Source organism: Raphanus sativus, chromosome 7 (assembly GCF_000801105.2).
Source record: "Raphanus sativus cultivar WK10039 chromosome 7, ASM80110v3, whole genome shotgun sequence".
Classification (NCBI taxonomy): Eukaryota; Viridiplantae; Streptophyta; class Magnoliopsida; order Brassicales; family Brassicaceae; genus Raphanus; species Raphanus sativus.
This window is the reverse complement of record NC_079517.1, coordinates 8,558,352-8,624,756: the sequence shown is the minus strand read 5'-3', so window position 1 is coordinate 8,624,756 and position 66,405 is coordinate 8,558,352. Positions and strand designations below refer to the sequence as shown.

General features: G+C 35.1%; 13 protein-coding genes and 1 pseudogene across 17 annotated transcripts in view; 8 read left to right on the top strand and 6 right to left on the bottom strand.

Annotated features, from left to right (window-relative positions):
• The window catches only part of LOC108814108 (pyrophosphate--fructose 6-phosphate 1-phosphotransferase subunit alpha 2), a 4,222-nt gene extending 328 nt beyond the window's left edge, over positions 1 to 3,894 (top strand). Inside the window, exons 2-19 of the mRNA XM_018586603.2 lie at positions 242 to 414; positions 504 to 616; positions 729 to 803; positions 887 to 1,000; positions 1,098 to 1,165; positions 1,262 to 1,345; positions 1,438 to 1,491; positions 1,663 to 1,743; positions 1,828 to 1,921; positions 2,016 to 2,089; positions 2,175 to 2,285; positions 2,380 to 2,424; positions 2,501 to 2,557; positions 2,691 to 2,795; positions 2,884 to 3,000; positions 3,095 to 3,198; positions 3,307 to 3,472; positions 3,567 to 3,894. Of these exons, the coding sequence (XP_018442105.1) occupies positions 242 to 414; positions 504 to 616; positions 729 to 803; positions 887 to 1,000; positions 1,098 to 1,165; positions 1,262 to 1,345; positions 1,438 to 1,491; positions 1,663 to 1,743; positions 1,828 to 1,921; positions 2,016 to 2,089; positions 2,175 to 2,285; positions 2,380 to 2,424; positions 2,501 to 2,557; positions 2,691 to 2,795; positions 2,884 to 3,000; positions 3,095 to 3,198; positions 3,307 to 3,472; positions 3,567 to 3,695 (1,764 nt within the window). The 3' untranslated portion in view covers positions 3,696 to 3,894. The remainder of the gene's footprint in view (positions 1 to 241; positions 415 to 503; positions 617 to 728; positions 804 to 886; positions 1,001 to 1,097; positions 1,166 to 1,261; positions 1,346 to 1,437; positions 1,492 to 1,662; positions 1,744 to 1,827; positions 1,922 to 2,015; positions 2,090 to 2,174; positions 2,286 to 2,379; positions 2,425 to 2,500; positions 2,558 to 2,690; positions 2,796 to 2,883; positions 3,001 to 3,094; positions 3,199 to 3,306; positions 3,473 to 3,566) is intronic.
• Positions 3,895 to 4,339: 445 nt separating this feature from the next.
• Positions 4,340 to 6,153, top strand: LOC108818506 (cyclin-dependent kinase B2-1). The gene is made up of 7 exons (XM_018591494.2): positions 4,340 to 4,636; positions 4,807 to 5,010; positions 5,105 to 5,216; positions 5,302 to 5,395; positions 5,490 to 5,559; positions 5,652 to 5,790; positions 5,874 to 6,153. Exons 1-7 carry the CDS (start codon positions 4,410 to 4,412, stop codon positions 5,967 to 5,969), a joined length of 942 nt encoding a protein of 313 aa, XP_018446996.1. The 5' UTR covers positions 4,340 to 4,409; the 3' UTR covers positions 5,970 to 6,153.
• On the bottom strand, positions 6,109 to 8,163 carry LOC108818505 (protein PIN-LIKES 3). Its single transcript, XM_018591493.2, has 9 exons — positions 7,964 to 8,163; positions 7,797 to 7,876; positions 7,557 to 7,681; positions 7,354 to 7,475; positions 7,149 to 7,283; positions 6,974 to 7,066; positions 6,770 to 6,870; positions 6,454 to 6,692; positions 6,109 to 6,342 (listed from the first exon to the last, which is right to left on the bottom strand). The coding sequence occupies exons 1-9, from the start codon at positions 8,099 to 8,101 to the stop codon at positions 6,218 to 6,220; spliced, it is 1,158 nt and encodes a 385-aa protein (XP_018446995.1). The 5' UTR covers positions 8,102 to 8,163; the 3' UTR covers positions 6,109 to 6,217.
• Positions 8,164 to 13,569: 5,406 nt separating this feature from the next.
• LOC108818406 (AT-rich interactive domain-containing protein 5) lies at positions 13,570 to 17,299 on the top strand. Its single transcript, XM_018591372.2, has 14 exons — positions 13,570 to 13,728; positions 13,924 to 14,253; positions 14,374 to 14,507; positions 14,586 to 14,625; positions 14,986 to 15,038; positions 15,132 to 15,177; positions 15,413 to 15,505; positions 15,753 to 15,875; positions 15,965 to 16,013; positions 16,095 to 16,158; positions 16,431 to 16,497; positions 16,602 to 16,652; positions 16,823 to 16,915; positions 16,999 to 17,299. The coding sequence occupies exons 2-14, from the start codon at positions 13,948 to 13,950 to the stop codon at positions 17,092 to 17,094; spliced, it is 1,215 nt and encodes a 404-aa protein (XP_018446874.1). The 5' UTR covers positions 13,570 to 13,728; positions 13,924 to 13,947; the 3' UTR covers positions 17,095 to 17,299.
• Positions 17,300 to 20,167: 2,868 nt separating this feature from the next.
• On the bottom strand, positions 20,168 to 21,530 carry LOC108818407 (AT-hook motif nuclear-localized protein 29). The gene has a single exon (XM_018591373.2). It carries the CDS (start codon positions 21,205 to 21,207, stop codon positions 20,335 to 20,337), a length of 873 nt encoding a protein of 290 aa, XP_018446875.1. The 5' UTR covers positions 21,208 to 21,530; the 3' UTR covers positions 20,168 to 20,334.
• Positions 21,531 to 26,279: 4,749 nt separating this feature from the next.
• On the bottom strand, positions 26,280 to 29,344 carry LOC108815848 (3-hydroxy-3-methylglutaryl-coenzyme A reductase 1). The gene is made up of 3 exons (XM_018588366.2): positions 28,081 to 29,344; positions 27,086 to 27,432; positions 26,280 to 27,013 (listed from the first exon to the last, which is right to left on the bottom strand). The coding sequence occupies exons 1-3, from the start codon at positions 28,889 to 28,891 to the stop codon at positions 26,756 to 26,758; spliced, it is 1,416 nt and encodes a 471-aa protein (XP_018443868.1). The 5' UTR covers positions 28,892 to 29,344; the 3' UTR covers positions 26,280 to 26,755.
• A 2,744-nt stretch (positions 29,345 to 32,088) lies between these two features.
• Positions 32,089 to 34,577, bottom strand: LOC108817716 (3-hydroxy-3-methylglutaryl-coenzyme A reductase 1). Its single transcript, XM_018590476.2, has 4 exons — positions 33,556 to 34,577; positions 33,271 to 33,452; positions 32,816 to 33,162; positions 32,089 to 32,740 (listed from the first exon to the last, which is right to left on the bottom strand). Exons 1-4 carry the CDS (start codon positions 34,494 to 34,496, stop codon positions 32,492 to 32,494), a joined length of 1,719 nt encoding a protein of 572 aa, XP_018445978.1. The 5' UTR covers positions 34,497 to 34,577; the 3' UTR covers positions 32,089 to 32,491.
• Positions 34,578 to 39,014: 4,437 nt separating this feature from the next.
• On the top strand, positions 39,015 to 40,815 carry LOC108816153 (cinnamoyl-CoA reductase 2). Its single transcript, XM_018588722.2, has 6 exons — positions 39,015 to 39,183; positions 39,300 to 39,469; positions 39,557 to 39,742; positions 39,946 to 40,117; positions 40,210 to 40,399; positions 40,475 to 40,815. The coding sequence occupies exons 1-6, from the start codon at positions 39,069 to 39,071 to the stop codon at positions 40,629 to 40,631; spliced, it is 990 nt and encodes a 329-aa protein (XP_018444224.1). The 5' UTR covers positions 39,015 to 39,068; the 3' UTR covers positions 40,632 to 40,815.
• Positions 40,816 to 41,278: 463 nt separating this feature from the next.
• On the top strand, positions 41,279 to 44,024 carry LOC108818318 (probable RNA-binding protein ARP1). 3 transcript variants are annotated; one of them, XM_018591256.2, is made up of 8 exons: positions 41,279 to 42,003; positions 42,222 to 42,369; positions 42,473 to 42,605; positions 42,701 to 42,743; positions 42,826 to 43,072; positions 43,141 to 43,247; positions 43,325 to 43,437; positions 43,517 to 44,024. In XM_018591256.2, exons 1-6 carry the CDS (start codon positions 41,812 to 41,814, stop codon positions 43,155 to 43,157), a joined length of 780 nt encoding a protein of 259 aa, XP_018446758.1. In that variant the 5' UTR covers positions 41,279 to 41,811; the 3' UTR covers positions 43,158 to 43,247; positions 43,325 to 43,437; positions 43,517 to 44,024. The 3 variants fall into 3 exon arrangements, with proteins under 3 accessions (XP_018446758.1, XP_018446755.1, XP_018446757.1); XM_018591253.2 differs by having other exon boundaries at positions 41,281 to 42,003; positions 43,169 to 43,247; positions 43,313 to 43,437; XM_018591255.2 differs by having other exon boundaries at positions 41,283 to 42,003; positions 43,169 to 43,247.
• On the bottom strand, positions 44,006 to 45,645 carry LOC108818319 (psbP domain-containing protein 3, chloroplastic). Its single transcript, XM_018591257.2, has 9 exons — positions 45,398 to 45,645; positions 45,200 to 45,306; positions 45,037 to 45,102; positions 44,868 to 44,951; positions 44,710 to 44,792; positions 44,546 to 44,621; positions 44,358 to 44,476; positions 44,218 to 44,262; positions 44,006 to 44,125 (listed from the first exon to the last, which is right to left on the bottom strand). Exons 1-9 carry the CDS (start codon positions 45,574 to 45,576, stop codon positions 44,099 to 44,101), a joined length of 786 nt encoding a protein of 261 aa, XP_018446759.1. The 5' UTR covers positions 45,577 to 45,645; the 3' UTR covers positions 44,006 to 44,098.
• Positions 45,646 to 46,055: 410 nt separating this feature from the next.
• LOC108816913 (uncharacterized) lies at positions 46,056 to 48,713 on the bottom strand (annotated as a pseudogene).
• Positions 48,714 to 49,984: 1,271 nt separating this feature from the next.
• On the top strand, positions 49,985 to 51,176 carry LOC108814998 (increased DNA methylation 3). 3 transcript variants are annotated; one of them, XM_018587656.2, is made up of 3 exons: positions 49,985 to 50,143; positions 50,437 to 50,635; positions 50,726 to 51,176. In XM_018587656.2, the coding sequence occupies exons 2-3, from the start codon at positions 50,473 to 50,475 to the stop codon at positions 50,980 to 50,982; spliced, it is 420 nt and encodes a 139-aa protein (XP_018443158.1). In that variant the 5' UTR covers positions 49,985 to 50,143; positions 50,437 to 50,472; the 3' UTR covers positions 50,983 to 51,176. The 3 variants fall into 3 exon arrangements, with proteins under 3 accessions (XP_018443158.1, XP_056847114.1, XP_056847115.1); XM_056991134.1 differs by having other exon boundaries at positions 49,999 to 50,143; positions 50,383 to 50,635; XM_056991135.1 differs by lacking the exon at positions 49,985 to 50,143 and having other exon boundaries at positions 50,497 to 50,635; positions 50,731 to 51,176.
• A 671-nt stretch (positions 51,177 to 51,847) lies between these two features.
• Positions 51,848 to 55,765, top strand: LOC108816058 (probable inorganic phosphate transporter 1-9). The gene is made up of 2 exons (XM_018588624.2): positions 51,848 to 52,701; positions 54,587 to 55,765. The coding sequence occupies exons 1-2, from the start codon at positions 51,992 to 51,994 to the stop codon at positions 55,494 to 55,496; spliced, it is 1,620 nt and encodes a 539-aa protein (XP_018444126.1). The 5' UTR covers positions 51,848 to 51,991; the 3' UTR covers positions 55,497 to 55,765.
• A 719-nt stretch (positions 55,766 to 56,484) lies between these two features.
• Positions 56,485 to 61,055, top strand: LOC108816543 (probable inorganic phosphate transporter 1-9). The gene is made up of 2 exons (XM_018589114.2): positions 56,485 to 57,336; positions 60,015 to 61,055. Exons 1-2 carry the CDS (start codon positions 56,648 to 56,650, stop codon positions 60,934 to 60,936), a joined length of 1,611 nt encoding a protein of 536 aa, XP_018444616.2. The 5' UTR covers positions 56,485 to 56,647; the 3' UTR covers positions 60,937 to 61,055.
• The last annotated feature ends 5,350 nt before the right edge of the window (positions 61,056 to 66,405 follow it).

Sequence of the window (66,405 nt, the reverse complement as noted above, 5' to 3'; positions counted from 1 at the left end):
TGGGAGTTTGCGATAGTGTCACTGTTCATGCAGATCTGTTTAAACAAATGGATTGTGACTGTAATCTAGGGTTTTAGATCCCCTTAACGGCTTGATCTACTATTAGGTGGAATTGCATGTCGACGTGAACCACCGTAATGTAGTAATAATATTGATTAGGTGTTGTTGTAGCTCTCAACGTGATTTTTTAATTTTGGAATATTGTTTTTTTTTTAAAGTTTTTGGATGTACATTTTTTCAGGGGACAACTGTTCGTGTTGAACTTGGTGATGGAACCACAGTGGCTAAAGCTGGTGATGCGCACATCATCGCACGTGCCTTCCCACATACTCTAGGCCAGCCTTTGGCTCACTTCCTCAGGGCTACTGCCAAAGTTCCTGATGCTCAGATCATCACCGAGCATCCAGCCATTAGGTTTGTGTGTATTATTGTGCTCTGTAATTGTTGCTTTTGGGTTTATGTTGTTGGTTTTTCTTTATGGAGCTAGTTGCTTTCTATTGTAGGGTTGGGATTGTGTTTTCTGGAAGGCAGGCTCCTGGTGGTCACAATGTGATTTGGGGTCTTTATGAGGCTCTCAAAGTGCATAACGCTAAGAACATTCTGCTAGGATTTTTGGGTATGCTCTGTTTCCTTATTTCTGTAACTTTTTTTTTCGCTTTAAGGTCAGATCTTACTTTCGTGTTGAGCTCAAAATGTTTATAATTAAAACTTCTGTAACCTTTAAACAGGTGGTTCTGAAGGTCTGTTTGCCCAAAAGACCCTGGAGATCACCGATGAAGTCCTCCAAACCTACAAAAACCAAGGTTGGTTGTAAATACGTTGTTAAGATACTTCAGAATTTGTATCTGGATTGCTCTCTGATGTGAATTAATTTATGTTGTATAAGGTGGCTTTGATTTGCTTGGAAGAACAAAGGATCAGATTAGAACCACTGAACAGGTTAATGCTGCTCTAAAAGCTTGCACAGATTTGAAGTTGGATGGCCTTGTTATCATTGGAGGTATCTAGTGTTCTCTTTTATAGTGTTGGTGATAGTGACATCTATTTTATTTTTTATTTTTAATTTGTAAAGCTTATTGTATGTTTTTATTGGCTAGGTGTAACATCAAACACAGATGCTGCTCATCTTGCTGAATTTTTTGCTGAAGCAAAATGCTCAACAAAGGTCCTAAATTCCCCGAGTTTGTGAAACAATTAAGTGACATGGTACACCTTTCTACTGATGAATTCGTTAATGACAGAAGTTACTAATACATTTCAGGTAGTTGGTGTTCCGGTAACTATTAACGGAGATCTCAAGAATCAGTTTGTGGAAGCAAATGTTGGTTTCGACACTATATGCAAGGTAACTGAAAATATTTCCTTGCTCTCGTCAGTCCTTTCAGATTAATAATATTTTATCTCGTATCTAGTCTAAAGTTATTCTACCGTGTACAGGTGAATTCTCAACTCATCAGCAATGTCTGCACAGATGCCCTTTCAGCAGAGAAGGTAAATGATATTTCAAACCGTTTTGATGTTTTAGAAAGGTTGCTAAGGCCACTTAACCATCCAAAAGTGTTTAGTCTGGCTGCATCTTAATGAATTTTCTATTCATATTAATATATATTAATATAGTTTTCTATTCTCTATAATAATATATATTTTCCTCTGTGTTGCCAGTATTATTACTTCGTCCGTCTCATGGGCCGGAAGCATTCACATGTTGCCCTTGAGTGTACGCTTCAGTCCCATCCAAACATGGTATTCTTCTTAAACACTAACAATCGACACTGTTTCTCAATGCTGTCTGTAGGTTCTTATTTGCGTGTGATGTGATTGTCTCAGGTGATACTGGGTGAGGAGGTTACAGCATCTAAGCTCACGATATTTGACATCACAAAACAAATATGTGATGCTGTGCAAGCAAGAGCAGGACAAGGTCTCATAATTAGAACTAGTTTATGCATTGTTGGCAGTAGTCATGTCTTTTTCTTGTTCACTAACCTCAATGCTAAACCTTTTATTTGTTCCAGACAAAAACCATGGAGTCATCCTAATACCTGAAGGGATTGTAGAGAGTATTCCTGAACTCTATGCTCTGTTGAAGGTACTTTTAAAATCTAATTATCTGGTTTCTTGAGTGCCAAAACTTAGTAGGTGTTTTTACATGTTGTTGGCGTTGTTCTATGCAGGAAATTCATGGACTGCTCAAGGAGGGTGTACACGCTGATAACATTTCTACGCAGCTATCACCTTGGTCATCTGCGTTGTTTGAGTTTTTGCCTCCTTTCATTAAGAAACAGGTTCCGTTTATTTATCTTGGGATTTTCTTTGTTATCCTCACATGTTATAACAATATGAGTACTTATGAAAAAAATTTCGTTTCTCTTGCTTCAGCTACTTCTGCATCCCGAATCTGATGATTCTGCTCAGCTCTCCCAGGTAAGTATAATGAAAATGATAACCACTGTGCTTTACAAAGTCGGAATCCTAATTGCTCACTTACTTTCTTCCGTAGATTGAGACAGAGAAACTTCTAGCTTATCTCGTGGAGACTGAAATGAACAAGCGCACGGTATACTTCACGTTCCCATGTTACTGATATTCTTTTCTATTATTGTGATGATTAACCTTGCCTCATTATTCAAGTTGTTTATGGGATGTAATATAATATCTTTCTTCTTAACACTAATATTCGAAAATGACAGAAAGATGGAACATACAAAGGGAAGAAGTTCAACGCTATCTGCCACTTCTTTGGTTACCAAGCTCGTGGATCTCTACCATCAAAATTCGACTCTGACTATGCCTATGTATGTGATCTCCAACTGCACTAGAATGCTAATGCAAATTTACTAGTGCTTTGGATATTGACATGATCCGATGATAATACTATTGTAGGTCCTTGGGCATATATGTTACCACATCCTTGCAGCTGGTTTGAATGGCTACATGGCAACTGTGACTAACCTTAAGAGCCCTGTAAACAAATGGAAGTGTGGTGCCGCACCTATGACGGTTGGGTTTTATCTCCCTAAATTTTAAGATGAAGTTTGTTTGATATTTGCTCTTTTAGTTTTTACTCAAGTCTCTTTCACTGGTCAACGTTTAGGCAATGATGACGGTTAAGCGCTGGTCCCAAAACTCTGGTTCAACCTCGATAGGAAGACCAGTAATTCATCCAGCTACGGTGGACTTGAAAGGCAAAGCATACGAGTAAGCTACAAAAAATCTCTCATATACACAATAACATCATTGTAGTGATTGATTGAGGTCAAGTGATGGAGACCCGGATTGGTTATTCATTGTTTTATGATATTGCAGGCTATTGAGACAAAATGCGCAGAAATTCTTGATGGAAGATATGTACAGAAACCCAGGACCACTCCAGTATGATGGTCCAGGTGCAGATGCCAAGGCAGTAAGTCTGTGTGTTGAAGACCAAGATTACATGGGGAGAATCAAGAAGCTGCAGGGGTATCTTGATCAGGTACTACAACATTTTTTACCTCTTTCTTCTTTTTTATCATGGCAAGGCCTCCTCAGTTGTGTGTATTGATTATGTGTGCTATGATGATTGTCAGGTGAGGACGATAGTGAAACCAGGTTGCTCGCAAGATGTATTGAAAGCGGCACTGAGTGTAATGGCTTCGGTGACTGATGTTCTCTCCACAATCTCATCTTCTTCCACCAGCGGTCAACAATTTGCTTAAAATATTTTTCATTACTACTACATGTCCTAAACTTTGTTTTAGTGTTTTTCAATTCGTGGTCTTTCACTTTGGCTGGCTTTAACGTCACTACTGCCTCTCTCGCTTTCTTCATAGACTGTTTTGATTTTGTCTTGCAACTCTATTGTTCAAAGTTGAGTTTAGTAAAACGATAAACAATAATATTTTGGATTTTCTTTTATAGTGTTTTTTTTCCTGAAACACAAGTTTGTATATAGTCTAGCATTTTTTTCTGTATCCAAACCGAAAGTTTCATGATCTTCCCTTTAAACTTTAAAGGTTCAGCCTCTTAAACTCTATTCAGATTTTATATATGTTGTTTAATTTTCAGAGTTCATAAAATTGAGTATTGAAGTTATTTAAATTTAAATAGTATTCATGTATATTAAATCTGTATTTCGTATTTTTGGGATTCGGATGAGTTGCAAATGTATATAGGCCTATCAAATGCGAATAAAATAATAATGAAGGATGAATTAAAAAAAAAACGAAGGAAGCGTATATAACAAAAAGAGCGCTCTGGTTTGAAATTCGAAATATCCATCCGTTGTAGAAAGTCCAGCGAAAAGGAATCTCACATTAATCCCAATCCCATTTTTATTATATATAACCCATCCCTCTACAGTCTCTTTTCTCTCCCTCATTTCACTCAATAAGAACCGTCTGAGAGAGAAAAGAAGAAAAAGTTTTGTAGAGATGGATAAGGAAGTAATAGCAGTTTCGGCGATGGAGGCTTTCGAGAAGCTCGAGAAAGTCGGCGAAGGCACCTACGGTAAAGTGTACAGAGCCAGAGAGAAATCCACCGGGAAAATCGTCGCGCTCAAGAAGACGCGTCTCCACGAGGACGAAGAAGGCGTTCCTTCCACCACTCTCCGCGAGATCTCCATCTTACGCATGCTCGCTCGCGATCCTCACATCGTCAAGTTAGGGTTCCCCCTCTCCCTCTCTGCTACTGCTACTGCTAGATCTCGATTTCTTATCGGATTAGATTAGAATAGATGATGTTGCCTAGAATTGAATGAGATCTCAATTAGGATTAGATGATGTTAGTTAGTTCTCGAGTGATTGGAAGATCAACTCTGCTGCTATGTAGGTTGATGGATGTGAAGCAGGGACTGAGCAAAGATGGAAAGACAGTGCTGTACTTGGTGTTTGAGTACATTGACACTGACGTCAAGAAGTACATCAGAAGTTTCCGTCAGACTGGAGCCAACATTCCTCCCCACATTGTCAAGAGTTTGATGTACCAACTTTGCAAAGGAATCGCTTTCTGCCATGGCCACGGTGTGCTCCACAGGTATATATATATCTAATGTTCTATTGGTGTTTATATACTCTGTTTTTAAGTGACAATGATCTTTACTACTACTTTCTCCTTGTTTCGTTAACAGAGATCTCAAGCCTCACAATCTCTTGATGGACCCCAAGACAATGAGGCTTAAGATTGCTGATCTTGGTTTAGCCAGAGCCTTTACTCTCCCTATGAAGAAGTATACTCATGAGGTAATCATCTATGTTCTTATCCCGTTTTTTTTTTTCTTTGAAGCTCGGTGTTGTCATTAATTGGTTTTGTTGTCTGTTGCAATAGATATTGACTCTATGGTATAGAGCACCAGAGGTGCTTCTTGGGGCCACTCATTACTCTACTGCTGTTGATATGTGGTCTGTTGGCTGCGTCTTTGGTACATACATTCTCCGTGGATTTACTTCAATATCAATCTTTACTTATAAAACACTACAACAACTACTATAACATTGTTTCTTTGACATTAACAGCTGAGCTTGTGACCAACCAAGCCATCTTTGCTGGAGACTCTGAGCTCCAACAGCTTCTCCATATTTTCAGGTAAGTCTTTGTTCCACCCTCTTTACTTTGACAAGCATAACACAAACCCTATTAATATTGGGGTTCCTCTCTTTCCTCACTCTGTCACTCAGGTTGCTCGGGACGCCCAATGAAGAAATGTGGCCAGGTGTGAGCACACTCAAGAACTGGCACGAATACCCACAGTGGAAGCCCTTGAGTCTCTCCACATCTGTTCCCAAACTTGACCAGGCTGGACTTGATCTTCTCTCTGTAAGTTCCAAACTTCTTTTAACTATAGTTTATCAGAACACCAAGAACTAATTTGTGCTATAATCATCTCTTTCCTTGAACAGAAAATGCTGCAGTACGAGCCAGCAAAACGAATCTCAGCAAAGATGGCTATGGAGCATCCTTACTTTGATGATCTCCCGGACAAGTCCTCTCTCTGAGGATTTTGATTCTTCGAGTTACTGCTTCTTTCAAGCATATCTCTAGTGTGCTTCTCACTCTCTTCGCTTTAGCTTCATTATCGTCACCTCTTCTGATTGTGTTTCTTTCTGTTCCCAAGTTTGTATCAAAGGTTCAACATTTTTAAGAAAACTTATTTATTCTATAATGATACAACCTTGATGATACATGCTCCAATAATATTCAAAACAGTATACAAATAGATAACAAGATGTAGTGTGCTGGTGGTTTAAGCGACAAGCCACATGAAGAACGTAGGCCAAGCAGTGAGTGAAACAGAAGCAAAAGCGTAAGTCCATAGCAGAATCACTGAGCATTCACTCTCCCCAGCTCCGAATAACTGAGTTATTGTACCTGCAGAGTATAAAGTGATTCAAATCAGTAAACTAACGATGACAAGAAAAAAAAACAGTAAACTAATTTTATTTCTTTCAAGTTATAAAAGAGTTGGTATGCAGCAGGAACCTAGATTCATTGCTGGTGGGACAGCATATTGAATAAGCAGAACAAACTGGTACAAGGGCTCTGAGGTAATCAAGTCCAACTTGTATGCTCCTCTTACGATTAACACACCGCTTATAGGTAGGAGAATGTAACGTGCAATTAAGACGCCGATGATGCTAGATTTTTTTATTCCTGAGCTTCTCATACCTTTGAGTAGGTTTCCTCCAATGATCAAGGTCATAGCAGGAATGGCTCCATCTCTTACAGCCAAAACAAAACAAGAAGCTCGATTAGAGCTGTCTAGTGAGTGGCTTTGTCTAGATACTACTACAATTACCCCACTAGAGTTACTGAGTCTTGAAGCACTCCAAGAGGAGCTGAGTTGCCGATTATTAGCTTCCTTAATGGAGTAATGAGACCGATCACAAGCGCGATCATCTGAACACAAAGTAAAAAAGGGTAAGAAAGTTGCACTAGTAAAAAAAAGATTACATTAGTACGAATGTTTGATAATAAGAGAGCCAAGTGAAAGGTTTCAAACCGCAGCAATAGTTGATGGAGCAAATATTGTACTTAAGTTGACTTTCTCCGACAGTGAAACTATTCTTCTCTTGACTTTGTCCCACCTCCCAACCTGTCACACACTCACACAGTCATTACCAAAAGGATCAACTCTGATGAATTAATAGGTTGTTGATCAAGTGATGAGTTGAGACCTTTTGGTTATCTTCTTCTTCTTTGGAACAAATCAGTGGGACTTTGCAGGATTCAATAGAAGGTTGGGTTTGAATGGGAGAGTTTAGTACCCGCATAAGATTGTATACATAAGTCCATATGTAAACTGATCCCATCTGATAACATTACAAATATTATTATATGCAATTGATACGACCCTGAAAGTGTAGAAGACTGGCAACTTACAGCCATGGAGAGTGCAACATAACCCAATCCATACTTCTGGCAATTCTCAGGATCTCCAAAAGGACCTTCTCTTTGTTTACAAATAGCTGGGACTATGATTAATGGCATGTTTCCCAAGTTCCCTGTTTTTGAGTTCCATCATTAACCAAAAGCGAAGACTCTTAAACACTCAGAGTGGTTCAACAATTTTTATGTTCTGTTACCAGCAGCGCAGCAACCAACAATGAGACCACGAAGATGTGAAGGAGGCTTAGTGACGACAATAACAATCCAGCCTAATAACGAACCAATGACGAATGTTAGCAGAACATTAACCGGCATGAACCACCTGAGACCACAAAAACATCATTTTTTTTTTTTGAACATTACACAAAAACATCATTTTCTTATTAACATAAACCAAGCAGATATCACAACATATAAACTCGTAATGAAAAACTTACATTTTCACCAAGCTTTCATATGTAACACTATCAGCTAAACGGCTTCCAATAAGCGATGGACTAAACGCATAGAAGACAATCTATACAGACAAAACCAAACAGAAAGTTAAAAGTCATCGAAGTGTTTAGATTCGTGAAAGTAGAGGATTATATATGTAATAACGGACCTTGTTCAAATATTTGCGAGCATCTTGACCAAGAAGATTGACTCCATCAAGAGCCATATAGAATCCAACTATTGTTATCAGCAGAATCTCCACGACTGGTTTTGATGAGGTTATGAACAGATGCAAAAGCTTCATCATCTCTGCTTTTAACTATTATTTCTCCAAGGCTAATAATAGAGATACTCTTACACTTGCATGGTTGCCTCTCTAGTCTATTTATATTCATTATCTATAAGAAAAAAAAACATAAACAAAATGTTTTCTTAAATGTCTAAGAAAGTAACTATTCCCTTTAAAAGTAAAAGAATGTTATTATTCCATGTTTGTGGGATGATATATAATTTCATATTTTTATTCTGTAAATACTTATTTATAGCTTCAAAATTATATATATAGTATTATATTTTATTCGGTAGAATGTTTATGGTGGATATATATGAGTCGGGTCAGACTTGTACATCATCTTTTTATTGTTTTGTTCCGTATGAAACATTTCAAGATACGTAGGCTGTATTTTAGCAAAAAAAAAAAAAAAAAGATACGTAGGCTGTAGCTATTTGTTTGAATTCCAAAGTGTGATAAGATTGATAGATAACTCGTGAGTTTCTGAACTATTACTTTAACCAGAACCCCAAAAGTGTTTCAAATCAGAAGAACTTATCCATATATATTGGCTAAAATAGATTCAAAGAGCATCAGTATTGCAAAGAAGCTTAATAAAGTTTTTAACTATTTTTAATATTCAAATTATAAATCAATAAAATGATAACTGTAAGTGAGTTTTCAACATTTTTTAATTTCTTGAACGACTCATCAAATACTATCTAATCCTGATGTTCCAGTTACATACATATGTATACACATGTATATACCACCCTTGTCTAGGTAATTAATAATTTATTGTGTATCATGAAATATGTGAAAACATCCACAAGATAAACGAACGTGTGGAGTATAGGAAAAAGATATACAAATAATAATAATAATAATTTCCACGAATTTTGGAAACTCATGCTTCATATATGCAATGCTTTGTTTTGTTTTGTTTCCTAGATTGTTTTTTTTTTTAGATAGAATCGTTTCCTATAGATTGTTGTATGTACATGTTGCAAGCTTCGTCCGAGAACAGTATTATCGGACTGTCGTCATGCCTTTCGTCACCGCGACAACGAAATGTCAGATATCGCAAAGTGACTAGTGTATCAGACGGTGGAAAATAATAACTGATTATTTTGTTTATTTTTCACAAACAATTTTCTTTCTGTTGCCATCGATATTCTGGCAAATTGTTTTGAAAATAATGTTTTGGTTATACGTACTTCCAACTTATCAAAGTTATTAAGCAAAAAAACGTTGTGAAAGTTTACATTTTTTGTTTGTGCACCCTATTATGAAAGTTTACATGTTAGTATGTGAAGTTTTTGAAATTTTTATCAGTATACATTAATCAGGAACAACCAACATTCATATTTTCCCTCAGGTGGAAAGTCATAAACGTGTTCGTACGTAGGCAATGCATTTGTTGATTACATATGCATATAGTACGTATAATATGTTAAAGATGACATTAAGTTGACAGAAGTGCCAGCAAATGGTTAGCTACATTCAGTAATATACAATGGTCGGATAAATCGGGGTTAAAAAGATGATCAGTGAGTTAGGTTACCGTATATTGACAAAGAAACAAAATGATTAGGGTAAGTAGAGCTTTTCAAGGCCTTTATCAAAAAAAAAGCAGAGCTTTTCGATGGGAGCGAGGACAAAAATACAAAGCAAAAGAGCATACTCATACATGTGAATTAATCATTACCATCAAAACTAACATTTGTTGAAGATTATACTATACCAACCTTTAGCAGAAAAAAAGAAGAAGAAAAGTTTAGCAAAAAAGGACTGTACTATACCAACCATAATATCAAAAGTGGGACACACCGATTTATATGGTCCACTCATTAAATGTGCTTCAATGAAAACCTTTCTCGTGACTTACTTTGAAAGGCTATCAAAGAAAAAAATGAAAATCGTCCCAATGTCGATAGATTTTGGACATAAAAGGTTTTTTTCTCTGTACTATTATGAATGGTTAGAACATCTCCAAATGTATTTCATACTTTTACCTATAAAATAGAACAATTCTAAAAAAATATATTTTTTGTTTAATGTATTACTCTATTTTTGACTCTTAAAAATATCCTCAAAAAATTATATTTAAATTTTACAACAAATACTTTTTCTTTATAAAAGTTGATAACTAATCCTATATACTTTTGATTTTTACAAGATTTTTTATATAAAATTATGACTTTGTTTAAAGTAAAGTTTCTTTAAAAGATTATTATATAAATAAAAAGTGTGATTTTATATTTATAGAAAGTAAATTTTTAGAAAATAGTTGTTTTGGTTATCATTATAAAAATATAAAAATATTCTATGATAAAAAATAGGGCAATTCTTTCAAATATCTTTTTTAAGTTCTTGACACAAAATAGTTTTCAAAAAAATAAAATGACCAAAATAGTTTTTTTTTTATTTTGAAAATTTTAATATTTATTTTTAATTTTTTTTTTTGAATTTTGAAACAACATCCCCAAAACGCACTCCTTAACTCTAAATCCTAAATTTAAATTAGTTAACCCGAAAGGTATATATGTATAGAAAAATGCTAATTATTTTCCTCATTGAAAACTATATTTATGAAAAAAACTAAAAATAACTATCTAAGAAAATTTCTCTAAAAATATGATTTTATAATAGAAAAATGCTAATTTGTCTCTATAGAAAACAACAATCTCTATTATAGAAGAAAAAATAGAAATGAATTGGAGCATATATTTTTCTATTATAATTTATAATAATGAGTTAGAGATGTCTTTTGGGCAATGTTTTGAAAACCGGACTGACTCGGTAAAGCTACTGGTTGACTGGTTAGACCGGTTCGACCGGTGACCGGTCGAACCGGATTTTTTATTTATATAAAAATGTATATAATTATATATTTATAATATATAAACTTTACTTCTACATATAATACTTTCTCTATTCTTTTTTTATTAACTCAAAATAAACAACAAATATAAATTTAATTACTATGTAAACTAAAAATTAAAAAAAAAATGATTTACAGCTAAAACAATCATATTTATTTATTTTTACAACTAACATTTCAAATTTTAAGAATATGGTAAAATAAAAATAGTATATGAGAGTCAAAAATATATTTTTCACATTTTTTTTAGAAAAATAAAAAAAATCAATTAAATAGTGATAGTTGAACACTAATTATAAATTATTAAATTTTTAGCTAGTAATAATTAGAAACACTTAATTATATGTTAATCTTTAAGAATCGGGTTTTAAAATTAAACCGGGTCACCGGTTTTACCGGGTTTCAGCCGGTTTTACTGGTTTTTATCAAATCCGAGTTTTAAACCGAACCGGACTCGGCTTCTTCAGCGAGTCACAGTCGGACCGGTTCGACCGGCCGGTCCGATCCGGTTTTCAAAACACTGCTTTTGGGGAAATCCGATAAAATTAGGGGTGTGAAAATGAGCAGTTCGCTGAACTCAGTTCAACTCATAGTGAGCTCGAATTTTTCATGAATTAGTTTAGCTCGGCTCATTTATTATATAAATTTTAATATGTAAACTCGAACTCAGATCATCTAGATCATGAGTTAAATGAGTTAACTCGTGATCAAATATAAAAATAAAAATAATAGAAATAAATATATAATTAAACTATAATATACTTTAAAAATTAAATATTTAAAATCTAAAACATTAATATTAAATAGAAAATAAAACCAACCCCTAATAATATATTACATAAAAAATCACTGATCCAAAAATCTATTCCACATAAGAGTTTTGAAATTATTCATTTTTCAAATTTTTCATCTATTCAAAACGTAAAAATATATATTTCTCATGAATATTACGAATATTCTGTTTTATATCTTAGTTCCAAAGATATATGATATGAGGGTTAATATAAATAATTGTTTTCATTTGTATTTAAAACTTTTGGTTTTAAATTTTAACTTTAGAAGATAAATATGATTAATATAGAAACTATATTTTCTTACATACAAAAAAAAATCATATATCTATATATAAAATATAGAAATGACCAAGATCATGAGTTATCTCATGTTTATTAATAATCGTTCATATAATTCGTGATCTAATTCAAGTTGGATCAGTAAGTTCGTTTAATAAATAATCTAAAAATAGAACATGTTTATTAATGACATATAACTCATTCATTTTTTTTTGACACCGTAGATAAAATGAGTTGGAAAAAGATTTATGATGTATAACGTCTAGGAGCAAAAGAGATTTGTGAGTTGCAAAAAAGAAGAGAGAGAGAAAGTCAGATCCGTTTGGATCCGGCGTACGGCCGCCGCGTGAGCGCGCGTGCCGACGCCGGAGACTGGTGTCCTTCCGTTTATGATGTGTCCTCTGCTTCTCTGTTGCCTCCTCTCCCAGATCGTCTTGTCTGAGCCCTGGTCCAGGCTTCCATCATCGCTCAACTTCGGGAGTTAATCGAACTCAACGGTGGTCCTGTCGCTGGTGTAAAGGCGCGGTCGTGTGGAGGGGATGGGGTGGTGAAGCGGCCGTTTGTGTTTAGTTTCATTTCCGGGAGACGGAGGCTCAGCTAGCTCCGTCAACGCCGGCTCTCGCTTCCGGGAGGAGGAGGCTTCCTCAGCTTCTCTTTCGCCGGCTTTTGTTCCCGGGGCGCCAAGGCTTACATAGCTCGACGTCGCCGGCTCTTGGTGTTGTAGTTCCGACGTGGGCTCGGGTTTGGGGTCTGATATTGGATCCGTGTTTTCTAGGGTTACGGTTGTTACCGATGGTAGATCGGGGTGGTTCGTGGTGTTTGGTTTCTGTGATTGCGGCTAAAGCTCAGATCGATTAGGTCTTGATATGTTCGAGGCATATCTCCGTGGTGAGAAGAAAGCGCAGTAGTGAAGAGGTAGTTTTGGTGGAGGCTCGATGTGTTACATGCTCCGGCGAGTCGAGTCGAGAGAGGTGCTCCGACTAAGTTACGATGCGGCGGCGGTCAGGCTGAGGCGAAGGTGTCACGTGCAGATTCAATCGGTGGTCCTGAGGAGATATCGGTATGTCCGATGAAATCTCGAGGGAGGACCATCGTTGTTGCGCCCGTGCGCTTGTCTCCGTTTCCAATCTATTCAGTTTCCGGCGCCGCCGCTGCAGGGAGGCGGAAGAGCTAGTAACCGACATGGTCTAGGGTTTCCGCGAGTTGATGGGTTTGGAGTGGGTTCCAGCCCAGTTTATTGTGTATTTTTGTGGCTCTTGGTTTGGGTCTCGAACCTACTGTTTGGTTTGGCCGTGGGCCTTTGTAAGGATATTGGGTTTTGTCCCTTTTATTAATATAAATCAATTGACGGGAAAAAAAAAAGATAAAATGAGTTGGATATTCTTGAATACCCGGTATTCTTTGGATCCACATCAATTCATTGGATCCTTAGTTACCCGTCGAGAAGCAGGCTTTGTTATTTATGTGGGCCTCAAAGGCCCAGCTTCTTTTGAATAATCAAAATACATAACGTAGCTCACTAAAGCATTGTGAAAATAAAGAAGCATTAATAAATAAGGATTCTTGTGAATGTGTATCACAGTTTCGGTTAAATTATATTTTCAACCCCATCCTTATTTATTTTTGATCAATTTGGCTCCCTTTCTTCTCCCGCCGGCGTCCGTCAATTTCCCCGGCTTCCAACAAACACCTCCCGTTTTATTCCGGTAACCGTTTATAGTTCTCTACACTCCTTTCAATGCAGCTCTGATTTCTTAGCCCTTTTTGTAGAGCTCGAATCAGATTTTGTGCGTTCCAATAATTCTCAATTATGTTTTCTCAGTCCACAAGTTGAGAGATGAGAGATCACTTATGAATGGTTTGATCTTTGATTAATGATTTTTTGTTTTTCGATTCTTCAGCTTTATATTTTTGTTGTAATAATAATGGCGGACACCGAAATGCAAGAGGTTGCTGCTGGTACCATCAAATGTGTAGAGGAAGAGACTGTTCCTGAGGATAAGACTCTCGCTTTGGACTCTGATCTTCATTTACCTGATGCTAATGAAGATGTAGGTGGTCACAACATTGTTGATGAGTCTGCAAAGAACATTAGCAGTGATGGTGGTGGTCCAGAGGAGAAAGTACAGATGGAATCATCAGCTCCTCTTACGGGGGAACCCTCGGCTGTTCCCCAAGTTGATGTTGAGAGTGTTAAAAAGTGGAAGACTTGGTTGCTCACTCACTCTCAGGTAATAATGATTATTAGCACATTTTTTGAGATTTTTTACTAGTTTCCCTGCATATGCGGGAAGGGAGTTTTTTTTTTTTCTTTTTTTTTTTGTACATTGTTCACTTCTTTTCTTAATCAGGCCAAGGAAGGTGATGAAGCAGGGACAGCAGAGGATCAAGCGGCGTTTATTAAAGAAGTTGAGGCCTATAACAAGGAGCATTTCCTCGATTTTAAAGCTCCCAAGTTTTATGGTCAGCCCTTGAACTGTCTCAAGTGAGTTTTATGTTGCTCTGCTTTTTGTTCTTGAAGATTTCGTTATTATCCGTCTCTGACTTTGCTCTGCATTTGTAGGCTATGGCGAGCCGTTATCAAGTTAGGTGGCTATGACGTGGTAACTATCTCCAGTTCCTGTCTTTACTACCATCTTATCCTTTCTCTCCCCCCCCCCCACCCCATTTCGTTTTATAATTCTATACTAATCAATGTAGTCTAATTATTAATTAGTTAGAAAGTTAGTTATGTTAGTTCATGACAGAGAAGGTTATCTAAGACCAAGGAATTGGCTTCCGGGAATGATTTAGGTAACTGCAGTTGTATGTTAAGTATGTTAGGTCTTCTGTGTTTGGCATCTGATTTAGTTTATTTCATCCGGCTTTGTTTCGAAGTGTGTGCTAAAATCTACTTCTCGTTGATTGAAAGTCTATGCATGTGATATTCAAAATGCCTATGATTCTTTCATTTTCTTGCATAGGTCACCACATCTAAGCTATGGCGGCAAGTTGGAGAATCCTTCAATCCTCCCAAGTATGTCTCCTTCTTTTCTTCATAACTCTCTAATTTATCCGTATTAATTTGATTTTAAACCTCCGCACTATTTTGTTTAATTGTCTTATTCAGGACATGCACTACAGTCTCCTGGACATTCCGCATTTTCTATGAGAAAGTAAATTTCAATTTTTTTGGTTGCATCAAGATTAGCATGTTCGTTCAGTTCAGTTTAGAACATTTATTTGTGCTTCTTTTTTCTGGAACGTTGTCTGAAACTAGCGAGTTGGTTTTATGTGTAACCGTCTTTAACAGTTTGTTGGACTATCTCTTTTGAAAACATAGAATGTTTTGGTTGATTTCTATGTGATCAAATCATATGGATGATTTTATACCCTTGTTTTCCAATGCAGTCACTCTTGGAGTATGAAAAGTATTTAAGGCAAAATGGTGAGCTTAACCTTCCTGGTTTACCTCTTCTTCCACCTGCCGGCCTTGCAAAGGAGGTTAGAATTTTCTTATGGATAATGTGTAACCTTTATACATCGACTTAAAGACAGTTATCAATGCTGTTATAATAGATGAATTAAAATCCCTGGAAACATCAGCTAAACATGTTAAATACTAGTCTCAGCAATGTACAATCTGATTAAATTAAGTTGTAACTTTTTTTTGTGACAAATGGGGAACCCCTAAGGAATAATATGTACAGACTTCCATGTTTCCCTGATAGATGTAAGGGCACTTATGTAGGCAATTAGCCACCAAGGTTCTGGGTCAGGCAGAGCACGAAGAGATGCTGCAGCTCGTGCTATGCAAGGTTGGCATTCTCAACGCCTTCTTGAATCTGGGGATGTTACCGAGCCTATTGTTAAGGTAACTGTAATAGATCCTGCGTACTCTTTTATGATTTGCTATGCCGAAACGTGCGCTGGCCATGATGCTCTTTGTACTTCTTCTTTTAGGATAAAGGCTTGAGTTCTACTCCAAAGCAAAAGAACCTCAAAAACATTGGTAATAATATTCCTTTAAGGAGCTGCGATGATTCTATAGTGATTTTACAGTCTTTTAAATTTGTTTATTTTACTTTTTCAGGGGTACAGAAACAAAAAACACCAACTGGCATGGACCTTGTTTTATCACATGAAACAGACAAACAGTTACGAAAGCTAATCATCTCTTAGAGATATGTGCCTCTTTGCTAGCTCTCGCTTTAATATGTGCACACAGAGTCTTCTATCCACTTCTGGATAGCAAGCAGTGTTTCTCTGGGGTGGTAGTTATAAGAATCACCACTCGAGAATTAGTGCTCGTGATTAAATGAGCAGAGAAGAATTTTGTGACCTGAGAATGCTAATATGAGCCAATAACAATGTTCTTCTTTCATTTTATTTCTTGTGTGATTAATAATAATGACTTTTGGCTTGGTAGGTCAATCGCGGAGGTTATAGATGTTGGAACCCCTGCAGACTGGGTGAAGATAACTGTCAGAGAAACTGTGAGTACCTATTCCCTTTTCTCCTCTCATAGAATTTACAATAACTGTTGAAACGAGATAGCCTTGTTTTTGTTTTAAGTCTGAATTATTTTTCGTTGTCTCAGAAAGACTGCTTTGAGATATATGCTCTGGTACCTGGACTTCTTCGTGAAGAGGTAAGCTTTTTTTCCCTGGAACTCAAATCTCCTAAAGTGCTCTTGATCAGTTGTTTGTCACAGGCATACTCAAAGAGAGAGAGAGAGAGATATTACTAGTACAAAGAATCTTTACCCTGGTTGCTAGTACAAAACTTAGTTATTCAACGTAAGTTGCTTTCCTATGGCAGGTCCGCGTTCAATCAGACCCTGCAGGGCGGCTGGTTATAGCAGGCCAACCTGAACAACTTGACAATCCTTGGGGAATCACACCCTTCAAAAAGGTTGGATTCTTTAACTCTCCAACAAGAGCCATCTTCCCTTAAACTAAGTTCAGTCTTTTAACTTTTGAGTTTGGTTTTGGTAGGTTGTCAACTTTCCAGCAAGAATCGATTCGCTGCGCACATCAGCTGTCGTGAGCTTGCACGGTCGATTGTTTGTGCGAGTCCCATTTGAGCAGTGAAAAGGAATCTCATCTCAAAAGTCAGAGCTCCTTCTTTTACTATATGTTTCTTTGGTGATTTCGACGACCTCTCTATTTTTCTTCTAGGGATTCGTTTGTATCAAAAGGAACTAAAAACGTTAGCAAATGTGATAACTGTTACTGTTAACTTGATGTAGAGATTCAAATACACATTGATATCAATACTATTAAAGTTAGTAGGAAAGCTGCGGTCCGGAATGATGCAGCCAACAAAAACCAGTGTAGTTATGAATTTGGAATGTTGTTGTTTTCTAAGCATGTATTTGTTTGGGCCGTGTTTAGCGGGCATATAACCAGGCCTCCCTTGCGTCGTGATGCTTCGTGATCCATAAGTGTAAATAACTAAAAGTTACAATTTTCTAAAAGTGCTCTTGTAGTGTCTCTGCACTATTATGGAATGTATGATACATATATTTTTGTATTATGCTTTTTTTTCTTCTTATAAATGGTAGTTCACTAGTAAAATGACATTGCATTTTTATATGTCTCTGATCATTGTAAATGTATTTTTTATAACTAGGAAATATGTAATCGATATCAATATTAATCTCCAGAATTTGGTAAATAATTAGACGTTTCTAGTCATTTTAATCATATGCATACATTGCATATATGCTTACTTATCAGCGTACATAATGAACAAATTTTCTATTAAAAAAATCAATAAACAATAGCATCTACTTTGTTCTCAGTCATGTGTTGCTCAGTTGCATGTAAGGCACATGACACAACCACATGGAAATCTTCAAAAGATAAAGTCGTAGGGCTTGAACCAAAGTACAATACCCTATAATTTTCTGTACATGGTTCAAGCCCTAAAATGCCAAATATATATAATTCTTTTTTTTTTTTGGTAAAATGTTAAAATATATATAATTCTTAATCTAACATTTAAAATACAAAAAGGATTGTATCCAATTCGTTATGGTCTTGTAGCAAGTAAACGTTATCAATAAATTACTTGAATTGACCATGATATATGGTTTGGTAGTTTATGTTGGTATGGTCAATGTGCATGCATATATTGACAAAATAAAATAAAAGAATACACTTGAATTACTCATTTTCTTACACAAATAAAAAAATTTCCCCAGCTAATTGGAGATATATAATTCACTACAATCTCTTCTGGACATGCATCGGTCATGTAAAAGTTTGCATACATATAGATATTATACATGTATGAAACTTCAAAATTGATGTGTTTTCAGATTGTCACTACATATTCTCCCTAGGGACTTGATACATTCCTCATTTTCACACACCTTGGTACTCAAAACCCACTTGGCTATATGTTGTTGAAGAGTATCTTAGTCACCTAATTGGAAACTGATTAAATTCAAACACAAATGTCTTTCATGTTTTCGTTTTGGCAGGTCATGTAATGTTCTCGTGCTTCCACCATTAATCTAGTTACTGTAATAATCCAAAAACCTTCTACAATGCTATGTTTATATCGTTGTAACAGATACATATTTTTTGTTGTGATATGTTTTTATTGTTGTAACCGCTATCTTCAAAACTTTTTCAAAACTTCAAAGCGTTACTTTTATTTCCGAAAAGTCTTAGAAGCATTATTTTCATGATTGATAGATAATATTAAAGAGAGATTTATATTGATCTTATCAAAAAACACAAAGAAGTCAGTTGAGTAAAGCGTGTACCATCAAATTAATTTCCTCAGCATTAATTATTTGATTTGAAGTTTTGCAATATGTTCAAAATTGTAGACGGCTCTTTCATTGCATGAAATTCAAAACATAAAAGTATATGCATAATTGGCCGGGTCGTTCGTAGCCAAGTGGTTACTGAGCTCTGCCTTCGGGCCCTGGCGTGAGAGGTTCGACCCCTCCTTACCTCAGTTTGAGGATTAAAGGTCCAAAAGTGACTAAAATTGACAAAAAAAAAGTATATGCATAATTGATATTCCCAAAATATACAATCTTGAGGATTTCAAATATGTGGTAACTAAATGAATCAAAAAATGATTTGTTAGTTGATGATATACAATACATAGTAACGTAAATTGAGTGATGAGTTTGAATAGTTATTCCATAAAAGGGGTTGTACATACACCAATATGTTTTGGAATCACTTGAGGAAAGGTGAAAATCCCCGAGCTTAATCTTAGGAGGAGAACACCATGTTGTCAATTTGATACCTCATAACACAAGGACGCCGAGTTTTTTTTTTTTTTTGATAACAATAAACTATTCTATCGTAATTTCATCGGTTTAGAAAGCCAAATCGAAGATATCGAGTCGACATATAACATACCTGATGGTGAACTCCGAGTTTTACAGTGGTGGAATGAATCTCAGACAGAGGATGATAGTTTTGTCTTCCTTTCAAACGGAGTTTAACATTTTGGCTATGAAATGATTTATGCATATTGGTTAGAAGTCAATGATTTTTATATCGGACTGTAAACAACTGATTAACATAATAAAGAAAAATGCCCATCACTAATAGTTGAGTTTGATGATTATCTATTTTTATTTACTTAATTGTTTAATATCTTTTTGTTCGTTCAGTTGATTGTTCGTCCAAGGTACACTATTCTCGTGTAAACTTTCATATTCCAAATTGGTTCGTTTCCAAAACCAATTTCTCTAAATCTAATTAATAATTGTAAAGTTTTAATATAAAACTACATTAAATTTGAAACACAAGAAGATATTATTTTTAACATCCCCAAAATATACAATCTTGAGGATTCCAAATATGTGTGGTAATTAACTAAATGAAGCTTGATATGCAAGTTGATATGCATAATAACATACATTAAGTGATATGATTATCTTTCATATACAGCTATCCCTAAAATGGCAAATATTTATCTGCATCAACGTACCAATATGAGCCAAATATATGTGAGTAAACTCAATAATTTTTTTTGCCATCAACTCAATAACTTAGTTATCAATAAGAAGGTAAGTCATATAACATAATTTCCTTATAATATCAACTTTTGTGAAGCCAAGTATCTGACAAATAATATTCAGGGTTAAGCACAGAACCCTAGTGATTATATATAAAAGAAGAGGAAATGTAGATGGTGAATTATATGATATATCTAAATACGAATCCAAATGTTCATGATAAACTATTTCCAAAACCAAAAGAACACATAAATAATTAAGAACATGTCATCATGAAATGATTATCTTATTTTAAAAATTTAAAGTTATAGCTATTTGACAGACATAATGTTCAAATCTAGAAAGATGGTCTTGAAGCAGCTCCAGCTCCCCAACCAAGCAAATGAGCATCACCGGAAAACTGATCATAACCACTCATATTACCTCTTAACTCTCCCAGCTGACCAGCTCCAGACGGTGGTGATGCTGACGTGGCGGGCGGTGGATCCCCTCCTCCTCCGCCTTCTCCGCCTCCTTCATCTTCCAGCGGAAGCCTTTCAAAAGTTGCATTAGAGAACGATGCAGCCATCAGTATCACTGGACCCGAAGCCACAAGCGGAGCCATCACGCTTCCTCCTATCATCTGACCTTGTGCACCGGCAACAAAGATTGACAGACCACCGGATCCCGGCGGCGCAGGTGGAGGAAGCACCGTACCTGTGATGGAAAGAATATCAAACCTACCATGTAAAGTCAAAACCCCTCCGGCTCCAGCCCCGGCTCCACCATTACTCCCATGAGCCGTCACCGGCTGCCGGAGAACGATGTTAGACACCGTACCGTTACCACTGAGAACGGAGACACCTCTTCCTCTCTGGCGAGCGTAAGTGTTGACGCTCTCAACTATGTCGGCTCCAGAAGAGATTTCAAGAACATGAGATCTAAGCACGTTAGGGCTATCTCTCGTTACAATCACCGGTGGCTTCGGCTTGTTCTTAGATCCTGGAGGACGTCCACGTGAACGCCTCCCCTGAGATGAGCCCGAGGTAACCGGGTCAGAATCTGGTGGACCCGGATCCTTGTTGGAGTCAGATTCATCATCTGAATGAGGCTGAGGTTGAAGTTGAGTTTGAAGATGAGGTTGTGGCTGAAGCTGGTGGTGAAGTTCAGGCCTAAAGAGGTTGTGAAAGTAACGAGAAGCTCCTCCGGATTGATCGTAACCACCGTCCATGACCGTCGCATCTACTGGTTCTTGTTCTTGTGGCTCATATATAAATGATATTGTGAGAGGGTGAAGATAAACTTTGGTCAAGTTTCAGTGAGTGAGGAGCCAATAGCTTGAGTTGATCGGTTACACAAACCGACAAAAACATAGCAAAGAGACACAAATCAAAAGTGGTGCTACTTGTGTCTTAAGCCCTAACTCGCTTTATGGCAAGAGAGAAGCAGATTCTTCACTCTAGACGGCGTCGTATTATGTGATGTGAAACGAATTGCCAAGCTTCAAATTATTTCTTGTGCTGAGAGTAAGTGACTCAGCGACGCCTTTGTTGAGATGAAATGAAAGCTAAAAAGATAATAGAGTTTGAGACAACGAGAATTTAGCTCAAAAATATTATTTTAATTAAAATATTACAAACGTATATATAACCGCATATTAATATTAATATATGTAAATAATCACATATATATATATATATATCAAATTTAAGAGATGATGACAAGGGTTTCGAGTTTTCATTTTTGGATATATTAGTTTTAATTCTTTAGCTTATATAGCTTAAAGCGGAGATAATGGTTATTTTCTAGTAAAACATAAAGAGACAGGCATTAAAGACAATTTTTTTTTGTAACTAAAAGAAAGTTAAAGACAAATATTTGCATCTTTAAGACCAAAGATAATATGAATATAAGATATATTGTATGTAAAAATATCCTTATACTATTTGATAGGTAAACTATTATTTTTTTGGGGTAAAACCTTCCTATTAAAAATTACATTATGCATCATTGCTCTCTCTTTTTCCTTCCTTTTCTTCTTTGACATCGCATATTGCTTTTCAACATTTCGTTTTTTGAACTTTTGCTTTTCAACATTTCAGAATGCTTATAAATGTTCAGACGTACTTTGTGAATTAATTAGCAACATTTTATATTATAATTTGCATCCATATTCTCTTCTCTATGCTGCTACCAAGAGGGAGTACATAGCGAATAATTTAAGCTAAATAGATAAGGACGCATATAGCAATGCCCGAGGCTTTCTTCATACATCAGAGACATTTCGCTTTATGAAAATCTCTAGAAAGGCAAATTCCAAAGCTGATGTTTTAGTCAAACTTACTAAACTTAATCTGCAAAACTATGCACCTTCGAACGAAACGGTGTAATATTGTTTTTATCTAATACGAAAATATGACAGAAAAATAGAGAAGAACAAAAAATTAATTATATATTCCTTCTGTATCATTTTAAATGGGGTTTAAGATTTTTTACAAGGATTAAGAAAATACAAATTTTATGTAATTTATTTTTAAGTATCTTTTAAAAATACTATTTCAATCAATTAAGAAAATATACATTATTTTGTAATTAGTTATAGATTTGAAATGATATTAAATTTTATCTAAGATTATTGAGAAAATCACTTATTTTGAAAACAAAATAAAAATTTTCTTATATTGATACGGAGAGAGTATCTTATTTATACCAAATGAATCGCATCAAAACGTTATATAGTTTAAATGTTCAGCAAAAAAAACTTTGTATAATGCCAATTATCTCCATGCAAATGAAATTAATAGATGCATATCTATATAATTAATACATGTAAAAAAAACATGTGTTATTAGTAGTAGTAAGCGAATGAGACTCGAATCTCGATCAGAGCCGTTCAGTTACTTGACGGGCACCATCGGACGATTCATGACATGAACGATGCGATCGCACAGTCTGGTTGATCCACACGTGCACATAAGCATAACCACGTGCGGTCAAAATGTCAGAGCAGAAGAGCGGAGCTGTTTTACCATGTGGAGGCGGTTGGAAGCATCGGTACTTGATGCACGTTCCCAGTCTATCTTAGATTCTTAGTACGCATAGCTATTAAATACCTGGAGTCGCGTATTTATTTATGAATTTCAACCATTCAAGAGTGAAAAATGCAATAGAAAATGATTAATCGCATGTTTATAACATGATGTGAATTTACCACAAAAAGATATTTATAAGATGACGACATATCATGCAAGTTTTACGGTTACAGGAAATATAAGACTTGAGTTTAAATTAGAGCACTAGTGGAACTTTCTTAAGTGCAATTTGAAATTTTATTCGACACTACTTGCTGAAACTAATGACATTCAATGTAACTAAAGATTAGTTAGTGTTAATGCATAACCTCCAGTCTCCACCATGTTTTTCTACAAAACTAATCATAGCAAGTATTGAAGTACATCACTCGACTAAACACATTTGTGAGAAACCAATTAATAAGAATATTATCGTATATTTAATTCATACGTTTGAAACCAAACACTTGTAACCTGCGGATGCACCAAATCTATTCATATAGTTTTCGTTGGAGCCCACCTAATAAGTGGTCATTAGGTAAGTACTAGGAATTTTTTTTGTGGCTCAACACAAACTTTCATTCACCAATTAATTGAATACAAAGATTGAATCTCTGTAAAATTTTAAATCTCTAATACAATGCGATGATTTTGTAATACACCCTGGAACACTTCCAAAAATCCAGCGCAACGCAATCCGATCACATTGTACATTACAGGTCAATGAAAAACAACAACATACCACAACTCGGAATGAAGTTCCTTAAAATCACCTAATTAGATTTTATGATACGAAAGCATTTACTTAACACATTGAAACAATCCTAACTAGAAGTACTAGGATTGGTCCCAGAGGATCAGATAAGTACTAGGAATTAGTGGTATCCATACAAAATTGAATTATTTCCCATTCTTATTGTCCATGCGGTATATATCGTTTAATTAGGTTTCGAAAATTGAAATAATCTTCTGGTCCATGCATAAATAATAAAATGATTGTCAATCTATATTTATATATTTCTTTATTATTAACAAGGTTGGAGTTCGTCCAATAGGGGATGAATCAAAAACTTGGAGTCTATTTGCTTCACAATGTATGTAATATGCACAGTCTACATATTAGATGGTTAATTAAAAAAAAGTGACAAGAATAAGATTATGAATTTGTAATTCATTGAACTTTTAAAATAACTTTTAAAAAGCTGAAACAAGAATATTAGGGGACATCATTTTGGACAATACACTTTCTCATGATTTCATATAACTTTGGCGACTTGTGATGCCATGCCACTAACCCCATCCACCAATTATCATGTCTTTTCTTTATTAATTTATATTAGCATTAATATCGAAAAGGGTAAACTCCATTAAGTTTTAGTACTTTTTCCAATTTTTTTATCAACATGTATTTGTTTTTTGTATTTAATCATTCAGATTTTTTCGTGACAAAAAAAAATCATTCGCATTTTAACAATTTTGACAAAAGGTGAATTAAACTAAATTGTAAATAACATTTCAAGAAATAAAATATTGAGGTTACAAGATTTGTCGAACAAATTATAAAACGTCTAAATTTGATCTCAAGACAAAAAAAAAAAATCATGGAACCAAAAGCAATCAAACTCATAGTCGTTCTGTTTTAGAGAAAACATGACAACAGAACGATAGAATCTTGATTAATGGGATAATAGTTTGAACCGAGACAAGAGACTCGACAAACAAGAACACGAAGAATACAACGTTAGCCAGAAATTGATTCAAATGGTTCCCTCTTTAAAGCAGAAAGAAACAAGCTCAAGAACTGCTCTCATGGTCTGAGCTAGGATAATGAACTAAACCAGGTTCCAACAAGAGATGGGACAACATACACCACAAATGTTTAATAGCGCTTAACTAACTCTTCTGCAGCATAATGTTTATACAATATACTGTTACTGTTTATTCATCAGTTATACTAATTGAGGCTCATTAATATTTAAAATGTAGTTTTATCATCAAAATAATAATATTGTAGCATTATATAATTATATAATTAAGATTTAATTACTTTTAAGAAGATTGAGTTGTTGGAAAGAGATATGGAATTATAAGTGAACAGGAAATTCTGAAAATTGGCAAAATAAGATAATTTGTTACTTTTTCTCTTATTTTCTTTTTACTTTTATTTTTTAAGTATAGATACCTTTTACAAACTTCTGTAAACCACCATTAGCAGTACAAGCAGTCTCTACACTAGTTTCTTCTTATATAATAATAATAAAATTAAGTGAAAAGAGAGAGAGCAAAAATTCATGAGACCATCTTTATCGTAGATGCTTATGAGAAGAGTTTAAGGAGAGAGATGAAAAAAAGAGGAATAAACGCTGCTTCTTCGAGCGCCAGAAGCATCGGCTGCTTAACCTGTTTGCGGGTCTTATTAACATGTAACGGCCCGCAGTTGATTAATTTGTATATATCTTTTTAATTCGAAAAAAGTGAAAAAAAAAATTAAAGAGAATCGTATGGTTAGGAAGATATTTTTTCCGATTGTCAAGAGACTCAAGTCCAACATGTCTGTTCCTATAAGCTTTCTTTTCTTTTCTTTTCACATTTAATTTTAGAACAGAATTATATTAGTATTATATATGTGAGGTATCCATAATAGAGAATTCATCACTAATGTTTCTCTAGTTCTCTAACAAGTCTGTGCTATAAAACGAAAGAAATTCATCATATGAAAACGTTTTGTAAAATATAGTATGAAATCACCATCCTGTTAAACAAATTATTTAATCACCAAAAAAAAAACAAACTAATTTGATAGGAGCCAAAAAATATTTGTTTTGATCAGATATAAAATTTATTTTTCTGTACAATACACTTTTAAATATTGTTCATATAAATTTACTTATCTAAAAGTAAGATTGAAACCCAATCTTAATTGAGTTTTACTTGTTCGTAATCAAGACCAAAACAGTTTCTTGTTCATAATCTATAATTTTGAATAGTAATCATGGCAAATAATATAAAAAGCGAAAGATCATTTGACCTAGTGGACCAGACAAGAAAAATCTCTTTCGTTTTTCTCATAAGGTCGAACCAAAGATGGGAATATTAGAATATATACATATAGGTGGATGAGTCTTCTAGAGGATAGAAGATCCATATCTTTCCACTAACGACTTACCAACAACTACCAGAGAAAGAGATGTCCCAACGCACACGTATAATAAAAAAAAATGAAACAAACAGAGACAAAAAAAAAGCACAGCAAGTATGCACTCATATCCTTAAACGCAACTGCATACATGTTTTTCATCATCATATACACAAGACACAACACTTGCTAACAAACACAAAGAGGGAAGTATTAGACACATAGTTGTCCCACATCGAATATTGGAAGGGATCCTTAGCAATATATAAGATAGATGGATCACTTCTCTTATCACCAATTGGTTTTAAGTGTGAAGCCCATCTAGCTTAACAGGAAGAAGGAGAGAAAGCTTAGACAGATCAAATAGGAATCGATGAGTGAGAGACAGAGAGGGAAGAAGGAGAGAATGACAAATCACAAAAACATTTTAAAGTTTGTATTGAACATAAGAAGGCAAATGCACGCACATGGCCAAGTGTGTCCACCAGAGAATGAAATGAGTTGTAAAATTCCACCAGTTGGTATCAGAGTGGGCAGACAGACATGATGGATGATGATGATGATGATTCAGATCATTTTCTTGTTGTTGTTGTTGTTGCTCCAGAGATGTCTCTGCTGGATCTATTGTATTTCATGTGACTCCTCACAAGTTGTCCAGCTGCTAATGCTGACATAAGTGATAACTCTCCTGCCAAAACTGCTCCTGCCACTATTGTCGCTAGCCTCCTTGAGTTCATCCCCGGCGATTCCTTGCTCGCTCCTTTAACTCCGAGCAGGTTCAGACACGCTGATTGTGACGCAAGCTGTGTTCCTCCTCCCACTGTCCCCACCTGAATAATCCATAACCAAACCATTATTAATTAAAAGAAATTCTGAAAATGAGCGTTGATTTGAACAACTACCTCAATAGATGGCATGGTTACGGAGATATGGATATCTTTCCCGTCGTTAATAGCTTCCGTCATGGTGATGCAGTGAGAGCTCTCAACGTTTTGAGCAGGATCTTGACCAGTGGCTAAGAACACAGCAGAGACTATGTTGCTGGCGTGAGCATTGAATCCACCTAGAGAGCCTGCGATAGCAGAGCCAGCAAGGTTCTTGAGAATATTAAGCTCCACCAAAGCAGCCACGCTCGTTTTCAAGACCTTGTTCACAACATCTCCTCTGATTACTGCCTCGCACACAACTGATTTTCCACGTCCCTCGATCCAGTTCACAGCAGCAGCTTTCTTGTCCGAACAGTAGTTACCTAAAAAAAAATAAACACACATAAACTATGATAGACTAATTAAGACCTCCTTACGAATATTTACATTATCTAGAATATTTACTTATTTATTACTAGTAATATTATTGATAAAGGATTTATTACTAGGATTTATTTACATTATCGAATAAAGGAGCAAGAGTTTTACCGTCTCTCTATGAAGTTCGTTAGACCATCTCCAACGATAGATATATAGATATGATCTTAAAGTTTTAAATCAAATTTTTAATTGAAAATAATAAATTAAAAAATTTAGATATTTATTTAATTTTAACTCTTCCAATGATAGAACCAATTAAAAATTCTAAGTTTGAATGATAGAATCAATTAAAAGTTCTAAGTTCCAACTCTTTTCCAAAAGGAGTTAGACTTAGAGTTGATTCCAAAAGTTCTAGTTTTAGAACTGTATATATCTATTTTTCCTATTTTTGATTTAATTTTGAGCATATATTTAGATAGAACCCTCTTAGGTATCCATTGGAGATAGTCTTAGTTTCTCTCAAAATAACTAGCATATTGATAGATATTACCTAGTGGTCTCTCAAAATATCAAATATTTCACAAGATAACATCAAACACTAAAAGAGTCTTTCAAGTCAAATCAATCACAAACAAAAAAAAAGGACTCACCAGAGAGTGCAATCACATCCATATCAGGAAAATCTTCAGTGAGAAACTCAAGAACTTTCTCCACACCTTTACATACCATATTCATCCCCATAGCATCACCAGTACTACAACCGAACCTCACATAAGCATTCTTCCCCGCGAGCGCGCACTTAACACTCTGCAGCCTCGCAAATCTACTTGACCTGTTGAAAACAACAGCCAGAGTCTCAAAGTTCTCAGGACTCTCCAAGAAAAACTTGAGCTCGGAAGCTCTCCTCGCAGACGCGAACCTAAGAACAGGAGCACGAGTCATACCATCCTTGAGAACAGTACTGGTGGCTCCACCAGAGACATACATAGCCTTACACCCTCTGTTAGTACTCGCAACCAAACAACCTTCCGTAGTAGCCATCGGAACAGAGTACTCATAACCGTCGAGCAACAACGGTCCAGCGATCCCCACGGGAATCTGAACGTACCCTACAGGCATCTCACAGCATTGCCCTAAGATGGAATCGTAATCAAACCCATCCAACGGTAATCCTTCGATCGATCTCCCGGTAAGCCTCTGCAGCGCCTGGCGCCTTATAGACGCGGCTCTCTTGCAATCTCCGAGACGAGATTCAAGAGAGTACGACGGGATCACGCCGTCGACGACAGACTTCACGATCTCCTCGTCTTCCTGTAGTTTGGAGGGAGGGAGGCGGTGATCGTCGACTCTACTCTTGCTGCAATCGCAAAGGAGCCTTCGAAAATTTCGTGGACCTCTCAACTGGTTTAAACGGGAGTTAACGATGGCCCTTGCGAGGAACGAACCCAAGAACGTGACCATTTTTTTTGTTCAGTATGATGATGTGAGTTTGTAAGTGATAACCATGGAGCAGGTAGTCCTGAATAAGTTTGGCTATTTATGGAAGTATTCCCGAGACCTGTTTCGGACTCTCATTTTTAAATGGCAATGATTGTTAACGTGCGGGACGTGTAACGCATGGCGGGAAGAAAAATATGCGTCACCATTCAACCAATTTTGATTGCCATGCTTTTTGATAATATAAAATAATCATAAAATTGTCAAGAGCAGAAGGTGTGGGACAATTTTTGTTGTAAACCACATTTGAATCTGAAACACTGTTGCAAATAAAATTATTGCCGACCAAAAAAAATATCAAGGAGATGTAATGTAACTAATTTTAAGAAGTTTTGGTTGTAAACGTGAAAAAGATGACAAAGGAAGAAGTCCATGTGACTGCTCTGTCCATTTGTCTGCACCAAACGTTGACGTATTTCATGTGAAATAAATTTAAGTGGAGTCCACCGTTACTATCCACGTACCGTAATTTTAATTTTTTATTTCTATGTATAAAAACGTTTTCGTTTGATTGTAACACACACTTTTACAAGATCTCTTCTTCCTCTTATAACTTACTCTCTCTCGCTATTATATTTCTATCAGTGTTATTTTCTTCTGCGAGTATAAAATTTTACCCTTATTTAGATTTCCCGATACTATAAAATTGTAACTTGTTTTATAACACATTATCAACATGATCACTTTGCAATTCGAAATATAAATAGCAAATATCGAGAAACTCCAATTTCCGGCTCTCGAAATAACTGGGGCAAATTACACGATATACATCATGAATATGGAGTTTCATTTAGATTCGTAGAAAATACTCGATACAATAAAAGAAGAAAATAAATCGGCCTCTCATGAAAAAGGCTAAAACCATAATATTTCTGAGAAAAAAACCATAATATTTCTAAGAAAGCACCTAGATGGAAACCTTAGACATGACTATGCAAAGATAAAAGATCCTCTAGACCTTTGGATAAACCCCACGGGAATCTGAACATACCCCACAGACATCTCACAGCATTGCCCTAAGATGGAATCATAATCAAACCCATCCAACGGTAATCCTTCGATCGATCTCCCCGTTAACCTCTGCAACGCCTCGCGCCTTATCGACGCGGCTCTCTTGCAATCTCCCAGACGAGATTCGAGAGAGTAGGAAGGGATCGCGCCGTCGACCACAGACTTCACAATCTCCTCGTCTTCCTGTAGTTAGGAGGGAGGGAGGCGGTGATCGTCGACTCGACTCTTGTTGCAATCGCAAAGGAGCCTTCGAAGTTCCGTGGACCTCTCGATTGGTTCAAACGAGAGTTCACGATGGTCCTAGCGAGGAACGAACCCAAGAACATGACCATTTTTTTTTTGTTCAGTATGATGATGTGAGTTTGTAGTGATAAACTATGGAGCAGGTAGCTTCCTGAATAAGTTTGGCTATTTATGGAAGTATTCCCGAGACCTGTTTCGGACTCAATTTTTGAATGGCAATGATTGTTAACGTGTGGGACGTGTAACGCGTGGCGGGAAGAAAAATATGCGTCACCATTCAACAAATTTTGATTGCCATGCTTTTTGATAATATAAAATAATCATAAAATTGTCAAGAGAAGGTGTGGGACTGTGGGTTAGTCACTGTTGCAAACAAAATTATTGCCGACCAAAAAAATTATTTATTTAAAATAGTTATTAAAAATTATACGAAACCACATATGACATATGTAATCACTACTATTTTGTTCATATAATGAAAGTGCAAATGTATCTATCGTTAGTTTACAAAAAAAAGTATCTATCGTATTTAATTTTAAAAATTAACAATACTAGCATTTAATTACTATAAATTTAAATAATTGATAATATATAAAATAATATACATATATATATATATATATATATATATACTAGTAATAATAATAAGTATAGCTTTTAGAAACTGTAAACAAATCTGGTACTTATAGTTTGGTATCATTTTGTAAAATATAAATATATTATATGTATTCTACAACTATATTATTTATTATACGTATTATCATTCATATATTGTTTTGAACCGTTTGTTTTAGATGAACTGTATTTATCCTATATTATATTTTTTGCATAAAACATATTTAAATTATACTGCATTATCTAACCGCTTTCTTTTTCCGCACTCATTTCATTCCGATATACGAATTAAATAATGAGAATAAGACAAATAACAAGTATTTGTGATGAATCTTTAGTTATTTGCTTTGTTTTATTAATTGTTACTTATAAATTATTTACAATTTATTTGATAATTACTGGTAAAATATTTGATAATTCATTAAAATTTGAAACTAAATAAATTTATTTTATTTATAAAACTAATAGTTTAGTTTTGTTGGACTTCAATTCGAATTAAGTATTGTACTTAAACACACAATTCTTTTAGTTTTCATGGAAATTCAATACATAATTTTTATTAACTTATGAAATAAATATCAAATATTTAATAAACGAAGTAATATATAACAAGTAACCGGATAAATATAGAATAACAAATAACGAATTAGGTAGTTAAAAATAAAAATAAACTTGATACTTGTAAGCAATAAAATCTGTTTACTTGTTACTCGATTTTATCTTTGTGTGTGTTTAACTATTCAGGTAACTTCTGTTCCGTCAAGAAACAAAGACAAAGTACTTGCTAAAATCAAGTTGAGTAGATGGATGAATTGATTCATGTCTTTTATATGCTATTTTCATTTTTTGTAACTATTAAGAATACGCTATGTTTTCCATTATAACTATTGGAGCAAAGTTAAAGTTTCTCTATGATAGAACAAAAATAGAGAGATGTATTGGAGATAATCTAAAAATTCAAAATTTTCAATTTCCAACATAGACTTGATTACCCACTTAAATCCTAATTGAGTTTATTTGTTCGAATATCATGACTAATACAGTTTCTTGTTCAAAATCTATAATCTAAATCGCAATCGTGGAACGTAATATAAAAAGCTACTGAACATTTGATCTAGTGGAACACAAAAGAAAACACTTACCTTTTTCTCTTATTTAATCAATGCTAAACGGTAAGTGTAGACCCAAATAGGCAAATATATGGGTGGAGGAATCTTTTGGAGGAAAAAGATCCGTATCTTACCTTCCTATATAACGAAAGAAACACACAAAAACACGAGTACCCACTCATATCCTTAAACGCAACTGCATACATGTTTTCCATCATCATATTGACAAGACACAATATACTTGCTAACAAACAGAAGACAAAGCTTAGACAAATCAAAGAGAACATGAATTATCCATGAGTGAGAGAGATAGAGGAAAGAAGGAGACAATGACAATCACAAATCTCTCCCTCTCTCACTCTTAATCCCCACATTAAAAAAAGAGTTTACAAGTCAAACAAAAAAACAAAACAAACAAAAACAATTTTAAGTTTTTATTGAACAAAAGAAGGCAAAGGCACGCACATGGCTAAGTGTGTTGTCCACCACACAGTTATGAGTGAATATGAGTTGTAAAAAGCCTGCCTTCTTTACATTTTTGTCCTCCTTCGAGTTTTGGGCCAGACAGAGATGATGATGATTCAGATCATGTTGTTGTCGTCGCTCCAGAGATGTCTCTGCTGGATCTATTGTATTTCATGTGACTCCTCACAAGTTGTCCAGCTGCTATTGCTGACATAAGTGATAACTCTCCTGCCAAAACTGCTCCTGCCACTATCGTCGCTAGCCTCCTTGAGTTCATCCCCGGCGACTCCTTGCTCGCTCCTTTAACTCCGAGCAAGTTCAAACACGCTGATTGTGACGCAAGCTGTGTTCCTCCTCCCACTGTCCCCACCTGAGAAAAAATACGAGAACCCAACCCATTAATAAAAAAACATCTCTCATTAGTGAGTTTATATTGATTAATTACCTCAATAGATGGCATAGTGACCGAGATATGGATATCTTTCCCGTCATTAATGGCTTCCATCATTGTGATACACTGAGAGCTCTCAACGTTTTGAGCTGGATCTTGACCAGTTGCTAAGAAAACAGCAGAGACAATGTTGCTGGCGTGAGCGTTGAATCCACCTAGAGACCCTGCAATAGCAGAGCCCGTAAGGTTCTTGAGCATATTGAGCTCCACCAAAGAAGCCACGCTCGTTTTCAACACCTTGCTCACGGTCTCTCCTCTGATCACTGCCTCGCAAACAACTGATTTGCCACGTCCCTCGATCCAGTTCACAGCAGCAGGCTTCTTGTCCGAACAAAAGTTACCTGAAACAAATTTAAAAACACACAGAAGAGATCAAATCTTTCACTTCCCCATACTTCCACAAGATAAATCTAGAGCCTTTGAATCTAAAAGGAAGAAAATAGACTCACCAGAGATTCCAATCACATCCATGTCAGGAAAATCTTCAGTAAGAAACTCAAGAACATTCTGCACACCTTTGGATACCATATTCATCCCCATAGCATCACCAGTACTACAACTGAACCTCACATAAGCATTCTTCCCAGCGAGCGTGCATTTAACACTCTGCAGCCTCGCAAACCTACTTGACCTGCATCCACACAAAAAATCACTTATTTAGATCAAACCACACACACTATAAGCAGCTTCCATGCAATTGTTATAACAACACAAGCCTGATCTAAAAGCCAGACCTGTTGAAAACAACGGCCAGAGTCTCAAAGTTCTCAGGACTCTCCAAGAAAAACTTGAGCTCAGAAGCTCTCCTCGCGGAAGCGAACCTAACAACAGGAGCACGAGTCATACCATCCTTGAGAACAGTACTGGTGGCACCACCAGAGACATACATAGCCTTACACCCTCTGTTAGTACTCGCAACCAAACACCCTTCCGTAGTAGCCATCGGAACAGAATACTCATAACCGTCAAGCAACAACGGTCCAGCGATCCCCACGGGGATCTGCACGTATCCCACAGGCATCTCACAGCATTGCCCCAAGATCGAATCGTAATCGAATCCATCCAACGGCAATCCTTCGATCGACCTCCCGGTAAGCCTCTGCAGCGCTTCCCTCCGGATAGACGCGGCTCTCTTGCAATCTCCGAGACGAGATTCGAGAGAGTACGAAGGGATCGCGCCGTCGAGGACGGATTTGACGATCTCCTCGTCTTCCTCGGGGAGAGGCGGCTGCTCCGGATTCGGAAGCTTGGCGGCGACGATCTGCGACGGAGGAGGAGGAGGGCAGGTGACGAGGCGGTGGTCGTCGAAATCTCTGTCGGAATCGACGGAGTCGGGGCGTGAGATGAAGGACTGGACGAAATCGATGCCGAAGAAGCCGAGGAGGTAGATGAAGGAGGCGATGAGGGCGACGATGGCGCCGAGCTCGGTGACGGTGACGACGTGGAGAGGGGTGTTGTAGCGGATCTTGTCGCGCCAGCGGTGGAGGAGGTAGTAGGCGACGGAGAAGAAGAGGGTGAAGAAGACGGCGTTGGTGAGGTAGAGAGGGAGCGGGAGCGCGTCGGAGGCCTTTGGAGGAGAGGCGAGAGTCTTGCGACGATCGTCGTCATCGGAACGGTTATCGAGGAACCGGTTTGAGTTAACCGGCGGTTTAGGAGGCCTCCGTCGGATATCCATAATGATAATGAATATCCGAAGCTAGAGAGGAGGGGGGTGATGAGGTGGCGTGATAAGTGTGGAGAGGAAAGGAAGGGTTGAGAGAGACTAGCATGTTTTATAGCACCCGAGAAACGCTTTTCCGTCTATTATTAGGCTTTTTACTTTTCTTTTTTAGATTCAAATGAAGAAAAAATTTCAAATGCAATTACCTGTCATTTGAAGGATATAACCGAAAAAAGTTAAAATTTATAACTGGGATCATAAAAGGTTTTCTATGTGGTGCTGTAATCCTCGTTTTTCTTAAAATGAAAAAAAAGTTGAATTAAAGTAAATCTATTTCAAACGATTAACATTAACTTTCATTTTTAATAAAATTATTCTCAACTCAATTTTTTTTGATACATTATTTTATTTACTTAAAAATATATAAAAGATATCAAACTCTTGAATGGCTTTGAAAGATCATAAAATTTTAATAAAATTTATATTTTATTATTTGGAAACAGTAAACCTATGTGTATATATATAGACTAGAACTAATATATATATATATATATATATATATATATATATATATATATATATATATACTAGAACTTTATAGTTTGTAGACCACGAATGTTTAATCAGTTTTATTCACAAAACGGTTCTAGTATATATATTAATCCATTTGAGTTTGCATAATATATAGAAATTTATATAAAAATAGATTTACACGTTGTAAACATGCATGGTTTTCTGAAGAAAAAAATCATATTGATAATTAATCTTAGGAAATGTAAATTACAAACAAATGAAATATTCCTTGAATTATGGTATAAGCTATTTATCAAACATGTGATGTCTCAAAATTATGTAAAAGACCAAGATTTTAAAAATCAGTCTAGAGGGTGCTTATGTATAACAGTATAAGCAACTCCAAAATGATTTTTCTAAAATTTGATTTGTACCGATTTATAGGATTCAAATAAATTTAAACTGTTTTAAATTGATAAAAATTAATATAAACCAATATAAATTAAACAATAATATTAGCATAATCTACAAATTTGAAAATTTTCTTTTTTATATCTAATTTTGATAATTCATCGCAATATTTTATAATTAAATTCAAAAACTAAAATATTTCATATTTCATATAATATATGTATAAACTAAATAGAATTATTTGTTAACGGCTAAAGATCTATGTGTCGTGTAGATCTTGAATTATCCGCCCAGTCATTAGTATTTTTTTTTTTTGTAAACCTTATAAAAGGTTAGATACCATCTAATTTTTGAACATTGTCTAAGACTAAGGAAGTATAAACTACAATAAGTAACATGTTATATAGAAAAGTAAATGTAAATGACAGCAGCATAAAGTAGATAATTTTAAGAATAAAATAAAGATGACTGATTTGTCCTGAAGCAGTGGAGGCCACATTGTGTCACGTTCAACGATCTGGTCGACGCTATATCTTACTCGAAGTAAGCAGACAAATTAAACCAACCCTCCCTTATGTTAAACAATAACTAAAATATTATTAAACCTTTTAATCAGGCTTTTAATTACTATTATATTAGTATATTTTGGTTTTATATTTTCAGATTCCTTTGGCACAAACGTACAAATCTTTCTTTTGTTTTTTTTTGTCAACAATCTTTCTTTTGTTTTGTTTATGTCGATAAGCTTGATGATGTGTTTTATTTGGACACAATTACCAAACTATGGATAATCCGCGTATACCAAAACGCTGTCGTTTGGCTCAGAGGAGATTCTTTTTCAGTATTCCTCACTTCATATCATCAATCTATCACCTGAACGAACGATTGACGTATGGTTATGGACTCTCTCTCTCAGCTTCTTACTGATTCTTAGGCTAACTTTGCGACTGTCTATACTTTTGTCAGATGTGGTCCTCTTTTGTCCTGTAGCATGTCTTCTTAGACGTAATTAAAGTCCAGTCAAGTTACTTAAAAGTTAAAACCCCTAGAATGTTGCCGTTTTAATTGATCTCTGATTTGAAAAACCTTTCAAGAGAACTGTTTGAGTAAAAGTTTAATTGGAAGTTCTACATTTATTTCAGGGTTTCTGATTACTGGAAACGGACAAGAGTCACTGTGCTACTTACTGACTCATGTTTATGTCTTGGGAAATGGTTTGCCTTGTCTGGGCCACGTGAACATGTTAGCGTTTTTTGACACTTCTCAACCTTTAAAAACAAATAAAACTGAACTAGATGAGATCCAAACCCAGGTTAACCATACCAAGACTATTTTCTTGAAAACATACCACTAGACTAAGTCACAGTTTTGTTAATTTGGGGCCGAATTTTGTTAATAAATACGTCGAACGGAAGCAGCTTCTTCTGCAGCTTGGTCCAAGAGCCGGCTCTGGATAAAGTCTTTCCCATTGCAATCAGGTTGTCACATTTACAAGTTGCTCCAATGTGCCACCAAGAGTATATCTTATGTTGATTCCTTCAACTTGGAAGAAAAGTTTGTACTAGAAGGGATCGCGCAACACCAAAAGCCCCCAAGAAAGTTCTTCCATCATTTACAATATAGGCAAGCTCACATTATCAAACCTACCTTAAATCGTTGCATCTATGTGTCACTTTCCATGTCTAAATTAAACTCAATGGTACTAAAACCGTGTGTGAAGAACAACTCATGGGTATAATATATGCATACCTGACCTAGCTCAAGCGGGTCAGTGATTATTATATTAGTAGTTTTGTGTCTCGTGGCAGCGTTCATAGCTCTCAGTTTCTACCACGGTGCATGTTTTTGGTTAGCAGCTACGGGAAAGATACTAGAGGTTACAAATGTTTATTCTCCCGTTTATTCTTGTTATATAACTTGTTATTGTACAACCCACAACTGTCTTTTTCTCCTTTTGATTTATATAACTTCTGCCGACTTATCTGTCCAATAGTGTTAGAGAAAGAAAAGTAGTCAGAGATCCATACTGACTGCTAAAAGACTAAGTTTCTGCCATCTTTTCTCGTTTGATTTTTCTCAAGTAAAGGAAAGTCAGGTGTTCAAAAAAAAGGAAAACTCATCACTTGGAGAAAATGTGGATGATAAAATTCAAAAGTTTTTTTTTTGTTCCTACATACTTTTCTTAACTAAAAATTGCCACAAGCAAAAAGAAAATTTTCCTCTTCATATATTTCATTTTTAAGATTCTTAAAAATTGTAAAAAGATGAATAAATAACTAAAGACTAGGTGATTTTCCCGTGCTCATGCACGGGTATAAATATTTATAAAGTAAATATAATATAATAATTGATTGCTATTTACTTCTAATTTTAAATTAACTTATATTAATAATATTGTATTATTTTAATCAGACATATGATTTTAGATATATTATATCTAGTCGGTTTTGTTGTTTTTACAGTCGATTTAGTTATGATTTGGGTATATTGGATTGCATCTACTTCTATGAATTCAACTATAATATCTTTTATTCTAAATATATTAAAATTTTGATTTATTTTCTTATTAACATTTAGGTTGGTTGTTGTCTTAAATATGTAATTATATTTTAGGAAGATTATGTATAACTTAAGATATATTGTGCTTAGAATGAAATAAAAAATAAACTAAAGCGTTTGAATCAAAATTATGTAAATAAATATAAAGATAATATTCTGAAGTCGCATGAATATATATAAATTTTACAAAAAACTAAATTGTTACAGTTGGTTAATATTTTATTTTCATTTGTTAATGTGTTTTGAGTATCCTATAATATATATTTATAAAATAAATTATTATTAGTATAAAATTATATTTTCTTATTATAGTTTAATCTATGATTTTAGATATAATTAGTTGGATTAGTCGAGTAACTCATGTTGTATTAACTTACATATATTCTTTCAAATTCAAGCTAATTATACTAATTATAAATGATTTTAGTCAATATATATGTTTATGTTACTTAATTATTTTATGTAATCATCTAAAAAATAGATAGATATATAAAAATTATTTCTGTTACTTTGAAAAATATAAAGAAATTATTTTATTAGTATATTTTATATTATTTTAAAAATATTTTTAATGCAATATTACTATTTGTGAACTTTCCTTTTTAATGAAATCATATTATTAATACATATATTTTCGTTTTTAAATTCACTTTATAGCCTTTATAAATATTTCCTTTTTTATTATATATGTTATTTGGAAATTTTACAAAAGAAATTTGAATAAAAATCAATTATAGTATTTAATATTATATTTTTGATTCATTAAGGGTATCAATGTAATCAACCACCGTGAGAGTTAACGTGAGCGCGACACATAGGAAACTGACTTCTCAAATAATATTATAGAGATATGTATACAAACCTTCAGAAATGCTTAATAAAATCATAATTTTGCTTCATTGAATATTTTAATGTCTCTGTAAATATGAACTGCAATCTTTATCAAGCTTTAATATCCTCATATTTCTACGCTGCTACATCTAAAGAAGTTGGTTTGTCCAAAAAAAAAGTCTGATATGACTTGTGTTTAAATAGTTATGAACCTGTTTCTATTTCGTTCACTCCAAAGAACATTCTTAAAGTTGCTAAAAGAGAGAGACGTCAATGGCTGAAAAGCAGAGGATCTGTGTTACTGGTTCAGGAGGATATATTGCTTCATGGCTCGTCAAGTCTCTTCTCTCCCATGGCTACACTGTGCATGGAACCGTTCGAGATCCTTGTAAGCAGGAAGCAACAACCACAAAACTACCAAATCTCATATTTTCTATGTTTATTACTTTGGATTTTTCTCTGTTTTCTTCATGTTGCATCTATTGATTATTGATTTATTCTCAGGTGATCGAAAGAACGACCATTTGAAGAAACTGAATAATGCTTCAAAGAATCTGAAACTTTTCGAAGCAGATTTGTTTGACTATGAAGGTCTTTCTTCAGCTATTTCTGGTTGTTATGGTGTTTTTCATATTGCTGGTCCGGTGCCTTTTGAAGATGTTCCTCTCACAGAGGCAAGTGCTGGAGTTTTGCCCCCTCTTTTCTTGTTGTTTCTTTCTTGAATCACTTTTAAACCCGGCTTTGAATCTAAAATCATCCAGGAACAACTGATTAAACCAGCTCTCACTGGCACCAAAAACGTTCTAGAAGCATGTACAGAAGCTAAAGTGAAGAAAGTTGTGGTTGTATCATCACTTGCGGCGGTTGTTTACAACCCAAAGTGGCCAAGAAATGTTGATGTGGACGAGAGCTGCTGGTCAGACACTCAATACCTTTACTCACGTGAGGTAATGTACCTTGTACTCCTATGAACGGAGCTTTCACATTTTAGTGGTTTGACTAAAATTTGGTTCAGACAGCACAAGTTTGTATGTTTTTCGGATTAATGAGCTGTTCATGTTTTTTGCGGCGAACCAGTCAGTACTTTATTACCGTTTTCTCAACAAGATTTTGTGTTTTTTTTCCATGATGCAAAACGAGATGATCTCAGGGTTATTGGTCGTATTACTTTCTTGCCAAAACATTAATGGAACGTGAAGCTATAGAGTGGAGCAGGACAAGCTTAGCTGATGTTGTTACGGTCTGTCCCTCGGTCGTGATAGGCCCTAGGCTTCAGTCCACGCTTAACTCTAGTAGCTTGGGACTTCTAAACTTTATAAAAGGTTATGTAACAATGTTTCTCTAGTTACATATAAATCTTGGTTTTATTTAACTCATATTCTTGAAAGTTTTTGATGAACTGGTGTGGTCTCAGGAGGTGTGATATCCTTATTGAGTGACCAACTCTATCTTGTGGATGTGCGTGATGTTGCTGATGCTCTTTTGTTGGTGTATGAAAATCAAGAAGCAAAAGGAAGATACATATGCAGTTCTCATTCACTTCACAACAACGATCTTATGAAGAAGCTGATGAATATGTATCCTAAACGCAACTTCCCTAAAAGGTAATCCAACCGATGGTTTAGTTTCACAAATGCTGAGATCTCTGGTCTGATCTGATCAAATGTATGTAATGGCAGTTTCAGTGAGAGAAAGGAGAAGCAAGTGAATGAGAATGTACTTCGAATAAGTTCAGAGAAGTTGGAGAAACTTGGGTGGAAGTTTAGGTCACTAGAAGAAACTATTGATGACTCTGTTGTGAGCTTTGAAGCTACTGGTGATCTTCCAAAGCAGTAATAACTCATAGTGAAAGGAGGAGAGGCTTCTTCCTCTTCTTTTTGGTTACTCTTGAAACAAAACGACTTCATGAAAATGGTCTTAATTTTCACATTTTCAAATCCACTATTCAGTAATTCATCCTTTTAAAACTAAATATTGTTATTTTCTTTACAAAATAAATGTTATGATTTTAATGCAGTTATTTACAATAATTCATTTATTTTATTAATTTATATATATAGTTAATTTAAAATTGATGGTGTCTAAGTTCTTCTTTGGTAAAAATAAATCAAATTAAAATATGTCGTTTTAGCATCTTAATATTGACAATGGACCACAACTGTCACTAACACAATAATCCCTAGCCATTGATTTAGGATTTCTCAAGAACGAGGTTACATCTACACCACACAAAATCGATCAAATGTTTTTTTTTCTGTCTCTTATAATTTGAATTCGAAAAGGATAACAATCAACAAAAAAAAATAAAAGTAACTAGATATTTTTCTTTTCCTTCGGACCAAACATACGTTCACATTGTAAGTGTAACGGATAACGACAAGACAGATATCGATAATTGCAACGTTAATTACATAATTACAAGAATAAATGAATGGGCCCCAGCGTCATTTACACTGGCCCAAAAAAAAAACAAAAGGTATCTCCTCTAATCTCTTTCCTCTTCAACAAATCACGCACCATCATCGTCATCAACAACTCGTTTCATCATCACCACCATCAATGGAATTTCCCAAACTAAACCTCTTTTTACTTGAATCAATTCATCATCATCACCACCATCTCTGTATTTTGCTTTAATCCCTCTTTTCTTTTTCCAGTAGAGAAACCCTAATTACACCGACCGACTTTGTCCTCTTGTCTGGCCCATTACAGAACCCCCACACTACTCTGCTTTTTTTGCTTTTTTCGTTTTTCTTTTTTTCCCGGGAAAATTGATTTCTTTTTCCTCCTTTCGTCATTATTAGTAGGGAAGGGGAATCAAATCATCTTCTTTTAGTTCTCACCATCTCCCGAGTAAACCCTAGAATCTCCGCTTCTGCGTTTCAAAGGTTAAATCATTGTTAATTACGTCTAGGGTTTACTCGGTCGCCTCTATCATCACTTAAAGTTTGATCCTTTTGTTCTATAATTCACCTTAAAAGTTTCTATTTTTATTTCTCCTCTCTCTCTCTCTCTCATGGCGGTTTCTGGGTTTCACTACTTGAATTCGCCTTTCGGAGATACGACTTACACAAAGGTGTTCGTCGGTGGCCTTGCTTGGGAGACTCAAAGTGAAGCCCTTCGTCGCCATTTCGAGCAGTACGGTGATATCCTCGAGGCCGTCGTCATTGCTGATAAGAACACTGGCCGATCCAAAGGATACGGTTTTGTGAGTCTCTTCCCCCCCCCCCCCCCCTCCTTCATTATAATGGCATCTTCCTCTGTTTTTAGAGATAGGATTTTCATAGATCCAGTGCCATGTAGCTCTGGAGGATCCGTGTGGGGTTCATCACAGGACAATAGAAAGTTACTAGTTTGAATGCGTTTTCAGTTTTGGACTTACTCTAAAGTGTGTTCTGTTTCTAAATTTCGTACGGAGGAATTTAGGTGACTTTTAGAGATCCAGAAGCTGCTAGGAGAGCTTGTGCTGACCCAACTCCAGTTATAGATGGTAGACGTGCCAACTGTAATCTTGCTTCCCTTGGCAGACCTCGGCCTCCGTTGCCCTATGCATTCATGATACCTAACATGCCTGGTTAGTACTCATCCAACTGAGTCTGGCTAGCTTGTAATGGGATCATTGCTGTTGTAGATTTACATGTAGTGTGCATTTGGTGGCTTTTTTTTTCTTTGGTTAGGACGCTTAAGACCTGCTTCCCCCTACATTGGAAATGTGCAGGCCCCTCGTGGTTCACTTTTTGGGAACTATCAGTATCAGCAGCAACCACTTCCATATAACTACCAGCAAGGACTTGTGTATCCTCCTTATGGGTAAAATTAATGCAAACTCTAACCTCACACATTGCACTACTAGTGTCTTGGTTCATTAATGTTTGTTTTTTATCATCTCTCTCTCTCTCTCTTAGGGTGGCTGCATATGGACCTGAGTACATGCACACACAGTCACAGGTTGAATTTTCGAAAGAAAAAAAAAAACACTTGCTGTTATCTCTCATCCTAGTTTAATCTTTTTTAATGTTTGATGGTGTAGGGATTATATGGTCCTCCATACATGGGTCAGCAATACCTTCAGGTCTATGGAGTACCTGGAGCAGTTAATACACCGGTTTATCAATACGGGCAATTAAGTCAGACTGTCCCAGGTGGCCAGAGCTATGCAGCAGTTCAAGGGTACTCGGTTCCAGGAAGCCATGTTCTGCAACTTGGTGGAGGACCAACTGTTAGTGCGATGGCTACTTCATCCATGCCTCCTGCTCTTCAAGCTCCATACCCTCCAGGTGTGTGTTTTACTGTCTCAGCCATCATAAGCTTATGTTCAAATCTCAAAGACTTCCTCAACAATTAGGTTATGGTCTCCTTTGAATGTATGTCAGGCCCTGCTCCAGCACAGTCCCATATCATTGTTCATCCCCCTCAGTTTATGCAGAGTAGCAGTTCTGATCAAACAACAAGGTGAGGAGGATCAGTTTTCAGTTCTTTCTTTATCTTGGGGAAAGTAGCACTTAACATGGTAGTAGTAATGGTTTCAGTTATCCTTGAAGACTGGAGGAGAAAGGAGCAGAGAAATTGCTATTCAATGTGGCAGCAGAAGGCTTCCTGTTTATTTTTTAAGTCGTCAAGTTATTTATCTTGCATCTGAAAGGTTTGTGTTTCTTTTATCAGACAGTACTGTCTGTAACTAGCCTCATCATTAACGCCAATATCTTATTGTTGCGTTTCAGGTTATATAAAAATAGTCTTTGCTCACTGGAAGGGCACAGAAAGAAAAAATGGAAAATGGGAGTCTCAGGGTTTGTGCTTCCGTTGTTCTTACTCATCCGTCAATGTGTATTTATCTAAAACACAGACAACAAAAGATGCTGCTGGCTCAAGCTGGGGTTGAGTTTGCAGTCATGGTAACGGTTTTCCCCGAGGAGGGGTAACCGTTTGGTAATAAGTTGGTGTACTATATAGTAGACACACATACACAAGCATATATATACATATACTAGAATCAAAATCTGATTCTTTCTTTTTTCTTTTTAGTCTAAAGTCGTATTACCACTACACTTTCTTCAGGTGCAGGAGTGTAGTGAGTAAACATTCATAGGTATATAGCCTCTGTCCCAAGTCCTGCATTGTAAGTAAAAGCATGTTTATATCCTAGGGTTTGTCTCTTCTTCCTTGTCTGAACACGCTGATGAATGATTGTTATCAGAAGCTTCAAAGTATGGAGTTAATTTTTTTTTATCTCAAGAATTTGATTGAAAGAAGTAATTGTTCAGTAAACAAAATGTTTTATCAATGTGAGGGGAATGATATTCTCAGATGAATTTGAAAGACTTGACTGCCTGCAAAAACAGAGGAAAAAAAAAGGTCATAAGGAACATGTTTTGGTTAAAAAAAAATCCTTTATTGTTGTTGTTGCGTCTTCACTTCTTACCTTCTGGATCTTGGAGCTTTGATCAGCAGATTCTTCGTCATTAAACTGTAAGCAACGATAGAGGTTCATTATATCAGGACATAACACAACTAACTAAATCATAAGAGGTTGGTGGTTGTAAGAATAAGAAGCAGACGTACTTGTCCAGTGACAGTGTATAAACGGTTGTACCAACCGTTAGTTGCCATCCCAATTGCAGAGTACAAATGCTTACGAGCTTCTCCAGGGTTTTGTAATGTATACTCAATGTAATAGAACCCTAACCCACATTACATAACTTGTGTCAACTCAACAAACAAAGCAGATAGATACCTTTTATATATTTTACCTTTGGAAGATCTGCTATCAACTAGCTTCGCAGTAACTCCTGCTGGTTTCTGCCAGCTTCTATCCAATCCACTGACCTATAAAACATAGATGACATATAAACACACGTTTAGGAACTCTGTTTTTGCAGAGATAAGAGAGAGAGAGAGAGAAAGGAGACTTGACCAGTGTTTCTGCAAAAGCTTCGACCTTTCCAAAAGATTCCATCCTAGTGAAATCTGGACCTAGTCCAGTGATCGCTACGCTCACTGGGTACGACGTTAAACCATATTCACGTGTCAGTTAACTCAATGATTTTATATGAACAAACAAAACTCATTTACCATTGTATGATGAAGTTTCATCAGGGTAAAAAGCTGTGATTGACTTGAACCCGTTAGGTTCTGCTGCTTGTCCGACTTGCCAGTCTTTTTTGCGTGAATAATGCAGTTAGATTTCTTTCGTTAATCATTGTCTTTGTCACTACAATATTTGAACTTTGATAGTTTTTACCTTGTGGAATTGATATCTCGAACTTGTTAGCTTCATCTGTGTACACACGGAAAGCCTCCGATGCATCTGAGAAAAGATTGAAAAAAAAACAGAGATATGTTGGTTTCATTAGCTTCTGCACGCGGGGAACGAACATGAAAACGAGCTTCGAATCAAACAATACTTGTCTCTGCAAATGCAGGTGAAACGATGGATGGAAGTAAGAAAGCAGAGGAAGAAGCTATGTTCAACATGACTTCCCTTCTCTTCATCCCAACCTCATCTCTTGGCCTGTTAACAGAGGAACAGAAAGACCGAGACTTTTAATCGGATTCACAAACAAACCAAGATAAAGAAAAGTAGAGTGTCATCACTGTCTTACAGTATCTGATGTTGTTCCTCGATGGAACTGTCGAGAGCAGAGACGACGACAGCAGGAGGAAGTGATGTGCATCTTGCTGAGAAGGATTGAGGACATGTAGTGATCTTACTATACCGAGTGGAAACGCGGGGACTCGAGAAGCTCTGTGGAGAAGAAAGCCATGGAGAAATCGCTGCCATGTGTTTCAAGATATGTGTCCTGCTTCTCAGAAAATCTATTAACCGGTTTGATCCTTCTGCTTTTTTTTTTCTTTTTCTAAATTATATTTTGATGACAATGTGAGTGAGATATTATTTATTTATATTTTCTAATTTATTTATATTTCAACATATAATGTTTGTAATATTTTACAACCTAAAACTATAACAAGTTAATACATAAAATAAATATGTATAACACTGCAACTCCTTTTCAACTGTGTATAAATAAACTTTGTTCAAATATATATATTACTCATTATTCTTTATATTATTCTTTTTTTTTGGGCAACTGAAATTACAAAAGTCAGAAAAAGCATTACATTGCATTACATATACATATAGGATTTGAACCACATAAAAAATGACTTAATTTCCACACAACAATATATACACAAACTTTAAAAATAAGAGCAGAGATTATTCTTGTCATTTAAAAGAAAAGATCAAATCATGGTATAAACCTGCATGACGAATCTTTCAGTTACTAAACTGACAATGAGTCGGTTAAAAGACCTTCTCTTACTGCTGTCTGCTCCACTTCTTTGCCTCTTCTCTTCCAAAGTAAACCAAGGGAGAAAGTAGCGAGAAGCAGCGTTCTCCAAAACCAAGCTGTTGCGTTCCTCGGATCCACTCTCCTAGCAAGCCACAACGCATAGAACCCTTCGCTCACGTGCACTGTCACCACAATCCTGGACGCTATCCGCAACGCCAGCATCGACCTGAAGATAAACAGCGCAATGACTCGAAGGAACGGTACGGGTCCAATATCAGGTAGCCAAGCGACCGATAGAATGCCAGGCAAACCGATCACACAGAAAAGCCAAGCGTATATGCTCGGTCCATCGACTTCTCTCCTCTTCTTGTCTTTAAAATATGTTATGGTTTCGGTCATGGCTTCTTCGGGTTGGGTCTTGGGCTCGTAACCTAGTTCCTCCTTGGCTTTCTGGATCGAGTAGTAGTTGGTCACCCCAACCTGTTCCATTGAAGGACACGTTTAGATACTATTTCAAGAAAATGAGCGTTGAAATATTACAAGATGCATGCAAGCTCAAACTGTGGAGATATCCAATTCAGGTTGGTAGCAATAAAAATATTAATATTTGATAATTATTTAATTCTTATTTTTTTTTGTATTTTGTATACAAAGTTATTCAATTAAAAAGGAACTTCTGTATTCAAAGGTTTTTTGCACTGCAAAAAAATGGTAAAAATGTTAAATAAATCCTCAACTTTGCGATTTGGACCATTATAATTCCCAATTTTCAAAATAACCACAAAAGTCACACATTTATTATCAACTATCTAAAAAACTTTTAACTTTTCGTTGAATGGATCAATTTAAACCCGACGTTAATTATATTGACAGAACATTTAAACTCAGTTAACTCTATTCGTTAATCACAACGTCGCAGTGTTTTGTCAATTAAAAAACACATCTTCTTCTTCTTACCTACATCGTCGACTCCACTTTTTCTTTTCGATCCACTTTTGACTCCAATGGCTTTGGATGATTCTCCGAGAAATTCACCTTTGGGTTATTTGAAAGTTGGGGATTTTAATGGTCCAAATCGTAAAGTTGAGGATTTGTTTAACATTTTTCCCACAAAAAAATAAACTTTTCTGACGCATTTTCTTTTCGATTTTTATTTTTTTTAATCAGGTAGAAACTCATCAAAAACTTACTGGTGGAGTTGGCCTAAGACATTTTAATTGGTTTTACGGCCAAAAAACATGTAAACATAAACAATCGGTATTACAGCCGTTCAGTTTGGAAACGTTATAAACTCATGTAAATCAGTCTTAAAAAAGATGATCTAATGTCATTAAAACAAACCTTATAAACTTCTGGTGGAAGAATCAATGGTTGTGGAATCCATCGTTGGTTTAGCAATGGTGATAACATTATGTACGTTGCTTTGCATATATTTCCGAGTGAAACCGCAAGAGGAATAGATAGAGATGACTTAGGCAGGTCATAGTCTAAATTCTTCAATAGAGGTTGGAGAAACTCAAAGAAATTTATAGGATTACCATCAGAAACAAAGTAGGCCTTCCCAGCAACTTTAGAGTGTTCAGAAAATAAACCGGTGGTGGCTAACATGAGAGCTAGAACAATGTTATCCACGTACATCCAGTCGGTTTTCGAGTTGGGATCGCCTATTTTGAAGAGGAATAGACCCAATCTTGCATCAGAGATTATCCTATCAAGATACTTTTCTTCACCAGATCCATAAACTAGTGGACAACGGATCGCACACGTAGATAAAAGAGTTCCATGTCCACTCCTAGATTCACATAAACACATAGAACATTAGTATACCATTCCAAAGATAGTAAACAACATCACTTTGATATTTTGCACTTACTCGACAATACGACCGTTGTACTTGAGAACCAACTGTTCAGCAACAGATTTGGTCCGATCGATCATATGGACCGACGTACTGATTGGAAGGTAAATAAGGAAGAGTTTCATCTCCATTTTCAATCTTTTTCCCACCAAAAACGACACCGTTTGAGCTCAAATACACAACTCTTGTGATCCCTTTCTTCACACAGGTTTCCAAAACGTTACGAGTACCTTCCACGTTGACCTCCTCTATCCAACGAGTCTGAATCATTTCCTTACCGGAACCACCGTACGAAGCAAGATGAATCACACAGTCTACTCCATCAAGGGTCTCTTCTACGTCCTTTCTACTCGCAATATCTCCTGACACATGTGGGCAAAGTATATATATAGTCAAAATATTGCAATAAGAAAATGAAAATAACTCTAAATTAAATATTATAATAAGAAGACTTGTTATCAAGTTAGAAACGCGATTTCAAGAATATTTATGGTTACAATAGTCATAGTCTTGAACTCGTTGATTCAGAGGAAGTTTGAATACCGTTTATGCAGTGGACTCCCGATTCTTTGAGACGGTCGGACCAGTGAGATGTTTTGCGACAGTCTAAGGAGCGGACCTGGAGAGCTCCGCGGCGGAGCAGCTCAAGGCACACGGCGGAACCGACTAAACCGAACCCACCAGTCACGGCTACGACTTTGCCATGTATTCCTATGTTCTCCTCTTGGTTCATCTCCATTTTCGGGTTTGATATAATTAAAGGTAATGGCACCTTAGGATGTATCATGTATATAGAACAAAACTTGGGTTCACCACTTGGTCATGTATATATACTAATGTACTTATATGCGTTAATCACGCGAATCTCATTGTCATTTGAAGCACGTGTCTATGCCAACGTGACCATGTGCGGTCGATTGATCAGGACGATAAAGACTTGTTAACGTGTAATCTAATCCCGTAAGCTATGTTAATTGCGAAATACGATTTCTAGTTTATGGTAACGACAAAAGATGGAAAAAAGTGACGTATAAAAATTGTAATTAACTAAAATTGAAGTTGTCTTGAATTTACCGGCTGAACACTAAATAAGGTTTTAAATCCCAAATATGATATTCCATCCACTTTGTAAAAAGTGTTACTTAGACATAATTCACATGTACTAAGGAAATTATAAGATACTTACTATATACAATTTAATATACAATTACTTAAATAAAATAATCAAAAAAACATTTATTAGTTAGTTAAAAGAGAAAGAAAAAGACTATACAAAATTGAATTACAAATGAAGAATGACATTTTTAAAATAAAAAATGTCAAAATGATACTTTTTATAAAACAGAAAGAGTATACTCTAACAATTACTTAGAACCTGCAACATGCATGTTGCAATGCAATGGGTCAATGACCCAGCTGGTTCCTTAAGTTTGTACCAGTGTGTTGTTATTTTATAACTTTGAATGAACTGGTTGAGTTATTATGATTGCTTTACTTAAGACAAACATTTTAGAATTAATTGTTTCCTTAACATATGCACAATTAAAATACCATATACCGTAAGCTAATACAATGGCTTTTATTAGCTTATAAACCAGAGATGCAAAGCACAAAACATATACCACATAATATCTAGTAAAATTGATTAAAAAATAAGTTTTTACATCTCCATTTAGGGGAAAAAAATAATTTTCAAATACAATTTTATCAATTAAAAAGAATTAATTGTAGGTTTCCCTTCACCACCACCATGGGCTAGAATTAATAGTCGATAGAGTTCAATTTTCATAATTACTCTTCTTACTACCTAACCAACATTTCTATTTATCTCAATATTTTGTCAAAAAGTTAACTATATTTATTAATTTTTTATTGGTTTAGAATTATAAAATAGAAAATCATTTTAAAAATTTATGCATTTATAACTAATATTTAATACAGTATGGTTATTAATATGTATAAAAATTCGAGATGATAAATAAATAAACAAATATCATCAGCAGGCAACAAAGTTCTTAACGCGTGGCTTGCTTAGATAGGTCACTTTAACTATATCTTTCTTCATCCTCCCCGACTCGATAAAAGTTCACTACCGGTTTTAGTAAAGTTATCGAGTGAGTGACGACGGTCAAACCCGTCTGAACCGGAAACTTCGCAGTCAAACATCACCGGAGAGTCCACAACAAATCGCTACGGTATCTCTCTCTCTCTCTTTTACTCTTTTGGATCCTTCCCTCAGGAAGGGAAGACAAGAAAGTTCGTCGCTTTATCGCCGGTTATTTCTAGGGTTTAATCAGACAATCCCAATATTAATATGCAATTAAATTGAGCTTTAGATTGTCAATGAGCTGGAGGATTAAACTTGCTTCATAGGCTTTGATTAGACTTTAATTATTCTAAAGTCTTAAACTTTTTGCTTAATGCTTTTGTATAGAACACTCTTATCGGCTTGTGTTTGATTTGGATTGTTTGTTATCTTCCCTAATAGGGTCTTTCCCTTGTCGGAAGTAACAAATCAAACACCATGAACCCTGAGGTTCATCACTCCAAAGTGATCTCACATGTCTTTTTCACCGGCTCTGCCAAGCAAGGCACTGCTGGGCCACCCATTGGTCTTATCGACATTGGTGAGAGCGAAATTGCCTACCTCTTCAGAGTCTCTCTCCCTGGCATTCATAAAAATCCAAGTAAAACTTTTCACATTTTATTTATCTCTAGTTTCAATAACTCTGACCCCTAAATGCTATCTTGTTGTTGTTGTCTCTCTATGAAACAAGATAAGATCAAATGTGAGATTCAGAGGGAGGGAAGAGTATGCATTCAAGGAGTAGTACCCGAGATTGCCATCCCAAGTGACTCGTCGGGATGCTTGTACAGAATGCAAGTGCAGCAGCTCTGCCCGCCAGGTCCATTCTCGATCACGTTTAACCTCCCGGGACAAGTGGATCCTCGCTTGTTTTCTCCAAAGTTTAGACCTGATGGGATCTTTGAAGTTGTTGTCGTCAAGCTCGGTGTACGCGTCCCTGCTTCGTAGTTCGATTTGGGTGTACTTCCTTAACTAGGATATGTTCGAAGTGTTTTTTGTTTTAAAACATGACTGTTCAAAATGATCCCATTTCTTAGGATGTTCTTAGACTGAACAAAAGTGATTAGATGTGAAGATGGTACTATTTTTGAGCAAATTGAATGTTCACATTTCTACAAAAAGTTGGTTTCTGTTTCAGTTCAGATCACCTTATCCGATCATACCCGTATACAATCCGAATCACCAGGTTATTTTTTGTGTATAATGTGACAGAAAATTACACGTTCGGGTCAGTATATCAATCAATAAGAACATGAGTTAGATATGTAAATAAGTAAAAGTTGTATAGTTATATATAAATTCTTTGACAATACTTAAACCGATAACCATTAAATAACATGAAAAAATGACAAGAAAAAAAAGATTATTAGAAACAAAAAAAAATATTTATTACTTAAATTTACTTGCATTTTTTCGTAAAATTATTCTACAATTTATTCTATATAAAATAATGATGAAAAATCATGCGTATAAAAATATTGTAAATTTTTGAAATGAAACGAAAGTCAATATTTTGATATATTCATTTGTTCATTTGGTACTCAAGATATCCAAATTGAAGAGGGCTAACAAAATAGTGAAAAAAATGAACTGAAAAAAGATAAATCATGGTTGGTATTAAAAAAAGAGAAGAGAAAGATAAATCGTGATGTATATATAAATAATTCAAAGGAAAGATTTGTGCTGTGCCCATCGTGAGAACAAAAGTGAAAAGGTTGTGGAAGTCAAATAAAAGAAGTGGACTCGATCCATGGGGGAGGAGGTGTTGTGTTCCTCACAGTCAAAACAAAAGCATATTCCACGATGACTTCTTTGAAGAAACTCTTTTCAGACAATATAATGAAAAGACATAGACTTTCATTGTTCTCAGTTTGTGTATCCACGAACTCTACAAAATCTAATTAATAAGAAAAACAAAAAAAAAACTCTTCTTTAAACCAATAAAAATCGATCGACGATGCCGGCGCTAAAAGTGTTATCGGCGCTAGATGTGGCGAGGATACAGTGGTACCATTTCAAGGCGATTATCGTCGCCGGAATGGGTCTCTTCACCGACGCTTACGATCTCTTCTGTATTGCTCCGATCATGAAAATGATCGGCCATATCTATTACCACAAAGACTCTATCGGAACAGCTGTTCTCTCCACTTCTTACGCCATCGCTCTCCTCGGCACCGCCTTAGGCCAGCTCATCTTCGGCTACTTAGGCGACAGAGTCGGTCGCCGACGAGTCTACGGTCTTTGTCTCATGATCATGGTCTTAAGCTCCTTCGGCTGCGGTTTCTCTATCTGCACGACTCGCCGTTCTTGCGTCATAGCGAGTCTTGGATTCTTTAGATTCGTCCTCGGGCTCGGGATCGGCGGAGACTACCCTCTCTCCGCCACCATCATGTCGGAGTTCGCTAATAAACGGACGCGTGGGGCTTTTATCGCCGCCGTGTTCTCCATGCAGGGGCTAGGAATCTTGATGAGCTCAGCCGTTACTATGGCTGTGTGTGAGGCGTTCAAGAACGCCGGAGAAGGGGGTTCGGAGAAAACTAGAGCGGCGGGGATGGAGACTTTGGCTCCGCCGGAATCGGATATTGCATGGAGGTTGATTCTGATGATCGGTGCTCTTCCCGCCGCTTTAACGTTCTACTGGCGAATGCTTATGCCTGAAACCGCCAGGTTCCGTTCAATCATCACATCTCTTGATTTTTTTTTCCACATTTTATAATATATTTTCCATTTTATTATTTGATATTTTATAACGTTATATGCATCACTTATATACTATTTCTGTCCTTTTCACCAATTTTTATCTATTTTAATATCACCGTAATGCAGAATAGAGTTATCTGCAGTTATGCACTATATCTTGTGCGACTTTGCTTCCTATCTATATACACATACAAAAGTTCTAGATGCTCCCAACTGTAACTGTTAAAACCGCATTAACCAAACTATATAATAACAAAAATTTCACCATTTATACATTTCAATATATTTTTGTAACCGTGTCATAGTTATTTATTAGCATGCTACCATTTGAAACTATATTTACTCTTTTGAACAGAACATTTTTGCTTCAAGATTCACACTATATTTACACCACTCCACAATTTGATAACAATATAATATTTTATAGTTATGCAAATGGATATCTTGTTTGTGATTGTCCCCAAGAAAATTTTCAGATTTTTTCTTTTTGAACTGAGGCTTAAATTTTCAGATTTTAAATCACATGAGAATGTATAGAACTTATAAATTAAATCATTAAGAAGTTTAGTCAAGTGTTAAGCGAAAGTTCTACCCACGTTTCCGTGTGAAATGTGTTGGAGAAAACTGAAACTTGTGTGAGAGAGGAGTTCAAGAAAATTTAACCTAGATTCGATATGATTTTGTTTCGATGATGATATAAAACAATAGTAACGTGTGATAATGTGGGAACTTCGTGCTTCGTTCCTAGGAAGTGAGTTGACTTGTGAAGGAGATATACCAAACACAGTGGTATATACCTTTCAAGCGACCTCTAATGATAACGCATCCACATAGTATTCTCATTTTAATATGTATAATATATGGTTTAGTATGCCTTGAGTGTATTGATTATTAGCCCCAGGTATATGCTCCAGCTAAGAAACAGAGTTATATTGATCTAATCTCTCCAACTATTTATTATAACTTGATTTAATGTCTCCAACTAATATATATGCACTCCCTTCCTATATCAAGTTCTACCACTTTGATTATTTTTTATTTCACTATTAGAGTGGAAGAAATTGATCATTTGCCTTATACTAATTAGTTGAATGGCTATTATATCTATCACTAAAGGTAAGAATAAGCCTAATCTGTTTAGAGTGACTAAAGTTTAAGTTACTTTCGTAAAAATCTAGGTAAAGTTAAGAAAAAGTCCTCTAGCTAGCTTAATTAACTAATGTGTTAGTAATGTGTTGGCTTTTTGAAACTTATGTCCAATTTTAACCATAACATGATGATGTCTACATTAAATGCATATATTTGATTTTGGATGATCAGAGTTTAGCATAATTTATAAATTAAATCATGTTTGTCTTTGATCAGGCTTCGATTGATATTCTAACAATTCTCCATAAAACCAAAGAGGTAGAACATAGGACTTTTAGCTTCTCAACCTCTTGTTAAACATGTCACCAATCTTGTACCGCTATATATTCACCGACAAAACTTCTCATCTAATCCTTACAAAACTGTTATTAGTATTTTAAACACAAGTCACATTCACTATTAATTGCAATATTAACTCGAGCGTTCATTCCACTATAGAACATATAGTCCTAACTTATTCATCCAGATTCACATAACCTTAACCTGCTACACTAAACAAAGTTTCCTTCACACTCAAATTTGAAATGCTAATTTGGTCATTTTACATATTCTTCAGAAACTTGGTTTTAATATCATTCCCTTCATATAATGGCTCGAGTGCTCGACCGACTATCATTTTTTCTACTAAATATTCAAATCAGTAGCAGTTCAATATATACATGTATATATATTCAAATCAATAGTTTAATTACCATGCATGCAGATACACAGCATTGGTTGAGAACAATGCAATCCAAGCAGCAAAAGACATGCAAAGAGTCATGTCCGAATCCATATTATCCCAAATAGCCGAAGATTCATCATCAGAGTCGTCGCCACAACAACCACCTTCTTCTTCCTCCTACAAACTCTTCTCTCGTCGTTTCCTCAGCCTCCACGGCCGTGACCTCTTCGCAGCCTCCGCCAATTGGTTCCTAGTTGACGTCGTCTTCTACACAAGCAACCTCCTCCTCTCTCAAATCTTCACCTTCTCCAACAAACCTCACAATTCCACAAACGTCTACGACTCTGCCTTCGAGGTTGCTAAGGTCGCAGCCATCGTAGCCGCGTGCTCAACCATCCCTGGTTACTGGTTCACGGTTTACTTCATTGATAGAGTTGGTCGAGTCAAGATTCAGATAATGGGTTTTTTCTTTATGGCCGTTGTTTACTTAGCCGCTGGCATTCCGTACATATGGTATTGGTCTAAGCATGAGAAGACTAATAAAGGCTTTATGGTTCTCTACGGACTGATCTTCTTCTTTAGCAACTTTGGTCCTAATACAACGACGTTTATAATCCCAGCGGAGCTTTTCCCGACGAGGTTTAGGTCAACGTGTCATGGAATTTCAGGAGCTGCCGGGAAACTTGGAGCGATTGTTGGGACTATTGGTTTCTTGTGGGCCACAAAACACGATGAAGAGGACAAAGAGGACGTTTTTCCAGACGTGAAACGCGTGAGGATCGCGTTTTTGATACTTGGCGGCGTTTGTATCGCTGGAGTGTTGGTGACGTACTTCTTCACGAGTGAGACTATGGGAAGATCGTTGGAAGAGAACGAAGAGGACGAGATTGGTACCACATCAGGACCTGGATCATCTTCTGCTAATGAGTTGTTACCTCCAAGACAATAGTGATTTTGATATCACAACATAATCAATCGTTTATTGACATTTCCTCTCTAATTTTCTTTGGTTTTTTTTGATGTTTGATACTCACATTCTCATGTTTTCTCAAATCTTTTGATTTCTTTTTCTTTTTCTTTTTCCTTTTAATTTCGGTGCAATGGGTATGTAAATGTCAAAGCTTGGTCATCCTTTTATTCAATTTTCGACTTGCGTATAGTTTAGAAACAAAAGGATGTTTTCCTCATTAATTCGTAATCCGGAAGAATTTACCATGGTTTTTACCATGGTTTTTGACATTTTGTAATGTCAAGTGCTTTAGAACATGTTCACAATTGTCTGATTTTAAAGATGTTCTTAAGATTGAAAAATAAAATCGTTAGATGTGATCAAGATAGTACTATTGAGCAAATTGATATGTTAACGTTTATTTGAAGAGTTAAAGGGTCTCTCCAATATTCCAGATCATCGGATCGTAAAGATCGGAATTGCCCAGATTTTATGTACAAAATATATTAATTAAATAAGAACACATTTAAAATACATATCCATAAATAAGAACACAAGATATAATTAAATAATCATCTATAAACATGTATAATTTTGTTTCTTAAAAATTAATAACAGAGCTTCAATTATTGACATGTTTAGACGGAAAGAAAAGAATAGCATTATATTTTACCATTTAAAATATATTTATTTTTCTCTTAAAGTCAATATGGTTTTCATTTTTTCAGATTTATTTCAATTTAACAATGAGAGTGAAATCGATTTTGATCGTTAGAATTTTTTTAAAATATTGCTTTAATAATATTTTTATCTTTTATAAAAAGAATCCTTACAATCTTATATTTTTATAATTTACATTTTCAAAAACATATTTATTTCGTAGTCACCACCAATCAATAAATACATGTCTAGAAAATATTAGATATATTCATTCCCTCAAACAAAACAATATTTTTTAAACCAAACAAAACAATATATTTGAGGGAGGTGTTGTGGACACTGTCGAGGGAGGTGTTGTGTTTCATGCAGTCAAGCACAAAAGCATATTCCATCAACTCTCCCGACATTATAATAAAGAAGCAGAGACTTCCAATTGTTCTCAGTTTGTGTATCCTCGAACTCCCGAAACCTAAGAAGACTTAAAGTCAACGATGCCTCAGCCGCCAAGAGTGTTATCGGCGTTAGATGTGGCGAGGATACAGTTGTACCATTTCAAGGCGATAATCATCGCCGGAATGAGTATCTTCACCGACGCTTATGATCTCTTCTGTATAGCTCCGGTCTTGAAAATGCTCGGCGAAATCTATTACAAAAAAGATTCAATCGGAACACCACTTCTCTCCACCTTTTACGCCATCGCTCTCCTCGGCGCCGCCTTAGGTCAGCTCTTAGTCGGCTACTTAGGCGACCGGCTCGGACGCAGACGTGTCTACGGTATATGTCTCATGATCATGGTCTTAAGCTCCTTCGGCTGCGGATTCTCCGTCTGCACTAGTCGCCGATCTTGCGTCATGGCGAGTCTTGGCTTCTTTAGATTCGTACTAGGGCTCGGGATCGGCGGAGACTACCCTCTCTCCGCCACCCTCATGTCGGAGTTCGCTAATAAACGGACGCGTGGGACTTTTATCTCCGCCGTGTTCTCCATGCAGGGGCTAGGAATCTTGATGAGCTCCACCGTTACGATGGCTGTATGTGCGGCGTTTAAGAACGCCGGAAAAGGTAGTTCAGAGAAAACGAAAGCTGCGGAAGCGGATATTGCGTGGAGGTTGATTTTGATGATCGGTGCTATTCCTGCCGCCTTAACGTTTTACTGGCGAATGCGTATGCCTGAAACCGCCAGGTTTCGTTCGATAATCTATTCTTTTGTTTTTTTCTTGTTTATTTGTTTCTCAATATTTTTCTAATCCCGTGTTTTGCCAGCATTTGCGAGTTTAATAATTTTTTTAAAAATTGTAAAAATATATATTATTAATTTAAAAATCATCAGAATAAATTATTTTTATACTTTTGAAATATTTAATTTAATTTATTACGTAAAATAAACTTAACAATTCATATATACATAATATATACAGCGATTTATATTTATTTTAGAACTATTATGATGTAAAATACTTTTAGATAATGTAATATACAATCTTTAGATAATGATAATTATTAAATTAATGAAATTTGTTTTTAGTTTATAGGTAATTATATATTAACAAATCTAATTGTTATTAAGTGTAATAAATATGTAATAAATATTTAAACATTCTAATTTTAAGGTGAGAGAGAAAAAAAATCTTTTTACAAACGGTAGTATAAATATTTTTGAATTCTAACGAATTATTTTCATAAATTATCACAATAATTGATTTTGATTGTGTTAAGAAATTTATTTTAAAAATATGATTCATTCGATCTTATATATATATATATATTACTAAACCAAATATAAAAATATATATAATATTTTAATGTTACATAAGTAACTATAATATACATTTAATTATTATATTATTGTTAGAATTTTTTAATTATTCTCAAAATAGTAATAATGATAAATTATCAGCAGTAGTAATAATGATAAATTATCACCGACAGTGATAATGATAAATTAACAGTTAAATCACTAACTTTACTAAAATTAATAATTGAATATAAAATATGATTTATCCTATAATTATAGAGAGCATGGCAAATCATCAAAATATTGAAACTACTGATTAAAATTATAGAAAATGTTGACAAATAAGCAAAAAAAAAACTTAAAACTATGAAAAAATTGACACATAAGACAAGTTACTTCATAAATAATAGTATAGATATAAACTTAATTATGATATCATTGTTAGAATTTTTAATGATTCTAAATATAGCGATAATGATAAATTATCAGATAAATCACTAAAATTATTTATTAATTAATAATTAAGTATAAAATATGATTTGTTCTGAAATTTTTGAGAGTATGATAAATCAGCAAAAAATGAAACTAATAATTGAAATTAAAAATATTGACAAAAAAACTAAAACTATGGAACAACTGATACATAAGCCAAATCACTTCATAAATAATAGGATAGATAGTAAAATTATTTATTGATTAATAGTTGAGTATAAATATGACTTATTCTAAAATTATTGAAAACATGACAAATCAGACCATCTCCATCCCTGAACCCCAATTTTGGGGTTCATAACTTTTTTTTTTAATTTTAATCGATTTAAAAACAAAAGACCGACCGATCACGGGTCACCACGTGTGCGTGGAATCCGCGGAACAGTGTAAGAGTTACCTCTTAAACAAGAGGTTTAAGAGGTGAGAGAATAGGAGTTTTAAAGAAAAAGGAGAATTGGTGGGACCCCATTGCTAACAAACTCTATTAAGAGTTGTGCAATGGAGGTGCCATCAGCAAAATACTGAAACTACTAATTGAAATTAAAAATATTGACAAAAAACAAAAAAAAATTAAAACTATGGAAAAGCTGATACATAAGCTTAATCACTTCATAAATAATAGTATTGATTATTTTCAGACATAAAATCAAAAAAAAATAAAATTATTCGCGTATTAAATTTAACTCAAATATGGTCTGATTGTTTTCTAATAATAAGCTCAAAATAATATTAAATGTTATAATGTAGATATATTTCCGTGTTTTTGTTAAAACTTTAACCTTTTTTGTGAGAAAGTAAATTTTGTTTTCCACGGAAAACATAAAACTAATTTTTCATAAAAAAAAATATAAAACCATGTTTCTTGCTAAAAGTGTAATTTCATGGTAACGTTAGTATATTATCATTTTGATATGTACAATTAATATATACTATTTTGTCAAATGTAGAATATATATATATTATATGTATTGATTATTCTTCGAAGGTATATGCTCCAGCCAAGAAACATAGTATTGTTTTATTATAACTATATTTAATCTTTCTAAATAAAATATTACTCTCTGTTGACCAAAAAAAAAAATATTACTCTCTTCCTATCAAGTTCTTCCACTTTCATCAACTTTGCTTCATAAATAAAGTCCAAATCGTTTGCCTTCCCTGATGTATGTCGTTGACTAATTAATTATTTAGTTTATATAGCTGCAATATCTATCATTAATAACTCGTTACACCTTAATGAGCTTGGACATCATACCCTCTCCCTTATTTTTGACAAAAGTTTGACTATATATTATTAACCTTCACTCTAACTAAACTGACAAATTTTAGAGGACTTTAGACCATCATTATTGGTCATCCTTTAAGGAATGCCTTAAGGAGGGGAGGGACCACAAATCACTAAGACCAAGGGGAATAAAAGGGAAAAAGCCCCTACATAAAGGATGACCCTTGTATTAATCTGACCACAAAAAAAAAAAAAACAAAGTTAAGGGATTTGCTCTTGGGGATGACCAATAATGATGCTCTAAATGAACCTACAAGTAATAGATCTTTACTAAATTTTCCTTTTTCACCCTTTCTACTAAATAATCAGATCAATAGTTCAATCACTAAAATTTTAAAGATGCATGCAGATATACAGCATTAGTTGAGAACAATGCTACCAAAGCAGAAAAAGACATGCAAGAAGTCATGTCCATATCCAAACTATCTCAAATAGAAGAAGATTTACCACAACTACCACCGTTTTCCTCTTCTTCTTCCTCCTCGTACAAACTCTTCTCTCGCCGTTTCTTCAGCCTCCATGGCTGTGACCTCTTCGCAGCCTCCGCCAATTGGTTCCTAGTGGACGTTGTCTTCTACACAAGCAACCTCCTGCTCTCTCAAATCCTCAATGTATCCAACAAACCTACCAGTTCCACAAATGTCTACGACTCAGCCTTCGAAGTGGCTAAGGTCGCAGCCATCGTAGCCGTGTGCTCCACCATCCCCGGTTACTGGTTCACGGTTTATTTTATCGATAGAGTTGGTCGAGTCAAGATTCAGATAATGGGTTTTTTCTGTATGGCCGTTGTTTACTTAGTCGCTGGCATTCCGTACAGCTGGTATCGGTCTGATCATGGTCATCCTAGTAATAAAGGATTTGTTGTTCTCTACGGGTTGATCTTCTTCTTCAGCAACTTTGGTCCCAATACGACAACGTTTATAATCCCAGCTGAGCTTTTTCCGGCTAGGTTTAGGTCAACTTGCCATGGGATTTCAGGAGCTGCCGGTAAGCTTGGAGCTATTGTTGGTACTGTTGGTTTCTTGTGGGGCACGAAACGCGACCAAGAACACAAAGACGTTTTCCCAGACGTGAAACGCGTGAGGATCGCGTTTTTGTTACTTGGAGGCATTTGTATCGCTGGAGTGTTAGTGACGTACTTCTTCACACGTGAAACTATGGGAAGATCGTTAGAAGAGAACGAAGAGGACGACATTTGTACCTCGTCAGCACCTGGATCACCGTCTGCTAATGAGTTACCTACAATCACAACACAAGCAATCGTCTTTTGACATTTCGTCTCTTATTTTCTTTGGTTTTTCATGTTTGATACTCAGGTTCGGAATGTTTACTTGAATCTTTTTTCTTTTTCTCCACTTGTTAATTCCGTGCACGGTGGTATGTAAAAACGTCAAAGCATTTTATCCTTTTATTCAATTTTCGACTTACCAAACAAAAAGTAAAATTTGAGGATATGTGATATATATTGTTAAAACATACTCCCTCTGTTTCAGCATAAATGATGTTCTAGCATTTTTCCAATTTAAATAAGGTTTCCAAATTTCTGTACAAAATTTTAAAAATCATTTGGCTCTTATGAGTATCTGTATTCTTCAGTGTAATTTTTATTTGTTGAATTTGTTTTAGTCAATGTTTTGATGTAAAAAGGTAAAGATAATAAAATTTTGTGTTTTTCTTAGTTATTGTGCTAAAACCATAAACCAAATAAAATAAAACAAAACAAATCATTTTAGGTTCGGTTGGGAAAGAAGCCATCTCGTTCATTCCACCTAAATCTCCTAGCTTATCAGTGTTATTTTCCTTCCTAATGAAACTTTTGTCTCCTCATTTTGGTACCCAAGAATTCTTCACTATGAAGTAATCCATGCCCTTGCTTGATACGTATGCAACCGCTACTACACATTAGTATAAACGATGTTTTACCGTTTTTTCATGTTAAATATGTTTTCAAATTTCTGTACAAAATTTAAAATTATTTGGATTTTATGAATATTTGTATTCTGCAGTGTAATTTGAAGATATGGAAAATTTGAATGATGTTTGAGGATACGTGAAATTGTTAAACCTACTCCCTCTGTTTGAGTATAAATGATGTTTAGCATATGTTCAGTATAAAAGATATGTGATCAAGTTTGTCCCCGTACAGCCCATTAAACATGCCTTTCACATAACCAAGACACTACTAGGATGAGAGCCCCATATCGATGGCCGAAGTCATCACTTGTTCGTGAGAAATGGGTTATTACTTTGATTTTTCCTATGAGTTTGGGTCTCGGAAACTCGAAATTGGTCGTAAGGCTATTGAAAATTAGTGATGAAGATGGTTGTCGGACTTTTGTCGAGAGTATTTATTGAAAGTGTATTGGAAATTACCGACGAGTTTGTTGGGACTGTTGTTTTTTTGTGGGGCACGAAACGCGACAAAAGAAGAAATATGTTTGCTGATCGCATTTTTGATACTTGGCGGCGTTTGTATCGTTCGAGTGTTGGTGACTTATTTCTACACGCATGAAACTATAGGAAGATCGTTAGAAGAGAACGAAGAGGACGAGATTGGTACCTCGTCGTCAGCACCAGGATCACCGTCTTCTTATGAGTTACCACCAAGACAATAGTGGTTTTGATGTCACAAAACAATCAATCTTCTTTTGTTATTTCATTTCTGATTTTTTTTTTTGGGTTTTTGATGTTTGATGCAAGACAATAGTACATTTTCATGTCTAAGCCATATGTTCGTCTGTACATCTAAAAGGTGCATTTAAAAGGTCTATCTAGATGTCTTATTTAGATTGTCCATATGGGTATTGTTAGCTTATATATTTCGTTTATGCATATGGATGAAGCATATTAGTGCAACTATGTTTGTTTATTTTTATTTTTTTGAATTTGCATATGCATCCAAATGTATCTGTTACTAAAATGACTAAAATAGGTATGTTTTAATGTTTTTAAGAGAACAGTGTGTTTTTACATTTTTGATAGAAAAGTTCGTTTTTACACGTTTAGTCGAAATATGGTTTTGCAGTTTTAATGGGAAAGTTCTTTTTGAGCTTCTAGTGGAAAAATGAGTTTTTATGTATTTGGCGGGAATGTGTGTTTTTGCGAGTTTGATCGAAAAGTATGTTTTTGCGAGTTTGGTCGAAATGTGTGTTTTACTGTTTTCTCGTGAAAGTGCGTTTTACGGTTTTTGCTGGAAAGTGTGTGTTTTACTGTTTTGACAGAAGAGTGTTTTTGCGGTTTTAGTGTGAAAGTGCTTTTGCAGTTATAGCGGGAAAGTGCGATTTTGTGGTTATGCCGGGAAAATGCGTTTTTACACTTTTGATAGAAAATTTCATTTTCCAGTAATTGTGAAAAATGTGTTGCAGTTTTGGCCGAAAATATACTTTTGCGGTTTTTACAGAAAATATATATTTTTACATAAAATAAGATATTTAGTTTGAAAAAAATATGTAGTTTCATGGTATTTAATTTAAAATAGTCATTTTAAAATTTTAAAAGTTATATTTGTCATTTACATTTTAGACTGAACTAGATGAATGCACATGCACAATGAAAATTCATCCTCATTTGGATGAAATTATGAAGTGAGTTTTCAAAATTACAATTGACTAATCCATCTAGATGGTGTATTATGATGCACTAAACGAACATTGATTTGCATTTTCACTTGGTGATCCGACTGTTGTTTTTAACTATTTAATTTGGTGCATATGATAAATGGGGTATGTAACTGTCAAACCTTGGCATCATTTGAATCAATTTTTTGACTTACCTAGTTTTTTTTTGTTCAGTGTAAGAGCATCTCCAATGTATACCTCTATATTTACATCTAAAATAGATATTTCTATTATAAAGGTGAATTTACTCTAATGTATACTTTTATAATAGAGTTTCTTTAGAAGAACATATAGAGAAATTTTATTTTTTTGTCTCTATATTTAGAGATGAAATAGCAAATCTCTATATTTTTCCTATAAATAGAGGAATTCTATTATAGAAGCAAGCATTGAAACAAAATCCATATCTATAATAGAGTTTATCTATATAGAGATAGTAGATATGTAGTATTGATTTTCTGTTTAAGGGGGTATGTTTTATCGAATGGGAATAAGGCCCATATAGTTAAGCCCATTTGGGCCATTTCTAAAAAATATTTCTACGCTACGCGGTGCAAAAGGGGAACAAGAGACTAAAACAGTCGTCATGTTAACCAACAAAGCATCGAAACACAAGAGAAGAGTACAACAAACGTGGAAACACTCTTGATCTCTTCCCCTACCTACGCCAGCTACGTCACGTGCGCACTGTGCCTCTCAGAATATTCGCCTTCGAGTTACTTATATAAATTTATACTATTTGGCTAACTTATCGAATCATCACTTAATACCATTTCCATTTATCATTTATATGACATTGATATATTAGGTTTAAATATCATCCTTCAAAATAAAATTGGTCATCATGTCTTTGTTAAAGAAAAAAACAATACCTATGTGATCTTTTGCTACTATGTTCCATTTCTTATCAAACAGTCTCGTCGTGTCTTCCACAAAAAGAACTGATCAGTTAGATATTTGTCACCTATGTCTATGAATCACATGTTTTGCTATACAATACATAGTCATATTAATCAATGATACAAGTATATATGCGCATGCACGGTTTGTTTGGTCCCCCTGTGTTTGCACCTTCTCACTCATATTTATGAAGGCTTCGTCTGTCTATTATCCTCAAGACCTTTCACATTTATTACCCATCTACCGTACGGACGTGTATCAGTGTCCTATTAGCATTCACAGCCCAATCCTGGCATCAAATTATCATTAAACTGGACCAAAACTATACATTAACCCAAAAAGGTATCATACATATATCATATATCCAGCGTGTATCTCTTATAATCAACACTCAGAATCACACTACTCGCATGATGATATTTTAGTATATTATATAGATAGGCTATGATTGCTATCCAAATATGAATGATGCAATGATTATTATATTTGTAAGTGTTTATCAATCATATAGCGATTTAATTTCGATCAGGTAACTAAGATTCACTTTTTCTTTTAATAAATCTGCACTTTCTATAATGATTTTTTAAGATTCAATTTTAAAAAAAAATCTAACTGGTTAACTATAAATAAAAATGAAAAATTGGATAAAACAAAAACCAATATATATCTCATAGAATTAAAAAAAAAAGGAATGCTTGTGAAGGGAAATGAGTGAGAGGTCGTTCTCTGGTGGAGCAGGTCGGTTCTGCCATTGTTCTTTCCTCTTCCTCCTTCATTTATTATATCTCCACCTTCTCCTTCTAGGCTACTACGTCCTCTTCTTCTTCTTTTTTTTTTTTATATATATTTTTTCTTAAGATTTAGTGATAGAAAGTGACTTATTTATTGAAGTTAATTTGAATTTGTGCGAACCAAAAGAAACAAGAGTGAATATATGTTTATGCGGGGCGTTTATGTTGTCCCGTTTGGTTTAATAGCTGTAACTGATATTTTGCTCCTAACCACAGTTAGTATTTTGCAAACTTAATGTTTTCTTTCTTTGTCATTTTTCGAAGATAATTTGTTACTATGAACTTTTCTATATGAACAATACAGACATATATTAAATACAAACAGACAAAGACGAGGAATGGACCCCTTTTGTCATTTGATTGACACATACCATAAGAGAGGTGTGACAAACAGCCTCCTATTTTCATTTTAGTGATTTTTGTTTCCCTTAATATCTCAAATTTTGGTGTCGCGAATATACCAAATTACTAGTGCAGTAATTCTGAACAAATTGGACAATAATTTTTCTACATTATTAATCTACACAGTAGTGGCCTGTACCGCTTCTGATTGTAAAGTGGTTTAACTTTAATTGGGTAAGTTAAATGAAATAGTGTACTGAAATGACGTAAGACAGTATATAGATTTCCAAAGTGTGCTAGCCCTTACTGTTTTAACTACTAATTGATGTTCTGCCAAGTTTAACATATTAACGAAAAAAAACTAAAAGAAAATGTTGCCTTTTTGACAGGCCAATAATATTGTTCGTGATGCAGAGGAACATCACTATAATTTAGTAGACCGACGAAATCACTTGGGCAATAATAAAGGCAAATAGGAAAAATAACAATTTTTGAGAAGAAGAAAAAGATAAAAGAGTCACAGAAATATCATCAGTGCTAGAGAGATAGACCCCCTGGAGAAATATTATTTATATTTTGAACAGTACATAAACTATATACTAAACTTTTAATAATGAATAGGCTTAGGTAAGCCTATGCAAGTACAGCAGGTTTTTGAATTATTGGATGAAACATTTCAATATCTTGATTTAAATTTACAAATCTATTATAAATAGAGTATATATTTATAAAATTATAGGGTTGTGTAGGGTTTAGGCTAAAAGACAGACTTGGGAGATTTATCATAAGATCGTGTGGGCAGTTAAATATTTAGTGGGATTGATAGTGTAGTACGTATTGCATTTATTACCATTACCTGATTTTATATCATTCCACGCACGTGTCACCGCCGACATCTGATATCTTCCAATTTTTTTTTAGGTAATCATATCTTCAACTATTTCATTTCGTTTTATATACTACTAGATTTTGACCCGCGCTTTTGAAGCGCGGGATATTTTACGATGAAAAATTTCACTAATAATTTAACAAATATTTTGGTAATTTTTAAAGAGTGCATATTTAAAATATTTTTGCATTTAAATCAGTA

Bases quoted from the DNA above. Each gene is read 5' to 3' on its own strand.
- LOC108818506 (XM_018591494.2), top strand. From the start codon at position 4,410: ATGGATAAGGAAGTAATAGCAGTTTCGGCGATGGAGGCTTTCGAGAAG. The intron at 4,637-4,806 runs GTTAGGGTTCCC...GCTGCTATGTAG, and splicing joins CGCGATCCTCACATCGTCAA to GTTGATGGATGTGAAGCAGG. The intron at 5,791-5,873 runs GTAAGTTCCAAA...TTCCTTGAACAG, and splicing joins CTGGACTTGATCTTCTCTCT to AAAATGCTGCAGTACGAGCC.
- LOC108818505 (XM_018591493.2), bottom strand. From the start codon at position 8,101: ATGATGAAGCTTTTGCATCTGTTCATAACCTCATCAAAACCAGTCGTG. The intron at 7,284-7,353 runs GTAAGTTGCCAG...TAATGTTATCAG, and splicing joins ATGTTGCACTCTCCATGGCT to ATGGGATCAGTTTACATATG. The intron at 7,067-7,148 runs GTCTCAACTCAT...AGTGTGTGACAG, and splicing joins AAGAAGAAGATAACCAAAAG to GTTGGGAGGTGGGACAAAGT.
- LOC108818406 (XM_018591372.2), top strand. From the start codon at position 13,948: ATGGCGGACACCGAAATGCAAGAGGTTGCTGCTGGTACCATCAAATGT. The intron at 14,254-14,373 runs GTAATAATGATT...TTTCTTAATCAG, and splicing joins GGTTGCTCACTCACTCTCAG to GCCAAGGAAGGTGATGAAGC. The intron at 14,626-14,985 runs GTAACTATCTCC...TTTCTTGCATAG, and splicing joins AGTTAGGTGGCTATGACGTG to GTCACCACATCTAAGCTATG.
- LOC108818407 (XM_018591373.2), bottom strand. From the start codon at position 21,207: ATGGACGGTGGTTACGATCAATCCGGAGGAGCTTCTCGTTACTTTCAC.
- LOC108815848 (XM_018588366.2), bottom strand. From the start codon at position 28,891: ATGGTCACGTTCTTGGGTTCGTTCCTCGCAAGGGCCATCGTTAACTCC. The intron at 27,433-28,080 runs GTGAGTCCTTTT...ATTTTTTTTTAG, and splicing joins GGATGTGATTGCACTCTCTG to GTAACTACTGTTCGGACAAG. The intron at 27,014-27,085 runs GTAGTTGTTCAA...TGGATTATTCAG, and splicing joins TAACCATGCCATCTATTGAG to GTGGGGACAGTGGGAGGAGG.
- LOC108817716 (XM_018590476.2), bottom strand. From the start codon at position 34,496: ATGGATATCCGACGGAGGCCTCCTAAACCGCCGGTTAACTCAAACCGG. The intron at 33,453-33,555 runs GTCTGGCTTTTA...GTGTGGATGCAG, and splicing joins CTGGCCGTTGTTTTCAACAG to GTCAAGTAGGTTTGCGAGGC. The intron at 32,741-32,815 runs GTAATTAATCAA...ATTTTTTCTCAG, and splicing joins TCACTATGCCATCTATTGAG to GTGGGGACAGTGGGAGGAGG.
- LOC108816153 (XM_018588722.2), top strand. From the start codon at position 39,069: ATGGCTGAAAAGCAGAGGATCTGTGTTACTGGTTCAGGAGGATATATT. The intron at 39,470-39,556 runs GCAAGTGCTGGA...AAAATCATCCAG, and splicing joins AAGATGTTCCTCTCACAGAG to GAACAACTGATTAAACCAGC. The intron at 39,743-39,945 runs GTAATGTACCTT...AGATGATCTCAG, and splicing joins AATACCTTTACTCACGTGAG to GGTTATTGGTCGTATTACTT.
- LOC108818318 (XM_018591253.2), top strand. From the start codon at position 41,812: ATGGCGGTTTCTGGGTTTCACTACTTGAATTCGCCTTTCGGAGATACG. The intron at 42,370-42,472 runs GTTAGTACTCAT...TTCTTTGGTTAG, and splicing joins CATGATACCTAACATGCCTG to GACGCTTAAGACCTGCTTCC. The intron at 42,744-42,825 runs GTTGAATTTTCG...TTGATGGTGTAG, and splicing joins ACATGCACACACAGTCACAG to GGATTATATGGTCCTCCATA.
- LOC108818319 (XM_018591257.2), bottom strand. From the start codon at position 45,576: ATGGCAGCGATTTCTCCATGGCTTTCTTCTCCACAGAGCTTCTCGAGT. The intron at 45,307-45,397 runs GTAAGACAGTGA...CTCTGTTAACAG, and splicing joins GAGGAACAACATCAGATACT to GCCAAGAGATGAGGTTGGGA. The intron at 44,952-45,036 runs GTAAAAACTATC...CACGCAAAAAAG, and splicing joins CGAGATATCAATTCCACAAG to ACTGGCAAGTCGGACAAGCA.
- LOC108814998 (XM_018587656.2), top strand. From the start codon at position 50,473: ATGAACCCTGAGGTTCATCACTCCAAAGTGATCTCACATGTCTTTTTC. The intron at 50,636-50,725 runs GTAAAACTTTTC...CTATGAAACAAG, and splicing joins TGGCATTCATAAAAATCCAA to ATAAGATCAAATGTGAGATT.
- LOC108816058 (XM_018588624.2), top strand. From the start codon at position 51,992: ATGCCGGCGCTAAAAGTGTTATCGGCGCTAGATGTGGCGAGGATACAG. The intron at 52,702-54,586 runs GTTCCGTTCAAT...CCATGCATGCAG, and splicing joins CTTATGCCTGAAACCGCCAG to ATACACAGCATTGGTTGAGA.
- LOC108816543 (XM_018589114.2), top strand. From the start codon at position 56,648: ATGCCTCAGCCGCCAAGAGTGTTATCGGCGTTAGATGTGGCGAGGATA. The intron at 57,337-60,014 runs GTTTCGTTCGAT...AGATGCATGCAG, and splicing joins CGTATGCCTGAAACCGCCAG to ATATACAGCATTAGTTGAGA.